General features: G+C 35.7%; 3 protein-coding genes across 3 annotated transcripts; 2 read left to right on the top strand and 1 right to left on the bottom strand.

The window, feature by feature from the left end:
- Positions 1-34,099: 34,099 nt before the first annotated feature.
- On the top strand, positions 34,100-35,191 carry LOC108330353 (uncharacterized mitochondrial protein AtMg00810-like). Its single transcript, XM_017564840.2, has one exon. It carries the CDS (start codon positions 34,100-34,102, stop codon positions 35,189-35,191), a length of 1,092 nt encoding a protein of 363 aa, XP_017420329.2.
- Positions 35,192-46,970: 11,779 nt separating this feature from the next.
- On the bottom strand, positions 46,971-48,571 carry LOC108330354 (uncharacterized). The gene is made up of 3 exons (XM_052876481.1): positions 47,721-48,571; positions 47,426-47,579; positions 46,971-47,288 (listed from the first exon to the last, which is right to left on the bottom strand). The coding sequence occupies exons 1-3, from the start codon at positions 48,569-48,571 to the stop codon at positions 46,971-46,973; spliced, it is 1,323 nt and encodes a 440-aa protein (XP_052732441.1).
- Positions 48,572-59,049: 10,478 nt separating this feature from the next.
- LOC108330355 (uncharacterized) lies at positions 59,050-61,827 on the top strand. Its single transcript, XM_017564842.1, has 2 exons — positions 59,050-59,238; positions 61,489-61,827. The coding sequence occupies exons 1-2, from the start codon at positions 59,050-59,052 to the stop codon at positions 61,825-61,827; spliced, it is 528 nt and encodes a 175-aa protein (XP_017420331.1).
- The last annotated feature ends 10,262 nt before the right edge of the window (positions 61,828-72,089 follow it).

Here is a 72,089-nt window from a genome sequence, read left to right as displayed (position 1 = left end):
ATCTTATCACAAGGGATGTGTACTCCTAAAGAACAGAGTTGATACTATATTGTTACCGTTATTTTGTTACATCATGAAGATCTGCTTCCATATCTGTCAGCTGAGTGTGTGTCCAAATGCAAATATATGAATCCATATATAAGGTTATATTTTACTCGATCCTCGTTCACTAAACAATTATGCCATGTTATGTTATGAATTGAATAGAAAACGAACTTAAAAATATTCATCATCTGTTTGTAGTACAATGCAGCTAAATCACATATGAAAAATAATTAAGGTTTAGATTGATACCTTCAAGAAGCCAAGTTTGGAAAAAAGAATGCAAATTGGATGGATAGCCGAAGATCTAAATTTTGTTTCCATTTCAGTCACCGAGGGAAGAATTGAACCTAACCTCACTGAAAAAATGTATTGCAACAGATATCACACCCAAAGTTAGACTTGAATACATGAGAGGTATCATTTCAAAGTTGAATAAAACAAAGTTTCGTAACATACATGCAGATCATATATTTAAGTACATTCAACATCATAATGAAACATAAACATTTGTGAGGAATACTGATAAGGTGGAAGAAGAAAAGTAACATTAAGATGATAGAAAAGGGGGAAAAACTGTGCATCTTGTATATGATGAAATTAAACTTGATACCTTGTGAATTCTTATGATATGTCTAGTATGCTATGTTTATGAATGTGATTTATAACCATCGGCTTGAGCAGTCTAGATCTAGAGAATGTTATGCAGTGGTGAAGAGTCATTACTCAGAAAGATCTGGAAGACTATATGCTACATTGTGTGCACAATGTTATTATATCTATGAACAGAAATGGAGGAAACAGAAAGAAATGAAGGGGCTCCTTCAGTCCAAGCAAAAGAGACAGGATGCAAAATATCTCCTGCTTCATTCATTCACACAAGTACAGTAGCAAACGCCTTTTATGAGTAACCCTTACTCTGTGTGTAGGAATGACTCAGCAGATACTTCAGCAACCCTCCATACCTTTGCCAGTACTGAAGGAACTCCTTCACTCTTTCTCTCCTTCTGCAGAAATACATTATTATCTTAATCCTTTCTGCTACATATATTTCCATTGTGTATATTTCTTTTTACTTATGTCAATGGGTTTAGGTACTTTCATAATTATAATATTCATATATTTGTTTTCAATTATGTCAATTACCAAAACTACAATTCACAAATAAGGTATATACACCAACCATACAAAACCTCTAACAGAAAATAAGCCTCGTTAGGTATAGAACTTCAATTGCAGGGAACCCTAATTTTGAGAATTGCCAGTACAGTGAAAAAAGATTAATCCAACACAACACAATATTGAGAGTAAATTTAATTGTTAGAATTCAACAATTGTGGTTGTGAACTGAAACATAAAATAAAAAAACAGAAATTAAAGTTGCAAGTTAGAACAAAGATTCTCAAACGCTGCTTCTGCTGCAGAAAACCCTAAACAAGGTGTGCTAGCCAGAGGAAGAAAATTAAATTTATAGAAACCAAATCAAAACTGTAATGACTAAAAAGGACTCGCAAGTTGACCATGTCTAATGATGAAAACAAATTGTTTAATCATTTATTATTTTTTGTTTTTTTTTTCAGAATTCATACATTAGAGACACAATTTGTTGTCCCCATGCATAGGTACACTTCAATTTCATTTTCAATTCAGAGCCCACATTCTTCACATTTGATTTTTTTGTTATCATACATCAAAACAGTAAAAAGTATACAAACAGTATAAATTAAAATATTTTTACCTATTTGTTCAACAAGTACCAAATTATTGCATGTGGTAAAATAAAATACAGTACAATTAATATTAAGAAGTCTTTTTTGTAATTGTTTTTGAATATTCACAATTTATTATCAATTTTAGCCCTACCATCATAACATATTTTATTGATTTTATTATTTATAAAACATTATATAAAATATAATAGTCATTCTTAAATGTTTTATGATTATAACACTATTGTACAAATTAAAAATATATATTTAATTTTATTTTTAATACTTTTCTTTAATAATTATTATAGTATCTAATCTTTTATATTATTATTTCTGATTTCTAATAAAACTAATGTTTCCACTGTTAATTATAATATATTTAGAAATTAAATTTTTTCACTCGTGCACCATCCATCCATCCATCTTTGTTTGAGACCTGGAATTAATTTTCTTCATCATCATATGAGTCATTTCTCTTTGTACCTTTTCATTTAGTATCAAAATGTGTTTCTTCGTGGTGGTGTCTTCTAGCTTTGTCCTCTACACAATCAACCACCACACTGATGCATCTTGCTACCACTTGCCATTGTGGTGGGGAGACATGTCCCCCAAATTTTTAACCAATATATATGATAAAATATATTTGAAATCTTTTTTAACTCCAAAATTTTACTCATTAATATGTAATTAAACTTAGTAGTCTTAGTTGTATTTAGTATGAATTAAACAGCCAATAACCTAATGTTATTGAAAATATATTATATTTATTTTATTTTTATTTTTTATCTTTAGTTAGTTTTCGTTTTATTTCTTATTTTTATTTTAGGTTTTGTCCATATTTCTTTTATTACGAATAGGAGATTTTATGTGTATATTCTACATAAAGGGGATTAATATCATACATAGTTTTCACTATATTTAACAGGGTATATAGATTTTTTAAACAAAACATGTCGCCTTTGCTAGTTGTGATAGCAGTACCATCTACTGCCATTGTCGACACCACCACTACCACCATCAAAATTCCAAATTTGACCAATGACATCACAATTTTGATTGCCTCGGTCGATCGTCGTAAGAATTTTGTCTTTCAACACCTGTGTTTGAGTATCTCAATCCTGCTCTCTTAATTTAAATTCTTTATAGTGTTTTTTTTTTCATTGTTGTTCATTGTTTGTTGCCTTTATAGTGTTTGATGAATAAAGAAAACCATTTTTATAAAGAGCTAGATCTTCCACCTTCACTATCTATCATTTATCTATCATTTGCGCATCAACATTTTTGACATTCGCCGTGATGGGGAGTCTGTTTCTATATGGTCCAATCTAGTCCATGCAAGTTTATCATTGTCCATCACTGTAGGCCCTATCCATTACTGATGGCAATCGAGTCCCTGTAGTCTATTGTTGTCCACCACTATAGGCCACCATTCGTTTTTTATGACAACCTAGTCAGCCGTAGTTTGTCGCTTTCCGCCACTACTGGTCGTCGTCCACTATTGATGGTAATCTTCTTTGTCAAAGTCAACTTAATTGAAGTTTCGTGGTTGTCCACCGCTATCCAATATTATTCCCCATAGGTTTTAGGATTTATCTCTCTTGTTCGTTCATGGCTTCTTTTGTTGTTGTCTGTTCTTACCTCTCATTTTTCATTGATGTGTTCAACCAGTCCATACATGTTTTTCCTCAAGTAGAAAAGATGGTTTTTGTTAGTTTATTTATAGTCATGGTGGCTCTTCAACAATGGTCTCTTTATCGACTAGATGTCAACAATATATTCCTTAACAACGATTTGCGAGAAGAGATTTATATGGAGTAATCTCCAAGATTTGTTAGTCAGGGAAAGTCTTCTAGTTGGTATTGATTTTATTCGTAAAAAGCTTGATACATACGATTTCTATGCACTTAAGGGGGTTAGATATATTATCTTTAATTTATCTTTATATTTTATCTTTAGTTAATTTGATATTATTCCTTATTTGTATTTTGGGCTTAGCCTATATTTCTTCTATTATAAATATAGTACTATGTGTGTATATTCAATACAAGATAAATTAATCAGATACAAAATTTTCACTATATTCAACAGTTACAAATTAAAATTTTATATTTCAAAACAACATTTAACTCATTATATATAATTTTATTTTATAAACATCTACGAATATTACATTTTATAATAAACATAATAATGAGAACACTTTTAATTTTTGAATTAGTTTTACATTCATTATCATTACCTATTTGTTTTAATAATATTGATCATTAACTAATATTTTATTTGTGCATATATATTGATACTATTTATTACAAGTTATCAACAATTTATAAAGTTAATTTAAATTCTATAATATTTGGTAAAACTATATTTTTCTAATCTCATTTTTTATGATGATTGTATAACTAATAATCTTGTATACTCTTACCCATGACACACAAAGTATCGTTAATTCACAATCAAGGGTTTGTATGAATGATGCAACGAGAGTATTATTTAAAATAGGAGAGAAATATCATAGTTGTTAATATTCTGAGGTTGTGAATGGAAAGTGGATAGGATAAAGAAAATTTTTGAGATATAAAATTTGAAAGTAGTAGTTGGAAGTAATATATTTTGCAGTTGGGTTTGATTTATGTTAAATGTTATCTTACATCAAATGATAGAGTATATGAGTATTTCTAGACTCAGATTATTCTAGAAAATGCTAGTCACAATTTAGCATCTTAGAGATTGGTAACGCCTTCTAAAAATTATCTGCAATTTAATCTTTTATTGGATAATACTAGAGACAGATTTATCTAGTTGTCTTTTCATTTCGAATGAAGTGATATTTAAAGATTATGTGTTTTGTTCGTTGATGGACTGGAGTTTTTGTTATTGCTATTGTGGACTTGTTGTCACAATATATAATAGTCAGTCTATCTTGTGGTTCACTAATTTCTTCAAGTATTCTTCATAGCCATGTTGCTTGACTCTTTGTTTCAACCACTGCTACATACTTTACATCTATTGTTGCTTGTGCCACGGTTGCTTGCTTCTTTGATGCCTAAGATAAAATACCTGATCCTAGTGATAAATTGTATCCTGACATACTCTTCATGTCGTCCATTGATGCTACCCAACCACTATTTATGTAGCCAATCATCCTTGACTTAGTCATGGTTTTGTACTATATACCAAAGTCTTTTGTGCATTGTAAATATCTTAAAATTCTTTTTCCTACTCCATAATGAATTTGACTTGGATTTTTCATGAATCCTGATAGAAAACTTGTCGCTTACATAATTTATGGTCGAGTGGTTATGAGATACAGGTCACTTCCAATCAAACTCCTATGACATGATGCATATGTTTCTTGTGTTCCATCACCCTTTTGTAGCTTCTCGTTTACCACCAATAGGTAGCGACAAGTTTATAATCATACATCTTGAACTTCTTTAATAATCTTCAATATATTTCTTTTAAGAGATAAATATACCTTTTTTTTTGTTGTTTCACCTTTATACCGAGAAAATAGTTCATCAAGCCAAGGTCGGTCATTTCAAATGTCATTATCATATCTTGTCTAAATTTTTTCATCATCTCCATATTGTTTCTTATATAGATAAGATCATTGACATATAAGGAGACAATGAAAGTATACATTTATACACTACAGAAAACGCACTGATTAGAGGTGGCCTATAAACGACAGCCTCAATGCCTTCGGTAATGCTTGGGTGACATAAATTACCGATGGCCTCAAGGCCTTGTGATGGAAACCTAACTAAGGAAGCCATTCAAAGAACTAGCAACTCAAGCTAAGGCTAAGAAAGGGAAGTTGAAGAAGGACTTTTAAAGGCTTTTTTGATTTTCTTTCTCTAAGTCTTAGAAAGATTATCTTTTAATATGTTCATATGTTATTTTGTAGGATACAATAAAGGCAAGAACCATGGCCAACCAATCATATTTGGGAAAAGCATTCTTCAAGGAATCAGCACCAGGCCGCTCAAGCGCCATCAGACAGGGGGCGCCCAACGTAGATGCACCAAATGCAGCATTTGGACTTTCCAACTCACGTGAGCCCAGGCGCCTTCAGGAGAGGGGCGCTCCAACGCCAGCGAAGCTGCCTGAAGCACGTTTTGGCAGCATTGTCCATGTGACCTAGCATGCTTCCCATGACCCAGCTAGCTTGGCCTCCAAGCTCGTTTCTTATTTTGATTTTTGGAGGGAAATTAGGTCAGAAACATGGCTCGTCTTCACCTATAAATAAGAGAGTCATGCCTATGTAAAACTTCACTTTTGAGCTTAATGATATGCTACTAAAATTGTTTTCCAGCCCTATTGCTCTTGAGTCACTCTTGAATTTTGACTTCTTCACTCTTCCTCTAGCTTCCTTCCTCTGTAGGAAGGCCCTCTGAGATGTGAGGCCTCACCCACACACTTCTCTTCACCTTAAACACTTCAAACACTTCATTAACGTTACTATTCTGCTGCACCTTTCTCCTTTACTGTGCTACTCTGGTTTGGAGCTCCTACTTGCATGAATCCAGCTTGGAGTAGTTTCCATCAAGTGGTATCATGAGCTTAGGTTGTCCACGCACCAAGAGCTAAGCTATTCTTCCATCTTTGCACTTCGATTGGTGTTTTTTGTTGTCCATTCTGATTCTGTTTCCAGTTTATGTTTTGAGTATCTTTTGCTTCTGTTTTTCTATTTCCAGTCATTGATTTTGTGTTTCTATTGTGTGTTCATGTTTACTTTTCATTTTAAATGGTGAAACTTCCTTTTTTGCTTGAGTTCAAGTGCTAGACAAGCTATATATCTACCAATAAAGGAAATGAAAACTTGTTCTAGCCTTGGTGATACAAGTTGAAGCACTAGAAATCAATTCTGATTTCAATACTGTGTGAACTCTGCTGTAGAAAAATTTATTTATGTTTCAATTCATGGATCTGTTTTCAGTTCGATTTCTTTGATTCTAAAGCTTTGTACAACCTTGTTTGATGCTATTGAAGGATGCTAAAGGTGTAGCAAACCATAATAAGCAATGAAATGCAATTTGCATAGCTTGGTTATGCACAAACACTAGCATTCCACTATTACAGTTTGCTTTCCAGCTTTTCACCGTGCTCAACATATTTGAACTATGTAATCTGATTTTGGTCATGCTAAGCTTTCCGATTCTAGCTTAGATCAGTGCATTTACACTTCCTTGAGTCAATTTGATCACTGTTCCAGCTTTTGATTCTGTTAAAACTGATTTTGGCGGTGAGTTGGTGTATTTTACTGCATATTTGGCTATTGCAAGGTCTGATTTCAGTTGGTGTTGTTTCTTTGCTATTTAAAAGCTTGAACAAGTTTAAATTGATGTTTGAAAGTTGCTAGCACTGTTCATTTGGTCAAATTTTAGCCAATATGCAGATTTTCCTATTAATCCATCACATTTTGAGTTAAAATGGAAGTGAGATGATGATTTTGAATTGCCAATAGTTTATAAGTTGTTTCAGAGTTTGAACACACTCAAAATCATCAATTAAAGTTGCTTAAACTATTAGTTGTGAGTTTAAAACACTTCCATACGAATTTGGAGATTAAACCACTAAATCAATCCACTTTTTCTGGTGCAGTTCTGCATTCCTATGTGTTGTTTGAAAAAAAAAATCCTTTGATTAATTCCAAATCTGGATTGGTAAAAGATGGTTCTATGTTTATACTGAAAATAAATGATTAAAAGAAGTAACATCAAGTGTTAAAAAGCTTATAGAACTATGCAATCCAGTTTACAAAATCTGAAGTTCTTTGGGGCATTTCATCAAACACTTTGGAAATTATCAAACAGTTTGCATCTGGAATGAATTTTGAACTGTGATTTCATTTTTTATTACTTTCTTAATCTGTTTTATTGCCATTATTAGGTTCCTTTTGAGTGCTTTTTGTTATTCTATCCCTGTTTCCATTTGATTTCCTCATTCTTGGCTTCCAAGTTGTCAAAAATTCAAAAATCTTGTCAGAAATTTTGGTGCAATTTGCTAATTCTGTTTGGTGTGTTTTGAGTTGAATCTTGGAGTGCTATGTTAGCTATTATGAGGCATCCAGAAGGAGAAACCTTCACCTACTGAGGTAGCATCTTAGGAAGTAGACATGTGGCTGAAGTGGAAACAGAAAGAGTGCTTTTGAAGTGGCAAACAGTAGCAACTAAAATAAACTAGACAAGCTTGAATTGCAACCTGTTTTGGAGTGGCAAACAGTAGCAGCCAGATTTTATACATTATTTTGAGCTTGTTTGAACCTTCATATCCCGAAACCTTTGTGGTTTAAATTTCATTTTGGTTTTTGGCTAAGTGACTTGGCAAAATGCCCTTGAAGCAATTCCAAGATGACATTTGAACATTGTAATAGTGTAATTTTGTTTCCTTAGTGTGGACGTGTGTCAAGGGGCTCCAAGTGTCACTTACACTTTCACTTAGGGTCGTCTAGCATTTACATTTTGCATCTTTATTGCTTTCTTTAAATTGCTTGTTGATCTTTTTGTTTTAAGTCTTTGTGGTATATAGGATTGCATAGCATATAGATAAACCTTCTTTTGGTTGTTAGGAGCATTTCATTAACATTTGAAAATATTTTGAAAGATTGCTACCTAGAAACTAAGGTAAAAGATAAATCTAAGGAAACTCTGGCTAGGAAGAACTTAGTTTCTAAGCTTGTCCAATTGTGACTCACCTCTTCTTCCTCGTAGCTACTTGGAAACAATTTTTTTGCCTCTAGAATCTCTTTAGAAATCCTTCACCAAAAACAAAGAAATATTGTGAAAACCTTTCTCACTCATTACTTGTGCAAGGTTTTGAAAACCTTGTGAAAATCATTTTTACATACTTGACAAGAATGAGTCAATCTAGTGTCCAAGGGAGTGAGAGACCTAAAAGTGAGAGCTTAGAACTAAGAGAGGAATTTGAGCAAAAGTTCCAACAAAGGGAAAAAAAATTAGTGAGGTGAAGGATATGATTGGTCAACTTTTTATCAATCAAGACAAGGGTAAAAAGAAAGAAGGGTCTTCACATAGAAGAAGAGACTACCTTGGAGATACATCCTTTCCACCTAGTGACATGAGCAATGTAGTAGTCATCACAATGATGGCCACTATCAAATACCTCCTAGGAGAAATCATAGAGAGAGAGAACATTACCCAAGGGAAACTAGAATAGATCTTCCTCCCCTCCATGGTAAAGATGATATTGAAGAGTATTTGGAATGGGAGATGAAAGTTCAGCAGTTGTTTGAGTGTCACAGAATAGATGATGAGAGGAGAGTAACATTGGCCTCTTTGAGCTTTCAAGGTTATGCCTTATATTGGTGGACTGCCTTGGTAAAAGATCTGAGATTGAGACACCTACCTTCCATTAGGTATTGGAATGAGTTGAGGTCTGCCTTGAGAAGAAGGCATGTACCAGCATATTATGATAGGGAGTTAATGGACAAACTCCAACAGAAAAACATGAGTGTTGAGGAATATAGGCAAAAAATGGAATTACTCATGTTGAGAGCTGGTATAAGAAAAGAGCCAAGGATAACAATTGCTAGGTTCCAAAGTGGACTCAACTATGACATAAGAGATAAGGTAGAACTTTTACCTTATAATGATCTCAATGAGTTAGTCCAACTCTGTGTTAGAGTAGAGCAATAATTGAAGAGGAAAACTTCCTCTAAAAGAGACTACTCTGATTCTTCTTACCTTAGCACTAGTGCAGTAAAGGGATGTGACATCGGTTAGTTTTGCTTATAGGCATCGGTTCTGTAACCGAGGCATATACGGACGAGGTAAAAAAAGGTGGTTTTGTGCCTCGGTTCTGAACCGGGTCAAAACGATATTCGATTATGCCTCGGTTCTTCCATAACTGAGGCAATAGCATCTTCTTTTCTTTATTTTTTCGGTATCCACAGTTCACTTCTTCCTCTTTGTTGCATAGAGTTATTGATTATGTTGCTGAGTTCTAGTTCTATTTATTCAATGAAGCCACTACATGAACAACCCAAATTTCGGTATCACGAACCAGAAGAAAGAAGGAAAGAACAACAAAAGGAAGAAAACACACATAAACACAATTTTGAGACAAAAAAAACAATTTCGGTATCACGAACCAATGGCACCCAAACTCCATCAACGCGTTCAAATCCTCTGATTATCATGAACAAGTGCCACCCAAACTCCAACCTGCATTAACAACCCAAATTTTCAACCCCAATCAGAAGCCCCTGACGGAGGTGCAATCGGAGCTCTCCGAGCGGCTGAGGTTGAAGTCCGGCGGAGATTAGAGGATTGTTTACCGTGGACGCTTCAACCACTCCATCAAGATGCTTCATTTCTTTCTCTTTCTTCTTTCCCAGCGAGCAATAGAAGCCGCAGAGCAACCTAAGAAGCAGAACCCCCAAATCCATTTCGCCATCCACCTGCAGAGACACTATCTTGACCGATTAATCGGTGGACCCAAGGTTTTAAACGGTGGAAAAGAGGAATGAACAGAGGAAAATAGACTTAGAGTGTGGAGGAGAGGTGGATCTGTGATGGAGGTTGGGAGATGCACTCCCGAGAGCTTCCGCCATCGCACATCGCAGAGCTTCCGCCATCGCATATCGTAGAGCTTCCGCCAGAGCTTCTGCCATCGCACATCGCAGAGCTTCCGCCATCGTTGTCGTGTCCTCGCTGCCGCGTCCCCGCCGCTCCATGAAAAAAGAGCTTCCGCCATCGCTGCACCGTCGCTACTATCGCGCTGCACTATCGCCACTGTCGCGCCGCACCGTCGCTGCTATCTCGCCGCACCGTCGTTGCTGTCTCGTCGCACCGTCGTCGCTATCTCGCGGCTGCTCTCATCGCCATTGCACATCGTTTAGAAAAAGGAGAAGAGGAGAGTGCTGCTAGGTTTTTGGGGGAAAATCATTCACGGTCGTAGAGGCTAGGTTTGGCTTTTTAAGGTTCAGCCTAAGCCCATATGCCTCGGTCCATCTGTCAACCGAGGTTGTATCATTGTCACGTGAGGTTTGTGCCTCGGTTTTACCCTGTCAACCAAGGCAGTATTATTTTTAGACACTGGTTGCTTAACAACCGAGGTATATACTATTTTGAAAATTACAGGACTACCACCGCATTTTGATACGCTTCGGTTGCAGAAAAACCAAGGCCTAATGTGCAAGCTAAAACTGCAATTTTTTACTAGTGTAGGAAAGATTCCAAGAGGGAGGGTGAACCCTCCAAATCAAAAGACGAGGGAACTAGGGAAAAGGAAAAGGAAAAATATCCCTCTAAAGAAACTTCTAAAAATGATAGGGTAAAAGAGACAAAGTGTTTTAGATGTGGTTACAAAGGGCACTATGCTTCTGAGTGTCCTAATAAAAGGTCTACTTATATCCTAGAACATCAAGATGAAGAAGAAGATTCTTCTAGTGATTCAAATACTTCCATATCTGAGGAAGAAGCCTTACCTTGTGAAGGAGAGTTGTTATTGGTGAGAAGACTTCTTGGAAGTCAACATATAGAACTAGAACAATCACAAAGGGAGAATCTATTCCGCACAAGGTGCAAAGTTTTTGAAAACACTTATTCATTAATTATGGATAGTGGGTCCTCTTTTAATTGTTGTAGTTCTAGAATGGTGGAAAAGTTGGCCTTAACTACTATTCCCCATCCCAAACCTTACAAGCTTCAGTGGATAAAAGAGGATGAAGAAATAGTAATCAAAACACAAGTAAACATACCTATCTCCATTGGAAACTATGAAGAAACAATTTTATGTGATGTTGTGCCAATGGATGTTGGGCATGTTCTACTAGGTAGGCCATGGCAATATGATCATAACTCCACTCATGATGGCTACACCAATAAGATAACTTTTCTCCACAATGGAAGTAAAATAACTTTGATTCCTCTTACACCTCAACAAGTGAAAGAGGATGAAATAAAAATAAAAATGAAAATTGAAAAAGAAGAAAAAGAAGAAGAAAGGTTGGATAAGAAACCTTCTAAAGGAGAAAAGAGAAAGGAGAAGAAGGTATGCATGCTTTTAAATTCTTCATCCAAAGGTAAACACCTTGAATCTTCTTCTAAAAAAAAATCACTTTGTTTCATCATATAATGAAGGGGAATGTTCAAAACAAAGTGAAAGAAAAACTAAAATAAAGGCCAAAGATACTTCTAAGAAAATCTTTTACAAACATAAAAGGCCTTCATTCTGTATACTTTTATTTGGATACATCCTTTTAATAATGTTCATCTTTGTTTGTTGTAGATATAATTTTGATCCACGAGGGAAGAAATAAACCAAGTTGTGCTTCTTTATACCTTTCGATTTAAGGACAAATCGTTTTTCAAGAGGGAGGGTATGATGAAAACCTAATTAGGGAAGTCATTCAAAGAAGTAGCAACTCAAGCCAAGGTTAAGAAAGGGAAGTTGAAGAAGGAATTTTAAAGGCTTTTTTGATTTTCTTTCTCTAAGTCTTAGAAAGATTATCTTTTAATATGTTCATATGTTATTTTGTAGGATACAATAAAGGCAAGAACCATGGCCAACCAATCAGATTTGGGAAAAGAATTCTTCAAGGAATCAGCATCAGGCCGCTCAAGCGCCATCAGACAAGGGGTGCCCAACGTAGATGCACCAAATGCCGCATTTGGACTTTCCAGCTCACGTGCGCCCAAGCGCCTTCAGGAGAGGGGCGCTCCAGCGCCAGCAGAGCTGCCTGAATCACATTTTGGCAGCATTGTCCATGTGACCCAGCATTCTTCCCATGACCTAGCTAGCTTGGCCTCCAAGCTCGTTTCTTATTTTGATTTTTGGAGGGAAATTAGGTCAGAAACATGGCTCATATTCACCTATAAATAATAGAGTCATGCCTATGTAAAACTTCACTTTTGAGCTTAGTGATATGCTGCTGAAATTGTTTTCCAGCCCTATTGCTCTTCAGTTACTCTTGAATTTTGACTTCTTCACTCATCCTCTAGCTTCTGTTCTCCATAGGAAGGCCCTCTGAGCTGTGAGGCCTCACCCACACACTTCTCTTCACCTTAAACACTTCAAACACTTCTCTGCACCTTTCTCCTTTACTATGCTACTCTAGTTTGGAGCTCCTGCTTGCGTGAATCTAGCTGGGAGTAGTTTCCATCACCTTCGGTAATATCCATGATGGTTTAAGTCACGGGAATCGGGTATTCGTTCATACCTTTCCCCAAATTTTCCAATATCCCTCCCCTTTATTCTCGTCTGAAAACTTCCCCCTTCCCTTCCCTATTACGTTGGTGCCCTTCATTGTGCCCTCCAATATTGATTTGAAGAGCGATTCTGGGACAAGTGAGGGTTGGTTGGTTGATGCCGGTTTGGGGATTCTTTGGCTGGGATTGAAGACGGTGGTTTGGGGTTTCTATGCCTAGGTTCGTTGAGGCCGGTTTGGTGGTTCTACGGTTGGGTTGGTTGACGCCGATTTGGGGCTTTGTGGCTAGGTTCGTTGATGTAGGTTTCGGGGTTTTATCGCTACGGTTCGGGGGAGATGTTCGGAACGCGACAACAACGAGAGTCTCACTATTTGGGGAAGGCTGGTAGATCTTGAGCGAATAGCGTTGTGATGGTGATGGAGGTAGCAAGACGCACTACGGTTGCTTTCGTGGTGGCTCTAGCCGTCGTCGAAGGGAATAAGATTGTGATTGGGTGACTCTCGCGGGGGTTGTGCTTTTTGTGTGTTTCGTGTTTCTGCTTTTGCGAAGTTGGTGGCGTGGGGAAGATGGCGGCTGTGGATCGATGATAGTGAGGGAGATTCAGGGTGAAGGGGAGGCAAGATGGTGATCCCAGATACATTGGCAACGTCGAAGCGTGATAGTGATGACAACGGGTTCACCGGATGGAGGTTGATGAAAGGTGCAGTTGTTGATCTTCGATTCGGATGGTAGGATGAAAAAGGATTTGGAAATTGGGGATGTCTTCTTAGGTTGAATGCACTGAATTTGATGGATTCTTGGGTTCGCTATGGAGCCTTGATGCTTTATTTAAATTGTTTTGTGCAGGTGGATGATCTTGATATCAGATGGGGCTTGTTTGATGGAGCTGTGAAACCTTGGAAGACTAGGTTCGGATCACTCTTGGTGGTGAACAGATTTTAGTAGAAGCTGGGTTGGCTGGGTAGGAGGGGACTTAGTGGATGCTACAAAAATGGCCATGGATCACTTTCGGTCACCTTTCATCAAGAATCAAAATTAGAGATTGATACAGTGGCTAGGATGGGCCCGCAATAGCTCTTGTGAAAGTGAAAACAATATACACAATCTATGCTTTTGATGCAAGTGAAAGAAGATCTTGAGATAAAAGGAAGAGGTCCGTTTTACATCTCATTTTGGGTCTCTATTGGTGCTGAAAAGGGTTGAAAATGAAATTTGGTTCATTGTGTATGACAGGTAAGATGGAGTGCATCTGTGTTCTGGAATTGTGTATAGAATCCCCTCATCATGTAGTATTTCTAGCTTTGCATGAGGATAAATTTGGGTTCATGGTGTGATGCATTGAATATTTTTGTGCAAACAGATATATGTATTTTGTGATTATCTTGTGAGAACGGATTATGGCTAGATTGAATGGAATAGAAAATGAGTGAAATGGAATTGTGAAGTGAATGAGGGGATAACAGGAGTGAAAATCAATGATAATATATTATTACCATCCATAATAACATCAACATCTTTAATAGGTTAAACCCCAAGGATTAAACACAAACAATGTTATCATGCATTAAACCAATATTTATTTGGTTGTCTGAGATCTTAATTAATGAGTAGTAGTTACCATTGCCCTATTTTTTCTTTTTCCATTGTTCTTTCTTCTTAGGAATTGACTGTACGTTGTATGAAACTAAATACAGTTTTGGGATGTGTACTAAATGTTTGACCTACAGGTTTTGGGAGTAAAATTTTGCTGTTGATATTCTAGAAGTGTTTGAATTGGTTGTGTAAGTGTTGATGTATGTGTGGGTTGTCTGACAGTATTAGGCTATTGGCTTTTACAGTTTTATACTTGTTATTTTGGAAGTCATTGAACTTGATTCTTCTGGCTCTTGAAGACTGGGAGATATGTTCTGTTTTGATTTAGGCTTTGTAGAGCTGATTGGGAAGGGGAAATATTCTATCATCTTGTCCAATTCAAATTTTTGATATTTTCCACCTAGTACTTTTTAATTTTTAAGCTTATTGAGATGATCTATATGGCAAAAATTTTTATTATTGTGACTGATATTAAGTTAACTAATAAGCTGCGTTTAATTTTATTTAACAATTGTAATTAAATTTTGTTCTAGGTCGTGGCTGCGGCAAGGGTGGATATCGTGGAAGGGGACATGGCTTTAAATCAAATGGACCAATCTAAGCAGCTTCCTGACGCAACTTTGTTGGTTGGCATTAGTGTAGTGCAGTTGACTTGATTAGGGAAGCAAAGCCAAAGCCATGTCCAATTTTATGTTTTCTTTTTTTTGTTCAATTTTCTTCATTTCTCCCCTTCTTTTTCTTTGGGGCCCGAAGAACTGTAGGGCATTTTATTCTTACATTTTTATGTAGACGTTTAGTTTTGAGACTGCTGTCACATAAGACACCCATTGTTTTAGACCTTGGTCAGTTGTACTTCTGTTTTGGCCCTGAATCTCATTCTTTAATTTTTATTTTCTAGAGAAGTGTTTAAATTCATGCATTTTCCTTCTCTGATATATTTTTCCTTGTCTTTTAAAAAATATAATGTTTCAGGGGTTTGCGTTTTGATTTACCTAGACGATTTTCTTAGTTTGCCTCTATCCTTCGGTAATTACCGAAGGCCTTTGCCATTCAGTAATTACCAAAGGCCTCTGCCCTTCGGTAAATACCGAAGGCTTGTATCCTTCGATAATTACCAAAGGACAAAGGTCGTCGGGAATGGTTAGTGACAAACGATTTACCGACGGAAAACTGGTCGTCGCTAATCCATCCATAATAGTCATTACCGACAGTTTTTTTGCTGTTTTCGATGGACTCGGGCCGTCAGTAATGCCCTCCTTTTTTGTAGTAATGTTTTATGAATATAGTGTTATGTTTAACAAACAACGTTAAACATGTGAAAACTTCTAGCAAACACTTAACTAATACATTGAAGCTAAAGATTTTATCTCCAAAAAGTGTTGAACAAAAAAGCGTTTAAAGAAATGAATCATTAAGGATATCAGTTAAACGCGTCAAGTGCTATTAAATGAGATTAGAACATTCGATATCACAATAGCATTTAACAAATACATAAAAAGCGACAAACGCTATAGAACTCCTAATAGTGTGTCTAATCGCCATATCGTTTGCTAAAAAGGATAAATTGTCTAAACACAAGTTTCACTAAACATAACTAGACAATGTTTTTAATAGACGAGCCGACATGTGCCAATCTGTTTTAACCACTCCATGTTCTTAACGATCACTAATGTTTAAAATATTTATTGAATGTACGAAAAAGTGTTTCTTTCCTTGTATGCTCTCCTTTCTTTATCTATACAGATTATGAAAGTACAAGACCTTTATTTAAATCGCTGCACAAGATTAATAAAGACGTTACAAGATAAGAAAACATTCTTGGAATGTTTTCTCAAACCTTTAAGCTTTGAAGAACCGCACAATCTACTTTTGAAGAAAGCCTGTTAAACCACTGTCAATCTACAACGTAGACCCGAGTCTGACTACCTACCTAAAAAGACTGTGAAGTTTACGTGGAAGTAGTTATCACCCAAAAGACTATATAAAGAGGACACGCTGAAGAGAAAACAAAAACTAAGAAAAATTCTTTGAATTCTTACGCTAATGCTTTTCCTCTAAATTCATATCGCCTAAAACCTTTCATTCAAAGAGAAAGCATTTTTACAAGGTTTTAGAAGTTCATTGTATTGAATATATCCTCTCTTGGAGAGTCATTTTGATTTTGTACTTGTATTAAAAAAATACTTTGATTGTGCTTGTAAATTCATAAGAGAATTCAAACACTTGTATTCATAAAAAAAATTTGCTTTTGCTTTCCCTCTATAAAATGTTTTCTTAAACACTATATACGTCTAACAACTATTGTAAACCATATGGTCTTTTCAATAATCTACTAATGTTGATTTGTGAAAAAGTTTTGAAAACTCTACCAAACATTTTACTCGTCATGGAGTAGATTCGGGTGAATAATCTTTTTGTTGTTGTTGTGAAGGTGCAGAAAGTGCACCTGAATATTCTTCCTCTTCTTCAGTTTCTTCTTGAGATTGTTGCACAAGAACAAAAATGTTGCTTTTAACAACTTTTTCTTTCTTCCAATTCCAAGAAGCATTTTCATCAACCTCAATATCTTGACTAATGATGAGTTTTTTTGTTTGTAGGTTGTAGACTCTATAGTCTTTTTATTATATGTTATATCCCAAAAATACTCCTCGTATAGTCTTGTCTTCATGCTTGTGCCTTCTTTGATCAGGAACATGTACGTAATAGATAGATCCAAAAACTCATAGGTGTTTAGTTGATGGCTTTCTTCCACTCCAAGCTTCAATAGAAGTCTTGTCTTGAACTTCCTTAGTTGGACATATGTTTAGAATGTAAATTGTAGTGTAGACTGCTTCAATCCAAAAAGTGTTAGGCATACTTTTCTCTTTTAGCATTGATCTTGTCATCTCCATTATTGTGTGATACTTTCTCTCTAACACAACATTATGTTGTGTGTACACCTTCATCTTCAGATCTGTTTTGATGTGAAGGCATCCTCATTGGTCCAAAAACATCAGTATGGATTAACTCAAATAAGTCTTTTACTCTCTATCTTCCACATTATTTATTAACCTCCTTCAAGTATAGAAGATCTCTCATCATGTTTTTATGATAAAGAAGCTTTAAGGTATGTGTGTTGAAGTGACCAACTCTCCTATGCCATAGCCATGACTCACCAACTTTTACCTTCATTGCAATATTAGTTCTAGGGTCAAGGCTGATAAGAAATATTCTATTTTTCTTCTCCGTTTTTACAATGTCAATTTTATCATTTTATTGTCATAAATTTTTCATGTATCTTTTCCAAAATGAAGAGAATATCCAATACATAAAAGATTTTCTTTAAAATTTGTAATTAGTAAAACATCATTGATGAACTTCCTACGTCATTGATATTTTCTAGATAATAAAAATGTGCTTGAGTATAGTGTAAGCTGATGAGTGTGTCCAAATGCAAATATATAAATATATAATGTTATGTTTTGCTCGGTCCTCATTCACTAATTAATAATAATAATGTGGTGAAGAGTTAATACTCGCAAAGACATAGAAGACGATATGGTACAACACCTATATTTTTTATTATATATATGAACACAAATGGATGCAGCAGAAAGGATTGAAGGGGCTCCATACCCTTCAATCCAAGCAAAAGAGACATCTCGTGCTTCATTCATTCATTCACACAAGTACAGTAGCAAAACGCGCTACTATGTGTGTACGAATGAGTCAGCAGATACTTCAGCAACCCTCTGTAACAATCCATTTCTTGAAGTCTGAGAGATAATAAATAATTCAATCAATACATTAATATCTATACATATCTGAAGGGGTTTTTTGTAACTGGTTCTTGAATCCTATGTATTTGTGTATTCATAATATTAATATATTTTATCTTTCAACAAGCATATATGCTGTATGAAAGATCTAAAATGAAGCAATCTAAATAAGAAAAATACAGATGAGAAGAACCATACCAACAACAGTAGGAAGAAGGAAAACAATAAAAACTGAGAAAAGGGAGATATGATAATGAACCTTAGGATAAGTTGGTGCGTGGATGAAATACATTTATATGACTTTCACATATTATTCAGTAGTTTTGTTGAGAAATGGTGAGAAGAAGCTTACATTCTGTTTGTTTAAATCCTTTGTCTTCTGTAAACTATGTAGGTGAGAGGAAGGTGAGAGGAGAAGCGAGGATGCTCAACACTGCTTCCGCTGCAATAAACCCTAAACTAGGTTTTTTCTATCTGTCAAATCCATATATAAAATGTTATGTATAATGTTGCCTAACATTAGGTCCAATAATTCATGGTTAAGACATGTATATTTGAAGTGTAAATATCTCTACCCTAAACCAGGTGTCCTTTCTAGCTGTGGTAGACAGACCAAGAAAACGAAATTTCAAAAAGGACTCGCAGATTGACCAATCTTTAATAATTAAAATAAAGTGTATAATCATTTATTATTTTTTGTTTGTTTGTTTTCTGAATTCATATAGTAGAGACATGATTCCAGTGCTGTGCATACGTACAAATCATTTCATATATGTTGACAACACGGGATTCTTCAAATTTTATTATTTTCACATGTCACAATTTTTTAGTTACATTTTAAAATAGAAAAAATTATGCATAATAAATAAAAATATTTTTACATAAGTTCAACACCTAACAAATTATTGTGTATATGCCTAAATCGTGTGAATATATGTATAAACATCACTTCAAATGATGTTTTTTTTAAGGAAAAAGAACTTCGTTGTAGTTTTATATGTTATTGATAAAGAAAAATATAATAATTATTTGGTATAATTAATAGGATGTTACACACCACGTAGTAGGGGAAACCCTGAGGAACATACATGATCACTTGTTGTGAACTTTATGTGGTGTTCTTTAATCTGCATAAGGTTTTTTCTTGTTTTGAGAAGTCCGATCATCTATATGTTATATTTTCTCAATATTTTTTGCAATAACTTTTAAAACTATATATTCAATATCTTGATATCACTAATTAGAAGTTTCACAACAATTAAAAGATAAAATCAATTTACATAAATAGGTGTAAAATATCATTTTACAAGTCGATATCGTGTTAGGTTTAATGTTTACTTTAAGAAATTAATTTTAAGCATAATTAATTTTCACTTCCTCAATATTACTCAACCAATTGAATGGTTATCCCTATTGTCCATTTCTAATAGTATATTTTTATGAGTAATGATTCTTTGACACATCTAAACATTTTACATTCATTTGAAACTACCATTTCTTACTTTTTACTCTATTTTTTCTTGGAAAAATACAAAAATTTACACTTTTATAATCATTTTATCCTTGTATTCTGTGTAAAATGAATGTAAAAGTGTGTCATGGTACCATTATTCTATTTTTATTATCTTGATACAACCAATTGGAAGTTTCTCGTTGACTAGCTAGAGATAAAACCAATTTACAATATAAATTAGTGTAAAACTTCACTTTACAAACAAATTTTGTAAGGGATATTAAGCTTAAAATTCACTTTGTTAAGAAGTGAATTTCAAGGTTAACTCAATCTTATAAAATTGGTTTATAAGATGAGATTTGTACCTACTTATATATATCATGTAATCTCGTTATATCTTTAGTCGATGTGAGATCTCCAACACACACCCCTACATTGAGGCATACACATTTTAAACGAGTGACTAGACATTTAATGGGTGGTTTGATAGCATCCTCATAATAGTATCAAAGTTTAGAGCACGCTAGGAAGGTCCAATCAACTACAAGCTCCCTCATTAGAGAGAAATTGTCATATAGGAAGGTCCAATCACTAGTACAGTCAGGTGAAACGACAGCGGTTATTTTTTGTTATAGGCACCGGTTCTTGAACCGAGGCATATGCAGGCGAGGCAAAAAGTGTACTACTTTTGGCCTCGGGCCTCAACCGAGGCATAAAGGGAGAGGATTTGACATCGGTTCTACCATAACCGAAGCAGTAAGGTTTTTGGTTTTTTTCTTCTTTTTTTTTTCGAAGGACTATAGGCCTCGGGTTAGGGGAACCGATGCCGTATGTTCCACCCTACTGCCTCGGTTATAGCTTGAACCGAGGCAGTAGAGGTATATTTTTTTTACGCGGTACTTTCTGCCTCCGGTGTGGTCATAACCGAGGCAGAAGTTGCTTTTCTACCTCGGTTTTGACACTAACCGAGGCATATCTCCTTGTTTTTTTTAAAAAAATCAGGTCTGTTTCTGCAACATTCCCAACAACAGAAACAGACTTGCATATATATTTACAGCTAGAACAATCGAGAATAATCCAGAAACGTATATTTTTAATGAAAATTATAATAAAACATAAATACATTCAATTGAATCATAAATCAACGTCTTATAAGCATAAATCAATCCAATTATAATCATAAATCACTACAAAAAAAAAACTTATTTAGAGGGGGTTATTTTGGGGAGGTTATAAAAAACCCCCTCAAATTAACATACTTTAAGATGTTTAATTTAAATTATCTAACTGACAATATTTGTGGGGGTTTTAATTCCTTTCAAAAGAGGTTTATAACCTCTTCAAATAAAAATATATTTTTATTCATCATTTTCTAATTCTTTTACATTTTTCCCTCTAAAAATTTTAGACTAAGTTTCATTTTAGCAATTCTAAAATTTTATTCCCTCCAGATCTAAAACCCATCTCTGCCTAAACCCATTATTTTTCTAAAAGTTAATTTTCCTCTAAAAATCTTCTGACAATTTCTCCCTTCATTTCACCACCTGAACCCTAGTTTCTCCCTTCATTCCATCCGCTCTCTCCCTCTTCTTTCATTTCTCCTTTAGATTGCCCAATGTTTTCCTTTTTCTTTCAGATTCGTAGTCGACGGACAGAGCTGCAACGATGGTTCTACAGGCCGGCAGACAGCGGAGCTCATAACGTCACGGTCGATAGGTACATCGTTCTACAACCCTTTGTGCTTTTATTTGGTGCAACGTTTTAGTGGGATATCTTCTTCTCAGTCTCAATCATGTTTTTCATGAACGAGTAAATTGAGTTCTTGGTTAAGAGTAATCAGATTTTATTGGAAGGAAAGATAGGCATACCACTCTCATTATTAATTTCAGTGTTTCAATACTTGTGTAAGTTAATTAATTATTTAATTAGTGCTAGTGTATATATGCTAGCACGAAATAGAAACAATTGTAATTTGAAAAGTTTTTTCACTTGTAGCCTGGATGTATGGATTGAAAGCAATTCAAGAATTTACATTGTTATGTTTCTTGAATTGGTTTTTCTTATGTGCTTTAATCGCATTTAATTAGCATTGAATAAATTGAATCCTGCCGTTATGTGATTTGAAAGATAAAGCGGATTGCAGCTTCGAAAGATAAAGCGGATTGCAGCTTCGAAAGATAAAGCGGATTGCACCTGTTAGGATGATAATGTGGATTGAATGCAATAACAGTTTGTGTTGGAAAAACAATTTTCTATTATGCAAAGTTGTTAATCTCCAAATTGTAAGTGTTCTTTATTCCTTAACTTGCAATTGAAAATTTCATAATATTGGATAACAGGGCAATTTCTTCTATGAAGTTGTGTTAGAGTTTGCAGCTGAGAACCAGTGGAAACATGCTCTTTTAAGCATTGTGTCGCATCTCACTTGAAGGTTCTTAAAAACACTCAAGATTGTTAATGGCAGCTGGTAGTTAAGGGAATAGTTAGAAACTCTAACATAGTTGGCAGTAACATTACTCGTATATATATGTATTTATAGTCCAAGTAATTTTTAATTTTCAATTCACTTGTAATTGTTTTGTTGCCTCTCTGTGACATGTGAATCCTTAGAAGGACTATGTGAACAAGATCTTTATCATAAATAAAAATATTTTTTATTTGTGCAATAATGGAAACTTTTTAAGGGAAGACATATAATATGACAAAGATCACTTTCGCATCTAAGATTTCATTTCCAACCCAAGTAAGCAACCAATTTCACCAGTTCAGTTGCATGATAAGATGTTTATGCACTGTAATATACTTCTCAAAGCTGATTATAGGTTAGAAAGTCAATGCAGCTGTAGACACCAGTGGTGGATAACTATAGCAGTTAAAAAAATTGTAAATTGTCCGCAGTACTAAAAAATAACTATTAATTAGAAAGTCAATTATTGGGATTTTTAATAAGTTTAAATTTTTATAATGTTAGTGTAAAGTTAATAGTTAGTGGTCAATTATGGTAAATGGTCAATCATTATTAGTTTTAAATCTCTTGTACAACAGTACATGTTGTGTATAAATATAAGTTGTACAGAACATTCAAGTATGATATTCATTTAATAAAATTTAGTTCAATTCAATATATGTTTCTCACATTTTCTCTTGTTCTAGTGCTTCAACATGATATTTATAGTGTCTTCTACATTGTTCCACTCTCTTGAACTTTGCTTGCGCTTCACTTAGTTCAAGTTACAATATTATGAATAAATGAAATATATAAAATAAATGAATATATTTATGCTAGTGTATATAGTCCTTATACTTTTCACAATTCAGAACTACGTTTTGTGTATATGATTTTACCTTACATGGAGAAAGCATTTTCTATATTATTATAAAGAGGACCGGTTCTAACAACTTTTACTTTTTGTATCTTTTGTTATATGATTGTGTATTTTTTGTTATATTTCGGAATGAAATTGTCATAACAAAACACTACGTAATTGATGTTGCAGGTTTCTCTTTTAAGTATTGCAATCTCACAGTTATCAAGGTTAGTAGAAAGTGTTTAATTTTTTTTAATTCATTATTTGTTTTTATTTTCCATGAATATTGTATTCTTTCTTATGTGTTAGTATTTGGCTGGATGGCATATATTATCATTCATATGTGCTATTGTTATTTCAGAATTGATTTTCTTGAATCTGATTGCATGAGATGAACTTGTAAATTCTACAAAGTTAATTATTAGTTATTAGATCATTGACAAATATGTGTTAGTGTAGTTTAGGTACTTACAAAGTTACATTGACAGATCATTGACAGATCATTGCTGTTTTGTTTCACATTTTTTCCATAGTTTACTACCAGAAAGCCATTTAACATTTAAATAATGAAGAATCATTTCTAAGCATGAGTCTACGAGACCTGTGAGAGTGTGCAGAGTGATATTAAGCCAAATACAAACTAATAAGTGGGCTTGAAACAAGATACACTACTGCAGTCTTGAGCAAATTTCCTCCCCAACCCCCAATACCCTAATAAATACTGTATACATCTCAATTTGTTAAAATCAAGCTATGGAAACTCACAACAGAATCTAATAACATATCCATATTATTTAAATGATACGAATAATAGTTACATCAAAGAAAAATGGGTGAGAAGGAGGGGACAACAGAGTACAAATATAACAAGTCTCTACTTCAAAATCAAACAATCAGTAGGGATAATTTTAAGACCACCTTAGGATCAGATCTGTCTCTTGCATATTTGACCACAGAAAAAATGTCACACATAGATATAATAGTAAGAATATAGATAATTCAGAGCAATACAATATAAAATAAAGGAAAAGAAAGCAGCAAGGTCTTCACCTAGATTTGAAACCCTTACGGTCTTCAATTGCACATCATTAGGATCCTTTACATACACTCTACGGGGATCGATACTAACAACCACTGCCTGCAAATTGAAAATCAACAATTGAGTACAATACTTCTAGTTTTTATGATGTGATTATGCCCAAGATAGTTGATTACCTATAGCTACATCAAATACATTATTACTGCTCATTTTACATGAAGACATGTAGCATAAAATATTTAAAATTTACTATTTCATATCTTACAAGTTAGAACATGATTTTCAAAACTTTAGTAATTTATCATATTCTAAAGACAGGTTCAAAATAAAATTATTCCGAACATCTATACAACAGAATAGAACTCACTAGGCATAGGCATTGTGATCATGTATATTATACTCAATGTATTACATTACCATTATAATTAGGAGAAACTAGATGTAAAAGCCAGATTAGTTAAATATCTCCTCTGTGAATAATATAGGTGTATATAGGCATGCACAAATATATATATATATATATATATATATATATATATATATATATATATATATATATATATATATATTCATTACACAGCATTTGTACTGTATTTTAATGTCGATACATAAGATGATTTTGACTCAAGTATGTATATCTATATTTATAGTCTGTAGCTGCTGTCCTCAAGTTATAAATTCGTTATACATATGATTGATTTTTTAGAACATGTTTATTCTATTTGATAGAAGATGTTTATTCTATTTGATTGATAGAACATGTTTATTCTATTTGATTGATTTTTTATATATTATTTTCAAAATGTGAGCACATGTAATTGAGTTTATTTTTTATATTATTTCAGCAAGCTCGTGATGCAAATGAGCCAGACTCTCCTTTAGGAACGAGACAATCATCTGATGGAAGTAACATTTAGGAAGTTTATGATATTGTTTTAGGATAAAATTATACTTCGTTTATTATGAATTGGGTAACATTTCTTTCTTTGTAACTATTTCTGCAATAGGATTACATTGACTTCTAGCCTATCCTTCTGTAACATACAGTTGTTTCTCAATTTATTTTTCTAAATTCCTTCCTACTCAGGGGTTTAAGTTCTATTGTATCAATTTTTTATTCAGAGGAATCATATTTGTTTGGTATTTAATAATTTAAAAAAAAATTAAATTTACTTAATTTTGAAATTAAAAAAAAAGAAGAAAAGAAAGAAATTGGTGAAAATAGGTAGTTATTATATATTTTAATAATCATTAAACAAAAAACGATATTATATATTCTAATAATCATCAAATAAAAAAACTGACAAAAAATATAGAAAACTTTTGTGATCAAATAGTTGAAAATAAAGGAGGTTAAAAACCCCCACAAATTAATAGTCAGTAATAGAGGAGGTTTTTACCCTCCGCAGAAAAACTTCCGCAAATTGAACGCGATACCAGGGGTCGCAAAAAACCCCCGCAGATAGTTTGTGGCGACTCAAACTGCGGCGGTTTGAAAAACCCACGAAATTTATTTTACGGAGGGTGAAAACCCCCACAAATCGAAAAAAAACCTCCTCTAAATAACCTTTTTTTTGTAGTGAATCAAGTTTGAAGCATAAATCAATGTAATGTACAAAGTTAAACTAATAGTAATGTAGATAAGCATCAAACAACTTAGAAACATAAACTTAGAACTTACTATATCCTATTATCTACTATATACTATTATATAAATGAATTACATATTTAGCCAGTGCTTTCCTCACAAGTTGAAGTGACTTCTCTAGAATTGGAGCAGTCCTATTGAATCTCTGCATAAAATACAATGATTTAACTTAGTGTATTTGAAATCTAAATTATAAGGAAAATAAAATTGAAACCTAAATAATACCGTTTGCCATCCGCTGGTGTAATGTGCACGAATAATGGTCATCATCCAAAACATGACGTAGTAACCACATTCATATGACCCCGTTTGTATATTGCACTACAATATATCATCATAATTATAAAATGTTAAGTAACATCAATTGAATGGAACCAAATGTAACAAAGTATGGACTAAAATACCAAACCTTAAGGGCAACCCATGCAAGCTTTTTAGCTGTAGCAGTAGATCTCCCAGATAACATCATATGTGTTGCAAGGGAACTATTAAAAACAATTCCTTTAGCATACATTTATATAAAAAAAAAGTCGAAACATTGAGATTCTTACTAATCTACTACATGTCTAAGAGGGTTGGGAGGAGACTTCTGCAATGAACAAAACCAGACAGCAGTGTTCTCCGGTATGGAGATCACAAGTAGCTGTCAATGACACCTGAAATTGGTAATAACTTATAAATCATATACCAAAATTAATAAATGAATGTGTTGAAGTTAACAAACTTCACTTACCCATGTATATAAGGGAGAAAATATATCTCCTTCCCCATTCCAAAGCAGGTGGTGATGTATGTTTGGATATCATCAAATTTATTTCTTTCATGAGTCATAGAGGGGTCAATGAACCCATATACATCGTTGAACCCCTTCTTGTTACTAACATCAAACATATACCTAAAATGAAGAAATAATCTGATATGAAGTAAGCTGATGAAATAGAATTATATAAAAAAGTTTTCATAAACTTACATCATCCATAGCTGAATGAGTGTAATATTAATTTCTTCTCTACCCGACGCAAGCTCCCTAACATCTTGATGATGCAAGTACAATGGGATCTGAGCTTCTCTTCCAAATGTAGTAGAATCCTAGTGTACATTCATTGGTGCATCTGAAATGATTTTAGCAAGCTCGTGTAACACACCAAGAGGGTCATCCTCAGATAAATGAGTCTTCTTCGGTGTAGGACTTCCCTCTTGACCTATCTGCTGTTAAATGCAAAAATGGTTATGTTATAACGTCAATTAGAAGTAAATATTAAAATTGAGAAGTATATAGTACGAGTGTTTACCGTAGGATTAGATACATCACCAACCAAATGTCTAGGCCAGGCGACAAAGGACTTAAATGCTTCTTCCACAGTGAAGAACTCATCTGTAGGCACATGAAGAACGACATCTGCTATGACAACTTCATCCACCGTGACCTTGACCTCATCTTCTGAAAGTTGTACACCATGCACTACAGTGGCTGTCTCATAAACTATACCACGAGCCACTAGCACGGTCCCAGTATCAGAAAGAATATATAACTGACATGGACGAGTTTCATCCATGTCGTCCCCTGGAGCACCGGCAGCTGAACAACTTCCTTTACCACTTCTACCTGTCAAATTAAATGTTAGGTTATGCAAAAAGTAAATTAGTAACCAAAAATAAATAAGTTCACATGTAGGGGGCACAACATGTTCCGCTACAGGAGATGGCGGAGGACGATTGCCATAACCCTCATAATGTTGTTGGAACTGGCGCGCAACCATTTCAGCAACTTCATCATACAACTCTGCCCGAACCTTCTTTGTGATCTCCTGCGTCATCTCTTTTCTTATGTCCTCCTTCATATTTTCGTATGAATATGGATGCGAGGAAGACCCAAAAAATTGTCGTATGCCTATACCAATCCCAGCACCACGCACCCGTCCTGGGTGCTCAGGTCGTCCAATAGTTGTGGCAAGAATATCCTGACGACCTTCTTATGTGAATTGACCTTGGGAGCTCTGCTCAACCAAGGAGTCCTGTCGCATAAGAAAATTTCAAAATCATTAGAAAGATCTATGTAATATATATAACAAAATTAATGTAAAAATATAAGAAATGACATCTTACAATTCTTTCAGATATTTCTCTGGCAGACTCGGAAGTGTAGGAGCCCGATGGTCTTATATGGGCTAACTTCCACTTCTCGTGCCGAGATGGTGGTGAAGGAGGAGGAGGAGGGTCACCACCCTCAGAAAGTAGAAGTTTGCTATCTGACTTCTGCTTCATTATTTTCTCTTCAAGCTTCCTATATCCACCACGAGACAGTAAGTGTGGATTTTTATTCTGAGCGCTTATTCCCTGTGCTTTTGACCTTTTTTCCTGTGACAAAATGAAACAATTGTCATAGTAGAGAATTATGAATGATGAATTGAATGATTTTACTGCACTTACCTGCCACGCCTCGGATGAACGAAGCTCTACAAACTGACGCCATGTTTCTTCGTCAATTGTTGAATATTTGGAACATGGATTTTCGTTACTTTTTGGTCCAAATATATATGTAGACATCAATTTTGTCTTAAACCCTCGAAATCTTTCTGCAATTGCAGATAAACACTTATTCCTTAAGCTCTCGACGTTTGGCATATCAAATGTTATCTGCAACAAAGAAAGTAATAACCTTATATCAATACAGATTTATCAATATAATGAATATAGAATTTGGAGCAATATTGCTTAACTTACCAATAGATCTTGCCAGATAAGATTCCGATCAGCCTCAGAAACATGGTCAAAGGATGGAGTAAGTATAGAGATACGATCACGTACCAATACTCCAAGGTAAGACCTAAATACATTTGCATTTGGGCCAGATGCAACTCCAGTGACCACGTTAATAATGACAGGTGTCCTCTCACCTGCATTTCTTCTAAGTATTAGCTGTCGTAACCTCGTTGCTCCTCTCGTCCGTTTAGAAGTGGTGGGGACTTCATCGCCTGACGAATGAGGTGACTCAGCCATATATCTGTCACAATAAATAAGATGAAAGATAAATAAAACACTTATAAAATAACATATATTATTTAACAAAAGCCATAAATATTTACACAAACATGAAATTCATACATAATGGATTGGTCATATATATATTCCCTCATTGTGATCTTCTCGTATTGCTTGTATATCATCAATTAGAGGGTCGTCATCCAAATTTATTGTCGTTTTAAATGGATGATTGTCAGCGATATGAAGATTACTTAGATTCTCTTCTTTATCTTCAATTTGAAATCCATGAAATGTTATTTATGTACATATTTTAGCCTATTTTAAAAGACATATAATTTAAAACTTCAATATGTATCATGCATTTTATTTTGCTTAGGAGTTTATTTTGCTCATAAGTATCTATGTTGTTTAGCAACTTATGTTTTTTTTAAGAAGAATGTTATCTATTATTTGAATTAATACCATATGTATTTGTAGCAAAATTTTACTTCTATGCCTTTTTGTATATTGCAAAAGAAAATCTGATTAATTTAATAACATCAGAATAAGAAACATAAAATCAAGTTCATCACACATACTATAACTCAAACTATACCTTACTAATAACAACACATATACTTTTATAATACTTTATAGAATTTTAATATATATAAAACCAAAATTGATATTAATCAAACCCAAAAAAAACATATCATTTATATTAAGAACTTAAACAACTTTTAAAATTATTTTTCAGATTATAAATCTTTCTCCATTATCTATTGTAATAACATCTATTTCATCTTTATTATCTTCATTGCACCACTTATAATTACAACCTTTATTATCAGAATGAAAACAAATTTCACTACATTTAAATTCGTGTATATTAATCGGTAACAACAGTATAAAAACAAAAAACAAAGAGAATTGAATAGAAAATAAAATTTAGCTCCAAACCAAAGCATATTTATTCACCTTTTTTAAAACTAAAAGAAAGTATGCCCAAAAATTATTATTTATTTTCAATCTGAACTAAAGATGATATTGTATAAAAGTAACAAGTGAGAAGGGTATGTCAGAACCATCATAATTACGTGACTATCATAAACTTTAGAACTCCTTATATATGTTATAATAATATAATAGCTACTTTTAAAATCATCATTACTTTTACACCTGGTGCAGACGTTTTGGGCAGTCTCAGTGAAGAGTCAATTTACAAACATCTTCAACTATACATCAGCTGCATATGTTCAGAAATGAAATCCAGAAAAAGGGATATAGGTTAACTAATACAATCAGCCATATATAGATTAGTCTCGGTTATATATTAAAAAAGGTGCTCGATAAAAAGATATATACACTAATTTAATACTAAGGATTCATTTATGATAGGATGGCAGGTAACACTTATTTTTATCTTTATTAGATATTCTAATTTTTTTCATCACACCTATTAGATATAAAATGTATGTTACATCTGCATATATATACTCGTATCAGTTTCTTTCGCTTTAGGACTTTTCTAAATATTAATTAAATGATTTTTTATTAAAAAAATACAATAAAGAAAATAAAAATTAAATAACATTACACAATTAAAATTTCACAACACCTATAACATTTATTATTTCTTAGTGAAAAAAAGTCATTCATAGCAATGATTTAACATCTAACCTCAAAAGATTTTATATGAAAAATGTATGGTGATTTTTTTAATTAAAAACTTTTTTTTTCGTTAAACATCTTAGATCCAATGTAAAATTTAAAATTTATGTCGAATTATATTTTAATTTTCACATAAATTTTGAAATTTACAAAGTTTCAATATAAATTTCTTTATAATTTTTGGACGCAACTTCTTCCTCATTTTTTTCTTCGCAATTAACGTGTTTTTCTTTATTTCTCGAGGCGTGTTTTTTATTGTGATTTTTTCTTTTAAAATTATATTGTGATTATTTTTAAAGGTTAATGATTTAAACATGTTAGAATAAACAAAAACAAAACAGATTCAGTGTATCAGAACAGCTATAAAAGCAAACTTAAAACAGCAATACAGTTAGAAGTTACTCAGTACCTTGTGTGTGCATGCTTTTCCATTTTTCTCTACTCTCTGATCATCTTCATCTTTGGTGTGTGCGTGCCCTAGCTGAGCTCCTCCATTTCATTCTCTGATCTCTCTCTTTCTAGAAAACTCTCTTACACGTTTTCTCTCTCTTGCTACGAACACGGGTGTTTTAATTAAACACTGAAAGGGTGCGTTTTCTCTGTTTTACCCCTTCACTCTCTGAATTCTCTGTTTTGCCCTTTTCACTAATATGGTATCAAGAGCATAGGTGCTTGGTGTTCCTGGTGTGTACAGTGGGTGTGTGATTTGTAACTGGAAGTGTGTATATCCAACAGTGGAGAAAGGAGGTTCCTTTGTGTGTGGGTAAAATCAAGAAGCTAGCAAGAAAGTGATGGCAGGTATTGGAGGAATACAGGGGCAACTGCCTGTATTTGATGGGAAACTATTTGATGACTGGCGCATCAAGATGCAAGCCATTTTTGGTTTTCAAGATGTGTCAGAAGTAATAGAAGATGGGTTACCAGATTTGAGTGAAAGAGCTACTGAAGAGGACAAAAGAAGTTATAAACTGCAGGTGAAATTGGACAGCAAGGCCAGATTTTTGCTGTATCAATGTGTCAGCCCAAAGATCTTTAACAAGATTTCTAAGGCTTCTACTGCTAAGGAAGTGTGGGACATTCTGGTGAAGATGTATGGTGATGGAGACAAAAACAAGAAAGTGAAATTACAGGCCCTAAGGAGGCAGTTTGAGATTCTGATCATGGATGAGGGTGAAACTATGGCAGAATACTTTGACAAAGTTCAAGAATTGGTGAATAAAATGAGAGCATGCAAGGATGCAATTTCAGATGAGTACATTGTTGACAAAATCCTAAGAACTCTAACCCCCAGATTTGATCATGTGGTAGTGGCTATTGAAGAAGCCCGTAATCTGGAGTCTATGGAGATTGAGGAGCTGCTGCACTCATTAGAAGCTCATGAGTATCGCATCAATGAGCGCAAGCAGTGCCAAGAACAGGCCCTACAGGCCAGATCTCAATTTAAAGGGAAAAAGGGGTTCAAGAAGTGGAGTAAGAGCAGCAAGAAAGGTAAAGATTCACAAGAACAGCAAGGGGAAGATCCTAGTGAATCTGCACCAGTGAAAAACCAGAAAACTAGAGGAGATTGGAAGTTTGACAAGAAGAAAGTGAAATGCTATAATTGCCAAAAACTTGGGCATTATGCAAAAGAGTGCTGGAAAGGGGAAGGTGCAAAAAACAAACCCAAGAAGAGGGCTAATCTGGCCCAGGAGGAGGAGTCAGATTCAGAGGCTGTGATGTTGATGGCCAACACAGGAGAGGAGCAGCCAGAGAGCACAACATGGTACTTGGATTCTGGCTGCTCTACCCATATGACAGGGAGGAAGGACTGGTTTGTGAAAATGCAAGGAGCTGCACAGGGGAAGATCCGGTTTGCAGATGACAGAAGTTTGACTGCAGAAGGATCTGGGAGAGTTGTTCTGAGAGATGCAGAGGGGAAAGAGGTGATAATTGAAGAGGTACTGTATGTACCAGGGCTAAAAACGAATCTGCTAAGCTTGGGACAGCTGTTACAGAAGGGATATGTGATGAAAATGGAGAATAACTGTCTCAGCATTTTCAATCAGCATAAGAAGATGATTGTGCAGGCCCAACTGTCACAAAACAGGACTTTTCGGGTGGTAATGAGTGCAGTAAAACATCACTGTTTTACTGCAACAGAAAATAAAGAAGAATGGCTATGGCATCTCAGATTTGGACACCTAAATTTCAAAGATTTATCACTGTTAAGCCAGAAAAATATGGTGAGTGGCTTGCCTAAAGTGGAAATTCCTGAAACAGTTTGCAAGGAGTGTGTCCAATGCAAGCAGACCAGGGGCAGTTTTCAGAAAATCCTACCCCAGAAGTCAACAGAAAAATTAGGAGTGGTGTATTCAGATGTGTGTGGCCCTATCCAAGTAGAAACACCTGGAGGCAGCAGGTATTTTCTACTTTTTATTGATGACTGGACCAGGAAATGTTGGGTCTATTTGATTAGGAGAAAGGGGGAGGTGCTGCAGACATTTGAGAAATTTAAATGTCTAGTTGAGAGGCAGTGTGAGAAGAAGATTAAGGTCTTGAGGACAGATGGAGGAGGAGAGTATACCTCCACTGAGTTTAAAGAGTTGTGTGAAAAGGAAGGGATAGTGCATGAAGTTACCCCTCCTTATACACCACAACACAATGGTGCAGCAGAGAGGAAAAACAGAACCATATTAAATATGGTTAGATGCATGCTGAAGAGTAAAAAGCTGCCTAACTTTCTGTGGGGAGAGGCTATGTTGACAGCCACATATGTTCTTAATCTGTCTCCAACCAAGAGACTAAATGGTTTGACACCTGAGGAAGCATGGACAGGGGTGAAACCAGATGTCAAACATCTGAAAATTTTTGGCTCCATATGCTACAAACATATACCTGACCAGTTGAGAAAGAAGCTAGATGACAAGGGAGTGCCACTGATTTTGGTTGGGTACAATGCCACTGGAGGTTACAAACTGTATAATCCTATAGGAGGAGCAGTTTGCATCAGTAGAGATGTTGTAGTGGATGAAGCTGGAGGATGGCAGTGGGAGACAAGTGAGCAGGAAGCATCAACCATTAATCTGGAAGATGCTACTGCTGGAGAGGAAACAGTGGAGACAGAGGAGAGAAGAGATGACAGCAGGAGAAGGTCATCAAGAGTCACACAACTGCCTGCACATCTAAGAGATTATGACTTATCCTATGAGGCAACACTCACATCAGAAGGTAACTTTGTTCACTTTGCTTTAATAGCAGAAGCTGAACCAGTTCAATTTAATGAAGCAATGAAAGATGAAAGGTGGTGTAAGGCAATGCAGGAAGAGATTGACTCTATAGAGAGAAATCAGACCTGGGAGTTGGTTGATCTGCCCTCTAATAAGAGGCCCATAGCATTAAAGTGGGTTTATAAGTCAAAAATAAACCCACAAGGTGTTGTTATAAGGCACAAGGCAAGGCTGGTTGCTAAGGGTTTTCTACAAAAGGCTGGAGTTGATTATGGTGAAGTATTTGCTCCTGTGGCCAGGGTAGAGACAATCAGGTTGGTGGTGTCTCTAGCTACTAAATTTCACTGGTCCTTACACCAGTTGGATGTGAAGTCAGCCTTTCTAAATGGAAGGCTGGAAGAGGAAGTGTATGTTGTACAGCCACTGGGATTTGAGGTTAAAGGGCAGCATGACAAGGTATACAAACTGAGGAAGGCTCTCTATGGGCTTAAACAGGCTCCAAGAGCTTGGAACTAGAGAATTGATGGGTTCATGAGCAGTATTGGCTTTGAGAAGTGTGTATCAGAACACGGGTTGTATGTGAAGAGCTGCCAACACAGTGGCAGACAGGAGAAGTTAATTGTATGCCTATATGTTGATGACCTATTAGTCACTGGGAGCTGTGAGGAGCTGATTTCAGATTTCAAACTTCAAATGCTGAGTGAATTCGAGATGAGTGACTTGGGAAAGCTCAGCTACTTTCTTGGAATAGAATTTACTGAGACTGAGAATGGGATTGTGATGCACCAGTCCAGATATGTTCTAGACTTACCAAAGAGGTTTGAAATGGTTGACTGTAATGCTGCTAATACCCCAGCTGAAGTGGGGTTGAAACTAGAGAAGGAACCAGATGAAGAAGCTGTAGATCCAACAGCTTACAGAAGTATAGTTGGGAGTTTGAGATACCTCTGTAACACAAGGCCTGACTTGAGTTACAGTGTTGGAGTGGTGAGTAGATATATGGAATGCCCCAGATTGTCACACTTGAATGCTGTCAAACGCATTCTAAGATACTTGCAGGGCACTCACTCTTATGGAATACTGTTGGGAAGAGGAGAGACTGGGGAAGAAGTGCAAATCACTTCTTACTCAGATGCAGACTGGTGTGGTGATAAGGAAGATAGGAAGAGTACTGCTGGTTACATCTTCTTCATGGGAGGAACACCAATTTCATGGAGTTCAAGAAAGGAACCAGTGGTTGCCTTGTCATCATGTGAGGCAGAATACATAGCTGCCTGTGAAGCTACTTGTCAAGCAACTTGGCTGGGATTCCTATTGGAAGGGTTGAAAATCGAGCTAACTGGAAGAGTAAGGCTGCTTGTTGACAACAAGTCAGCCATAGACCTTGCTAAACACCCTGCATCTCACGGCAGGAGCAAGCACATCGAGACCCGATTTCACTACATCAGAGAACAGGTCAGTAGTGGTAGACTGGATGTTGTACACTGCAGATCCGAAGACCAACTAGCAGATATACTCACCAAAGCACTCAAAAGTGAGCGTTTTCAGTCACTCAGAAAGCAGATTGGGATGGTGCGAGCTGAGATCAGTGAAGATCACACCAGAAGGACGGCGAAAACCTAGGGTTTCCGCCGGAGAGGAGGAGATCAACCTAGGAAGAGCTTTCTCCGAGTTTAATCGGTTGAAAGTGCTCGTATGCTACAGAGAAAGCGTTTGTACCGATTTTAATCGGTCCAAAAAGCTCAGAATCACAGGAGAAGAATTTTCACCGATTGAATCGGTGAAACGAGTGTTTTTCTTCAATAAATCGTGTTTTTGTTCGATTAAACGTTTTTGTTTAGGAGGAGTGTTAGAATAAACAAAAACAAAACAGATTCAGTGTATCAGAACAGCTATAAAAGCAAACTTAAAACAGCAATACAGTTAGAAGTTACTCAGTACCTTGTGTGTGCATGCTTTTCCATTTTTCTCTACTCTCTGATCATCTTCATCTTTGGTGTGTGCGTGCCCTAGCTGAGCTCCTCCATTTCATTCTCTGATCTCTCTCTTTCTAGAAAACTCTCTTACACGTTTTCTCTCTCTTGCTACGAACACGGGTGTTTTAATCAAACACTGAAAGGGTGCGTTTTCTCTGTTTTACCCCTCCACTCTCTGAATTCTCTGTTTTGCCCTTTTCACTAATAAAACATTCATTAAGGTTAGTGGTATTATGAGTCCTTCATACATAGAACTGAAATGCAAACTCGAATTTCATTGACAACACCAAATCAATGTTGCACTAAATAATTTTAGTAGCTCATCAAAATGTCTAAATATACAAGAAATGAAAATAGTGATTCATGAATGTTGTAGAGTGTGTGTTTTCTAAGACTTGTAACACAAATGCCTTTAGAAACTAGTATTGTAATTTCTCATAGAGTCGTAGCACCATTTTTATTTTTGATTTTCAAGTAAATATTCACTAAAGTCCTATATGAAATAATATGAAGAAGAAAGCAGTAGAAAAACATTGTAAAAATAAAGAGTTATTTTTTGAATTATCACTGTAACTCAATAGGTTTATATGAAAGACTTAGGTAGTTATTTGTCATTGAAAGTTTGTAATTTTTGTTAGAAAAATTGCACTATGAAGAGTTTGTAGTTTTGGTCTAAAAAAATCACAACGTTTATAGTTTTGAAAAATTACATGTTATGTGATAAAGTGTTTTTTTTTTTTTTGTTGATTATTCGTGGATGTAGGTCTTGAAAGGTTGAAATATATTGTTTACTCTTATTTATGAGTGTGTTTCCACTTACAGAGATTATTTTTTTATTACATGATTCTCAACATCTAAAGAGTAAAACATTGCTTGGCAGAATGAGTAAAGTTATGTTGATATTGTCTAAGTGTATCATAAATTTACACCGATGTTATCTAATTCTGACATAAATTTACATTAAGATTGCCTAGATTCAATATAATTTATTTCAGGATCACCTAAATTCTAAATTTACATCAGAGTTTAAGTCTGAAGTAAATTTATTTTCTCACTACATATTGGAGTATTACCTAATAAAAAATGTCGAATGTAAAATATCTCTCTATATATAATACTAATTATTTTTTAAAATTATTGAGAGGAAAAATAATTTAAGTAAATTTCATAACATTGATTGAATTTCAATGAAAAAATGGAAAATTATGTAGAGGAAGAAAAAAATTTCAAATGAAACCAAATTAAGAAAAAATAACTTATATGTAGGTTATTTAATAAACTAAATGTTAAATGTTAATATGTTTATATAATCAAAATTGATAGTAAGAAAGTATTACATGGCAAAAAATAAACCAAAAGTAAAAGTATTAAAAAAACATAAATGACTAAATGTTGTCCTATAAACATTTTAATTTAATAAAATTATAAGGATTAGGTTCTCTCAAATCATACAATTGAGGTTAAGATAAAAAAGAAAATATCTTAAAATTGTAACTTGATATGACTTATTGTTCCCAATGAGAGTCAATGACAACAAAATTTTCAAATCTTAAGAAAATAATTGTCGACAGTTGCTTCTTTCACCACCACCGAATACTTCCTGCACCATCCCATATCAATTTTGCCCTTCTCTAAAATGGATGTCAACATCCGTTCCACCTTCAACGGATGTTGACATCCGTCCGTTCACATATTTTATATATTAATTTATTATTTTTATTAAAAAAAAAATCTTCAACGGATGTGGCAACATCCGTTAACGGATTGCCACATCCGTTTTAATAAAACTTTTAAAACTATTTTGATTATTATTTAAATAATAATATATAAATTAAATTAATAATAATTGTTTTATTAAATAAAATAAAATTAATTCATAAATAATTAAGTAATAATTTTAAATTAATTAAATAATATTTATATATTAATTTAAAATATAATAAAATAAAAAACTAAAAACTTTAAAAAAAAAACTTTATGGATATCATCACATCCGTATCTGTTTTAATAAATTTTTAAAAAGTATTTTAATTATTATTTAAAATAATAATACATAAATTAAATTAATTATAATTATTTTATTAAATAAAGTAAAATTAATTTATAAATAATTAAGTAATAATTTTAAAAAAAATTAAATAATATTTATATATTAATTTAAAAACTTAAAAAAACTAAAAACTTAAAAAAAAAAAACTAAACGGATGTGGCACATCCGTTGAAGAATTTTTTCTTCAACGGATGTCGACATCCGTTCAAGAAAAAAGGAGGAGGTGTAGGATATTGTAAAATATAAAGGATAGTTTTGGAATTTAAAAAAGTTGTGGTGGTACAGGAAGCAATGTGTGGTGGTGTAGGGAGTAACCCTCATAATTGTCGCACGAGCACAACACCAAATTTACTTCACCAGATTAGGTTGATGAAGATGGTCTAAATATAAAAGGCAATTGCTCCCTCCACCACCACCGAATACTCTCTGCACCACCTCATACTATTTTACCCTTCTCTAAAACGGATGTCAACATCCGTTTCACCTCCAACGGATGTTGACATCCGTCCGTTCCTGCAGCAAAGTCTTTTGTCGTTCCATGCCAGTGCTAATTCCACCAAGTTCCTGCAAACATCACAAGGAAGAAAAAAAAACATTGTTTCATGAATAGATTACATTAAGCAATAAGCACGATGTTGTGAGAGAAGGGAGCAGTTAACCATCTCAGCATTAGTGATAGTTCTTAGTCATAGAAGAAAGTTGACTAACCATACATGAAAAGCACAAAGTAGGAATAAAAAATGGATTTAAAATTGACTTTAGCACACGTCATAAGAAGAATGCATACTTTAACATTTCTCAAAATAGGTTAGCATGTTCGTACAAAAATTGCAACTGCAACATGAGTTGAATTACCTACAATTTAAAACAACTCATTTATAAAGGTTAAAATACCTAAAACGTTCACTACCAACATTTGACAAACAGAATACATGAAAAACTCCCAGACTAAACGGATGTGGCACATCTGTTGAAGAATTTTTTCTTCAACGGATGTCGACATCCGTTGAAGAGAAAAAGAGGAGGTGTAGGATATTTTAAAATATAAAGGATAGTTTTGGAATTTAAAAAAAGTGTGGTGGTACAGGAAGCAATGTGTGGTGGTGTAGGGAGTAACTCTCAATATAAAAAAGTGTATTTCAATTAGTTCGGAAGGCCGGTTTCTTTTTGCACCACTATTATTTCTACTTCGTGCAGTCCCATTTTTGAAATGTATTTAAAAAATATATTTTGTATTTTCCATTTTTTTTATTAGATAAAAAATAATATGTTTTAGATGAATTCTAAATGTACTTAAAAAAATTTATATTTTATAATATATTTTTAAATTTAAAAATATTTTTAGATTATATTTCGAAATATATTAAAAACATATATTTTAGATTGTTTACATTATTTGACACATTCTACTCAGACTCATATATATTTTTAAATTATATATTCCAAGTTGGCGTTTGAAATATAATTTTTTAAAAATATATTCCAAGTAACATTTTGAGTTGACGTTTGAATTGTTTATATTATTTGACACATTCTACTCAGATATCAATTTCGAACGTCGTTTAACACGTAAAATAAAGTTAACACATTTAGATTAAGAGAATTATATTTATTTATTTTTGAAGTTTTGAGATCAAAATGTACCAAAGTTTTTAACATGGAAGAATTCTAATTGCATTGAAACCTAGTAACAAAAATATATTTAACCCTTATATAATTTATGGATTTAACTAATATTAACATGCATGTATATTACTAATTCATTTGTTAATAGTTGTTTTCTCGTTTCAAATAATATTAAAGTCATAATATTGAATAAAAATGTTAAAAAGTTAAAAAATAAAAATAAAAGTCAGCATTTTTAAAGTGTGATTTATTTTGAAAAGATTAGTCTATTTCAAGAAGCGAAAATGTAAAGATTCTCAAGATCGTATAATTTACTCACCAATTATTTAAGGTGACACATTTTTAAATGTAATGTATTGAAGCAGCGAAAAGTTGACTCTTAATTAGATCATTCACTAGCTAAATATATTTTTAATTTCTAAGCATGATATTCAATTTAGCTATGTTGAGTACGAGGGCTTTGGAAGGTAAATAAAGTTTTGGATTCAAAACAAGTAGTACAAACACTTTAAGTATTGTGTTGATAATGTGTATTTAAGTGAAAATGCAAAGCTAAAAAGGAGTGTTGTCAAATATATGTGGGAGAATACATTTGATTTTTGATGTATGAATCGTTGTACCAAGGCTTTATGATTGCAAATGCTCATTATATTGACTAAAATTGGAAATTAAATAATTTTTTATTTTATTAATTAGATAATTCACTCACATGTTAGAACTAATAGGTAAGGTACCCGAAGTTCTTATTCTTAAGGATTAGGAATAAAAGTCAAAATATTTTGTTCCACATTGAGTGGCATCTCTTCTAATGATAGGATGGTGAAAATTTCAAAAGAAAGACTTAATTTGCATAATTTTTTATGATATAAAAGACATATATTTCAATGTGAGATGTTGTGCACATATATTAGACCTTATGTTTCAAAAAGAGTTGAAGTCAATAATTAATAATGTTTTGTATAAATTTATAGAAAATACATCAAAAGGGAGTTTAAAGAGAATTCCAAAAATACGTTGAAGAAATATACTTAGTGAAGTAAGTGGTTGAAGAAATACGTCGGAGTGTCTTTTGTAGGCACCCTTTCCCATGGCTAAAACAAGGAGAAGAACCTGGATGATGGGGCGGACAACTTTGAATGCTTTGAGTAAGGGATCTCATCCCTACCTGAAACATTTTGACGTCCACCAAGGAGTTGAATGACATTCCATGTAACCATAAGGAACCAGATGAACGTTCGGTCTCAACATCACTACTCCAGCCACAACCAAAAAAATAATTATTATCGACGGCCAAAATCCTTCGGAAACGGCTAAAAGCCTTCGGTAATGCGATTTTTCCGACGGACAAATGACTGTCGGTAATATTGTTGTCGGTAACATTTACCGACGGCTTTTGGCCGTCGGTATTTACCGAAGGCTTTACCGAAGGCCAAAAGCCTTCGGTAAATACGTCGATCTGGTTCATCTTCTTCCTCTTTCCCCTTCTCCTGTATCCTTCGTTTTTCAGTTTTTTTTACCCAAATTTCTTCATTCCTAAACCAAAACAACAATTTTATTCATTCCAAAACCAAAATCAGAGGCTACACTTCGGTTCTTTAATTGTTTTAGAAACCCTAAAATTGAAAAAATCCCAAATGGCAGTGAAGCTTGCACGGTGGTGTTCTCCCATGGCAACGGTGGTGCTCTCCAGCGACGGCAGCGGCGCTTCACCCACGGCAGCGGCGCTTCTCCCACGGCAGCGGCGCTTCTCCCACGGCAGCGGCGCTTCTCCCACGACAGCAGTGGCGTCCTCCCACGGCAGCGGCGCTTCTCCCACGGTAGCAGCGCTTCTCCCACGGCAGCGGCACTTCTCCCACGGTAGCGGCGCTTCTGCCACAACAGCGGTGGCGTCCTCCCACGCAGCGGTCGCGTCCTCCCAAAGGCAGCGATGGCGTTCTCCCAGCGGCACCGGTGACAGTGTGGGAAGATGGTTGCACAGCTGAGAAAAATGGGGGCAGAGAAGGTGAGAAAAGGTGAGAAATATAGCAGAGAAAGCGATTTGTGAGTGATAAAAATGTATAAACTTTGCGCAGAGAGAGTGAAAAAATGGGCAGGAATTTTGCCACTCTTTTTACCGAAGGCTTTACCGAAAGCTTTTGGCCGTCGGTAATTACCGAAGGCTTTACCGAAGGATTTTGGCCGTCGGTAATTACCGAAGGCCCATATCCGTCGGTAAAATACATTTTTTTTCATCCGTCGGTAAAAGCCGTCGGTAATGCATCATTTACCGACGGAACTAAGTCCGTCGATAAAAAGCCGTCGGTAATTCCATGTTTTATTGTAGTGAGCCAAACTCTAGTCGATTGGCCCTGACCAGTAACAATAAAAAGTCTCATCACCGACACAAACAAACTTCGAAACACAAACATACATATATTTTTTGATAACTATTTTTTATATAACCATCTTAAATTTATTTTATTATTTTTTGTTGAATAATTTAATTTATATTTTAATTAAATATTCAACTATTGAATTGGTCACCACCGTAGGGGGTCAAAACCGCTACACGTCGGACCCAATTCTAATGCCACTATCACCATGATCGAAAGATATGCAGGTATTGCTTGTGGATACACAATGGTACTTCCATACTTCCTTCTTTCTAAAATACCAAAACCCGCCACCTTCTTAGTTGCGTGGTAGGTCACGTGATCAACCATCCTTTTCTAAGACGGGGAAGCTGTTGAAAACGGAGGCATCATCAACAAATAAAGGAGAAAGGGATTCGTGTGACGTACACGCCTGAAGTGGTGACAGACGAGGTCGCGGACCTCGCTATTGGCTTGATGCTGGCACTCCTCAGGAGAGAATTGCATCTGGCGGAAGTAACTGGTCCTTGAGCGACATCTTTAATTGCCACAATGTCATACGACCCAGTTGGATTCAGGCTTGAATCATTCATGTGTGCGAGATCACTGCTTGGATATTGAACCTTTATTTCTGCACTAGGTCCAAGCTAGTGACCGCGAAGGCCATTTGGTCCTAAAAATGAGTGTTTGGACAAAGTCTCCTTATCTGGAGCAGGTAGACTAAGAGATAGTTTCTGAAACTACTTATCAATAGGCCTGGAATCTGATAATGACATACTATTATAATTCCATGAAGAGTGTGAGCTGAAGCCAGAAGGCCGTTTTAAATCCACACTCAAGTTATAACTTTTAGTGACAATCGGCCACTCCAAAGATGAATTTACAGAACTTTGCAAAGCCTTATTGAAGCCATTTTCCTTGGGCAATGAATCTTTTACATGCAAGTCTTTTAATTTTTCCACCCGGCGTTTAAACTCGGGCTTCAAAGATTCAACATCATCCAATATAGGTCGTCGTGATCTCTTCTTATAAGTTGCTCTTTTATTGGGCAACGAAGCATGATAATCTTGATGATATGATACTTGCCTGCTTGAAGAGGTTATCGACAATCCAATATTATTAGCATAGGTGAACCTCCATACAAGTCATGGTTAACGTCCTCCTCAGTTCTTCTGTAGGTCACAAGGCATTAGGCACTAATGTCCAAGCCATGACACATCTTAATATGAATATCTCATTTTTTATCTTTAAACGTTCAACTAAAAACCGAACGGTCTCGCTTGCCCAGTCGTCTAGCCTTATAAAATAAAATACATTAATATTAATTGTTTAACGTCATAAATGTGTTAAAGTCTGTTTGTCTAACATTTTTTCTGATCATTTACGTAACTCCTAGCATCTGTCGCTCGGTGAGGAACACTTTCGTAGCTCTCACCATGCTTCCATAGCTCCTAGTGTCTGCCACACGGTGAGGAATACTTCCATAGCTCTTACCTGAGCCTCTTCGACCTAGGGAACGCTTGCGTAGCTCCTAGAGTTTGTCGTTCGGTGAGGAACACTTCTGTAGCTCTCACTTGAGCCTCTTCGACCTAGGAAACGTTTTTGTAACTCCTAGCATCCGCCGCTCGGTGTAGAGAGGAATGAAGATCTAAAGTGCATCGAAAATAAACTCTTTAATACAACGTGAGCAGCCTCTCTTAAGATCATAATAATCCCTAGGCACATCTTCCAATAAAGAGCTTATTTGAGCTTGGGGGACTTTTGTATTGTATGACCACCCAGTCAGCCAAGGACCGAGCGGTCCACCATCCAGCAAGGAAATGATCGGTCCAGAACTGATAGCTTCGTCTAGATGTGGAATTACCAGAGACCATCGTGAAAATTGAATCAGTGGAAGAAAACGGCAACTAGCAGCGAAGTAGGTGTGATGTGGTGGCTGTTTGGAATGGAGGTAGTGCTTTGGTGAGATGACTACAGCTCAGACGACCTTCCATTCAAGGAAGGAAGCTATAGGGGTGAATGAATAAGCAAAGGAATGACTCTCGGTGGCAGAGAACATCACTGGAAATTGCATCAGCAAAAATTCTCATATATTCCAAAAGTGGAATTACAAGTAAGGCTAAGGTGAATTTATAGGAGATTCACCTAGCCTTGTACGGTACTGATGAAAGCCATAATTTGTGGATCATAGCCCACGTGGCAAAGCATGAAATGTGTTGAAAATATAGAAGCTTGCACAAAATACACGTGCATAAAAGCAACAACAAACACGTTGACACTCAGCCTCTTTGCTTGGACTTCTTCTATCCTTCCCCGTGTGCTGGTTTGGGCCATTCGGGATCATCTGATTAGGCTCCTGGATTCCACTCAAAGCATGCAAAGAACTCTTGACCTTCCGGAAAGGAATCTTCAAGGTTCTCTTGGAGCTTTTTGACCATCCTTCGAGTGATTGGACCTTGGTGTGTCATCGTGCTTCGTCCCCACGTATCATGTCCTCCCCCTTGGGAAGGATTTATCCTCAAATCCAGAGGATCTTCATCATCAGTGGCATATCCTGCAAAAGGTTTAAGGTCAGATACATTAAAGGTAGAGTGGACGCCATATTCGAGCGGAAGATCTATCTAATAACCATTGTTATTAATCCTCCGCAAAACTTTAAAAGGACCATCTCCTCTAGGATTGAGTTTGGACTTTCTTAGATGTGGAATTCTTTCTTATCTAAGATGAATCCAAACTAGATCACCTTCATTGAAGATCATCTCTTTTTTTCCTTTATTGTAGATCTTGGCATATCTCTCATTTTGTTGTTGAATTTGGTTTCTAACCCTTTGATATAATTCTTTAATAAACTTAGATTTAGATACCCTTTCTTGATGAACAAAGTCAAATGATTTAGGAAGCGGTATTAAATCCAAAGGTGTTAAAGGGTTGAATTCGTAAACAACCTCAAAACAAGAGATTTTAGTAGTTCCATGAACTACTCTATTGTAGGCAAACCCTACATGAGGAAGATTTTCATCCCAAGATTTGTGGTTTCCTTTTAGAACTACTTTCAATAAGGTTGATAGAGATCTATTTACTACTTTAGTTTGGCCATCTGTTTGGGGATGACAAGTAGTAGAAAAAGAAAGCTTAGTCCCTAATCTAGACCATAAGGTCCTCCAAAAGTGACTAAGAAATTTTGTATCTCTATCAGAAATGATAACTCGAGGGAGTCCATGAAGTTTGACCACATCTCTAAAGAATATCTTAGCAATGTTGCTTGCATCATCTACTTTGTGGCAAGGTATGAAATGAGCCATTTTACTAAAACGATCCACTACCACAAAGATAGAATCAAAACCCCTTGAAGTTCTTGGGAGTCCTAGGACAAAATCCATGCTAATTTCTTCCCAAGGGGTTGAAGCAACATTTAAAGGAGTATAGAGTCCATAAGGCATTGCTTTAGATTTTGATTCTAAACAAGTGATCACTTGTAGCAATGTCTTTGGACGTCTTTCCTCATGTGAGGCCAAAAGAATTTTTCTTTTAACATGCCAAGAGTTTTCTCTACCCCAAAGTGCCCCATTAATCTTCCCTCATGCATTTCCTTGACAAGGAGCTTTTTATGTGATCCTTGGGGTATACAGATTTTTCCTTCTTTGAAAAGATACCCCTCTTTCACATAAAAACCTCCTTGAGCCTTGTTTAGGCAATCTTCATAAATTTGGGAGAACTCAGGATCTTGAGTGTACAATTCAATTATGTTATCAAAGCCAAGAATTTGAGCTCCTAATGTGGCCAAAAGATTATTTCGTCTGGATAAAGCGTCTGCCACAATATTAGACTTCCCTTTCTTGTATTTGATAACATAGGAGAATTGTTCAATAAATTCTAACCACTTAGCATGTCTCTTTTGCAACTTGTGTTGGCTCTTCAAATACTTGAGTGATTCATGATCATTATGAATGATAAACTCTTTAGAAACAAGGTAATGTTCCCAAGTTTGAAGAGCCCTCACAAGAGCATAGAGCTCTTTATCATAGGTGGGGTAATTACAAGTGGCCCCATGAAATTTTTCATTAAAGTAAGCAATGGGGCGACCTTCTTGTAATAACACAGCACCTATGCCAAGACCAGAAGCATCACATTCTAGCTCAAAAGTTTTAGAAAAATTGGGTAGAGCTAGAATGGGTGCTTAAGTAAGCTTCTCTTTGAGTAGCTCAAAGGCTTTTTGTTGTTTTTCTCCCCAATGGAATGTAACATCCTTTTTCACCAACTCATTGAGAGGTGATGCAACAATAGAGAAGTTAGGAACAAATCTTCTATAAAAGCTTGCCAAACCATGGAAGCTCCTTACTTCTCCTACATTCTTTGGGGGTGGCCAATCTTGGATGGCCTTTATTTTCTCAGGGTCAACATGGACCCCATTATTATTGACTACAAAACCCAGAAAGATGACACTATCAACATAGAAGGTGCATTTGTCAATATTTGCAAACAATTGATTGGTTCTAAGAATTATCAAGACAACTCTCAAATGTTTTTCATGGTTTTGTAAATTTTGACTATACACTAGAATGCCATCAAAATAAACAACTACAAACTTCCCAATGCAATCCCTTAAGACATGGCTCATAAGTCGCATGAATGTGCTTGGAGCATTAGTAAGGCCAAAAGGCATCACTAGCCACTCATATAGTCCAAACTTAGTCTTAAAAGCAGTTTTCCACTCATCACCTTCTTTGATTTTGATTTGGTGATATCCGCTTTTGAGATCTATTTTGGAAAATATTTGGGCTCCATTCAATTCATCTAACATATCATCAAGCCTAGGGATGGGATGTCTATATTTTATTGTGATGTTGTTGATAGCCCTACAATCACAACACATGTGCCATTTTCCATCTTTCTTGGGCACCAACAACACATGCACATCACATAGGCTTAAGCTCTTTTGAACCCAGCCCTTATCCAACAAGTCTTGGACTTGTGACTCAATCTCTTTTGTCTCTTGGGGGTTAGTCCTATAGGCAGGCCTATTAGGAAGAGTTGCCCCAGGTACAAAGTCAATTTGATGCTCTATTCCCCTTAAGAGTGGAAGCCCAATTGGAATTTCTTTGGGAAATATATCATTAAATTCTTGTAAAAGTTATTGGATTGAAAGAGAAAGAGTAGAAGTTCGAGACTTACTAGATGTACAAGTAAGTGTTCCTTGACACAAGAGCACGTATGAAGGTTTCTCAACATGAAGAGTATTTTCTAAAGTCTTTTTATTCAAAAGGACTTCATGTTGAGTGACCTTGTGGGAGGGAACACTATGCTCCCACTCCTCTTTTTCATCCCTAAGGATCACTCTTCTCTCTTTTTTTTGACTTTTTTTTTTTTGCTTCTTTTTCTTGCTCTCTATTGAGCTTCATTTATGCTTGATCTTTGGCCACCTGGGTAGGTGACAAAGGATGAAGCACAAATTTCTTGTCATCCTTGTGCATAGTTATGATATTGGTGAGACCATGGTGGGTAGTGTTATGAACAAATTGCCATGGTCTCCCCAATAGCACATGGCAAGCTTCCATGGGAACTATATCACAAATAACTTCATCTTTGAAGTTCCCAATAGAAATTTCCAATTTAACTTGATTCTTAACTGTTATATCCCCATCTTCATTTAGCCAATGAAGTTTGTAAGGTTTTGGATGGGGTATCACAACAAGATTTAGTTTTTCAACCAGCCTGTGCTACAACAATTGCAGCAAGATCGACTATCAATAATGAGAGAACAAGTTTTTTCTTGAATTAGACATCTTGTATGAAAGATGTTCTCTCTTTGTGATAAGTGTTCTGGGCTTGGTTGACTACTAAGCACCCTTCTCACCATGAGAAGTTGACCCTCTTCAACAAATGCTTCCTCTTTTTCTGTTTGCTCATTCTCACTCTCACTGGTGGGGGATTCACTTTCACTGCTATAGATGTCACTACCTCTTAAGATGATTGTTCTTTTGGTAGGACATTGAGCAGGGATATGACCCCTACCCAAACATTTAAAAAACTTTATCTCACTAGTGCGAGTGTGTGAAGAGGATTCTTGTTTGGGTTTTTCAACTATCTTGGCTAGAGGTTTGAGGGGCTATTTGTCTTTAACAATTTTTTGTTCAAAGGGGGATTGAAACCTTTTAGTAGAAGTTTTTTGCAAAATTTGTTGTTCTACCTTGATACACATTTGAACAAGACTATCCAAATTTATATAAGGTAGTAGTTCAACCCGATCTCTAATTTCAAAATTGAGCCTACTAAAAAATCTGGCCATTGTGAGTTCATCTGTTTCTTCAATTTTTGCCCTTAACATGTATAGCTCCATCTTTTGTTTATATTGTTCCACAGACATATATTTTTGTTGTAATCTTTGGAGCTTATCCATGAGTTCTCTATGGTAATAGGAGAGAATATGTCTCCTCCTAAGGGCATTTATCAAATCATTCCAATATTGTATTGGAGGGTTATTGTGGCGCCGTCTCTCCTCAACTATGGCAGTCCACCAATACATGGCATACCCTTGAAAGCTGAGGGTAGCCAAAGGAACTTTTCTTTCTCCACTAATTTGGTGGCAAGAAAAAAGTTGCTCCACCTTCATTTCCCAATCTAGAAAGGCTTCTACATCATCTTTTCCATAAAAATGAAGCAAATTAATGTTGACTTCCCTAGGAGGAGGGGGTTCGTGAGGTTCTCGCCTATGCCTTCTTGAAGAAGAATGTTCTTCATAGTAGTCTCCTACTCGGAAACCTTCTCTCTCATGGTTGGACTCCCAACTCCTACTTCCTTTAGCTCGACTTTGCTCATCTCTCATGATTGTCAACTCATCTTGAAGGATGGTAATTTGTCTTTCTCTATCTTGTTGCGCATGTTCAATTTTTCTATCAGTATCAATTCTCCACTGAGTTAGCTCTCTGAGTTGTTTTGCAATGTCATTGAGAGTAGTTTGTTCCTCAGAGTCACTAATTCTCTGAGAATGACGTCTAGACATCTTGTTATTATAAAAGTTTTCTTGTGTTAAAAAAAATTAGCTTTCACCAAAAAACAAATTCTAGGTAAGAGAGGTGAACCACTAGGGTTGCTTAAATACCAAGTCTTGCCTTGCCAAAAGTGTTCTAGGTTACTTACTTAGTTAATGTAACTCAAAATTACTTTTAAGATCACAAGAATGTGAGTTACTTAAGCAAAGAAAAAAAAACTTAGACTCTAAGTTCGGAGTCTAAGATTTTGCCTATGCGCTTGCAAGAATTGAAAGAAATGAGAGCTCCTAAGTGAGGTTTGGAACTTTGGATCCAAGACACACTCACTGTCTACCCATGTTAAGGAGAAAATAAAAAAAAAACTCAAAGTTTGCAAGTGATGGAAGAACACTTGAGAATTCTTCAAGGTCACTTGCTTAATGGCCAATTACAAAGAATTGAAATGAGGGAACAAGTACAAGGTACACAAAAATGGAAAAGAAAATGTAGTAATGCAGCTTTGGCTTCTCAAAACAAAAGAACTAGGCTAGTTTAAACGAATCTCACAGCTGCCACTGGTGTATTCTGCTGCTGCACAAAGCTCTCAAATTTTGCAAATCTAGCCGTGAACAAAAACTGCACTAGAGCTAAATCACATGCTTGATTCTTCATCCACTCCACTTCCTATGATGCTACATTGGATGTATAGGAGTTTGAGCTATATTGCACCTACACAAAGGACCTTACACATATCACAACAACACAATTTAAAGCCAGTACAACGCTGTAATGCTGCCAGAGTTTGCAATCAAAGTGATAGCAACACAAGTTCTTTTATCAAACAGGTTGTGTGTAGGATGGCCAAGAAATCCAAAATCAAGCAATTAATCGGGTAGCAAACAAGGAGGCACCTCAAGATGATCCTATGATTAGTTCTAGAGTGGATTAAGAAAGCAAGAAAAGAACACAAGTTGAAGTGGAGCTCAAATCAGGGGTGCAATGCAGATGATACAAACTGTTTGTGAAAATGCCACAGACATTTGAGTTTGGTGCAAAAATCTGACTTTGGTATTTCAGTTTTCGAAATTGGTTGCACTGGTCCAGTTAGCTTCTTAATTTCATTCCAAACTCTTTTGAATGTTTTGAATTCTTTTATATGGACCTAAGCTTTTGCTACAACCCTCAAACAATAACTAATTCACCAATTCAGTGTTGATAAAATTTGCTGCAACAACTAGTTTTGGCCAAAAATGTGCTTAAAATTGGATGAGTGAGATAGTGAAAATGTACAGAACTGTTTATGTTCGAATTAGTTTTGCACAAACATGTTTAATTAATGAATATAAACTTGTTTGAATGGTTTTTCTTGGCAGATTCAACTTACAACACAATTTGGCATATCCAGTTAATGTGCATTGCAAAATAAGCAACTCTAGTATCCAAATTTTAAGGCAGAGTTTCAAACAACTTTTGGACAATGAAAATGACTCCAAGACAACAATTGAAAGTTGCTCAAAGTAGCAGAAAAACGTATTGGATGGTTGGCAAAGATCTAAATGCTCAAACCAGATTTAAAACACAAAAATGACCCAACAAGATCTGATTGTACATTTGCCATCAAGCTCATTCAAACGAATTTCATAGCTCTTTGATGATGGACAGAGTTTACTTCCAATCAGAATTCAATTGACTCACAGCAAATTAAATTGCAGCTCATTACATCAGATTTAATTGACAAATGAAACAAAGCATAACAATGCACATTACTTGACATTACAGAACAGAAATGATAAACAAAATGACTCAAACACTGAAATGGGCCGATTGAAAATGATAATACGAATAAAGCAATAAAAGCTGGAAAAACACAGACTCAACAGAACTTAAAAACAGCAACCAGAAATGGGTGATTTAATGGACAGGACACGTTCAAATCAAAACAGATAAAGGAACAAAATGACAGTGAAGGAAAACCAAACAACTGGACTTAGTTGGATGGAAGAATGCCATGGCTCTGAATACCACTTGATAGCTTCATCCATATGTGGAAACAGTAGAGACCATAGTGAAAACTGAATCAGTGGAAGAAAACGACAACTGGCAGCGGAGTAGGTGTGATGTGGTGGCTGTTTGGAATGGAGGTAGTGCTTTGGTGAGATGGCTACAGCTTAGACGACCTTCCATTCAAGGAAGGAAGCTATAGGGGTGAATGAATAAGCAAAGGAATGACTCTCGGTTGCAGAGTGTCTGGAAATTGCATCAGCAGAAATTCTCATATATTCCAAAAGTGGAATTACAAGTAAGGCTAAGGTGAATTTATAGGAGATTCACCTAGCCTTGTACGGTGCTGATGAAAGCCATAATTTGTGGATCATAGCCCACGTGACAAAGCATGAAATGTGCTGAAAATATAGAAGCTTGAACAAAATACATGTGTATAAAAGCAACAACAAACACGTTGGCACTCAGCCTCTTTGCTTGGACTTCTTCTATCCTTCCCCGTGTGCTTGTTTGGGCTATTCTGGATCATCTGATTGGGCTCCTGGATTCCACTCAAAGCATGCAAAGAACTCTTGACCTTCTGGAAAGGAATCTTCAAGGTCCTCTTGGAGCTTTTTAACCATCCTTCGAGTGATTGGACCTTGGTGTGTCATCATGCTTGGTCCCTACGTATCAAGAAAAGTCATTAAGTGATAATTAATTTGGGTAATAATAACAATTAATGGGTAGTTAAGTAGAATAATAGTTATTTATTGGTGATTAATGAGTCAAACCTAATGGTAAGCTCATTATAATATTTATAAATATATGTCTGAGGTAATTAATCTAATTACTAATCTTTATTACAAGATTATTACGCAAAGTCACTGACTTGAGCGTCAGATTGTCTTTTGCAGGCACCCTTCCTCACGACTAGGACAAGAAGAAGAGAGAACAACATAACTTGGATGATGGAGTGGACAACTTTGAATAATTTGAGTAAAGGATCTCAACCCTATCTGAAACATTAATCTATTTGAAGTTTTTGTGTTATGAATTAAACATGCATAAGAAGTAGATACAATGGTTGATAGTACATGTTAGTTAAAGAAAAAATGTATATAAAAAACGAAAAAGAATAAATATGGTGATGTGTTGATATCTATAAACTTAGGATGAATATATAAATAATTTTTCACCTTTTTTAGGAGTGAAAACTTCTATTTACGTTAAGTTTATGAAAGTCATTTATGTTTTGAAGTATGTTTAAACGAGAACATTTAAAGACTTTGGTTACTGAATAGTTTGATCAATTAGTGGTTTTTTATATCAGTAATTTCTTCAAGTTTTAGAAGAAAATGATGTATGTGCTTGCATTTATATGAAAATATACGCAGTTTAAAGTTTTTCATATTTTATTTTATAAAAAAAATTATTATAATTGATAAGTTAACTAATCTGGCTTTTACTTATGAAGAATCGTATAAATGGTTTAATATTTTATTTTAATTTTATATTTTTTTTTCATGATATATAATTTACTTGTGTTTCATAATATAATTTTTTAGTTTAGTGTGATCTTTGTATTTATTTTTTTTTCTTTTATATTTTAATATTTTTTATATAATGCCAATTAATTGATGAATTTTCAAGTGTCAATATAATTAAAATATCAAAGTTTAGAATAATGTGTAACATAAATTTATTTGAAATAATAAATATTTTGTACTTTTACTATGTTTGTTTATGTATTATTATATACATTTTAACTAATTGGGTTCTATCTTTTCCTATGTTAAATTATAGTTTTCTTTCCCGTAAACATGTTATGAATTAGTTGGATAAGACTGATATATATTATTTTTTTGGACAAATTATGATTCTTTTTATAGACATGTTAAATAGTCTTATTCAAGACAAAATCTTATTTATTTATTTGGATAACTGATAGAATTTATTGAATGTATAAATGGTTTGTGATCACTTTTATTTTCCACTAGACCAATAAATAGTTAATTGACATAACAAAAAGTTAAACTAGATTAGAATACATGATATATATATATATTAAACATTTATATATGATAGAGAAATTAAAAAGTGAATTCATTGGCTTCAAGAGAATCCTAGAGAGAAGGAGCACCCAACAGAAGCGTCACGTGAGCAGAACTTTCCTTTGATGGAGTTTCGACCGTTCAACGGACCGCCGCCATTCATCAAAGCATTTTTTGTTGTCGTTCCGCTATTTGGAAGAACAACGGCCACCGAAAGTGCCACCTTTCCGTCGTTCCGCTACCGTTCCGCCATTCCTTTCACCAATCCTTTGTTGTTGTTCGATGGGTTTGAGTTGTTTTATAAATTTTTTTAGCATTTAGGGGTTTTTTTTGTTTTATGAGTCTTATTGGGATATTTTTAACATTATTTGGTGTAGTGTAATTGAGGGACTTGGTCAATAGAGTGAAGTTCTTCATAGATTTAGGGTTTTTATGTATTTAAATAGAAATCATATTTTTGTATGCAGTTAGTCCTTAAACACTTTTGCAAGACAAAATGGATAGGTGCTTTGAACCAAAGGATCAGTTTTGGCTAGGAATTCAGTCTTATCTACCCTCATTTTTCTAATTCAATTATAGTTTTAGTCCAAGGTAGAGTTTGCTTGCATATATTGGCACCTAAAGCCCTAGGGGCCTTGTCATGAATGCATATATTAGAGAAATGGAAATAAAAATTATTATCATGCTTTCACCTAACTTCGTGTGCTTTTAGAATCAGTTAGTTCTTTTGATATATATTTTTGTTGAAAAACTAATCTTATTCCATATATGCTTGATGCGGACACACAAATGAGCATCCAAAGAAAGCATGGAATGGAAACATAAAGTCTTGTTGAATTTTGTTTTAATCTTTTCAAATTTGTATTCCTTGTTTCAATTTTAATGTGTGTACAAAGACATACACCTCATTAGCAAATTTTCCAGTTTGATTTTTATTTTTTAACTTGTTCTGTTCCTGCTTTATATTTATGAAACAGAGATCAAGGAAAGGTTTTGGCCAAAGCTTCGAGATAATGTTGTGTGATGATAAGCAACATGACATGCAAAAGACTGTTGCATTTATAAAACGATTATTGAGAAAAGAGCTGGACAGGACTGCATTATCACTACAACTATATGAACAATATAAGAAACAAAAGAAACAATCAAAACCAAGGAGATGATCAACCATTGCATTGTGATGTGTGGCCCCATAGGTTTTAACAATTGTTGCATCTTATCTTCATTGCTTCCATAGCGTCTAATTTTTAAGTTATGCAGTTAAAGTTCTAGAAAAGAATCGTAACTTGGAGATAAAGTTCGATATAAATGTCATAATCATTTACTAGACATCACTTGTATGTAAAATAAGTCTTAAAAAAAAATTTGCACTTCAAAATCAATGTCATTTTCAAAGTTGAGATGCATGTGCAAAACATTTGTCTAAACTCCCTACTTATTTATCTTTTACTACCAATGTAGTTTCTGCACTAAGAGTTCTAGAAAAAATGGTAACTTGGGGATAGAGTTCGATATAAATGTCATAATCATTGGCTAGACATCACTTGTATGTGAAATAAGTGTTAAAAAATTTTGCACTTCAAAATCAGTGGCAATTTCAAAGTTGACCTGTCTATGCAAAACTTTTTCCTAAACTCTCCACTTACTTGGTCTTTGCTACTAATGCAGTTTTTACACCAAGAGTTCTAGAAAAAATGGCTCCTTGGGGATGTAGGAAAATGTGGTCATCATTGGTTGAACATGACTTGTAAATCCAATAATTATTAAAAAAATTCACTCATAAAATGTCATGACTTGTGTTGACCTCGCTGTGCAAAACTTTTGCCTTAGGTCTCCAGTTATTTGGCCTGTGGTAAATAAATAAATCAAATAATCATTTAAAATGAAAGAAACATTTAAATATAAAGCAAATTTTTATATTTTTTTAAGAAAGAAAAAAAGAAAAAAAGAAGAAATGATAGTATCTGTAAAAAAATTGTGTTAAAGTATTATTTTTCTTTGTAACTTAGTTCAAAGTCCTATTGTTAAAATAGAATGGCTTAGTTTCTCACACCAAGAAAGGGGAGGGGGGCTGAATTGGTGAAGTGTAAAAATATAAGCTTTCAAAATCTATTTCACAAAATAAGATGCTTTTACACTTTTCTTGAATCGCAAGTTAAAAGATATGCATTGCAGGAGTGTAGGGATCAGAGAATTCAAACGCTGATTTTTATATTGGTTCGACCAACCTGCCTACATCCAGTGTCCTTCCCACCATGGGAAGCAAATGCACTATAAAGATCAAGGTTTTTACAACAAATTTTTTACAGAGACCTCACATCAAAAGTGTAAAACACCTCTCTAACCCTCTAATCTAAATATAGGCTACAAACAAACAAGACCAGCAGTAAGAACACCCTCATCTGCTGTCTATCCCTTTGAGGCACCCTCAAAGTCAAGAACATCATTCTTCTTCCTGCAAACACCGCAGGGAATCCAAGCTAATCTTCAAAGATTGCAAATCCTGATCGCGCATAATACACCCAGTTGTGCAGATTGATCAGACGTTCAAATCAGCAAGCCTTGCTTCTCAAGAAACCTCAAGTCTTTGATCACCACGGTCAATCTTGGTTCTTGGAGCTTTTCCTTTCTTTTTTAGATCACACATCATTCTATAAAAGATATGAAAGTGTCAAATGCACAAAAGTTCTTACAGAATTCAAATCAACGTCAATTTATAGTAATACACGCATCAAACGCATTTTAATCGATTTAGCTACTAATGTAGTCGAATACATCTTGCAGTTATAATAGATTAACATCAGTCAAGCTCATTAATTGAATGCACATTTAATACAATCGACTCACAATAAATGCTTGGTCAATATATTTAAAAATATGACCATTAAAACAATTATGTCAAGCATTCAACCAGTTTTCAAAATAACAACCAACTTAGTCAAATAAAAATTGCATGCAGTAGATTAAGACAAAACTTTTCTCTTCAAAATAACTCACAACACACTTGATAAAATTTTATGCAAACACACGAGTTTTAATCGATGCATCCCATAATGTCACTAGTGCAGAATTGGCCTTTAACGTCACCTTGTAGACGTCGGACCACAAAATAACCAACGTAAATTATTGACTAGTGGCCTTTTCGTAAATAAGTTGGACACATAGACGTCTGTTAAAGGGGCACCGACGTCTATAACATTATAGACGTCGGTGCCCCTCCTAACAGACGTGTATATATGTGACAGGTAGATGAAAAGTTCTTTTTTCCGCCATATAGACGTTTGATTCCGCCATCCCGACGTCTATATACGATTATAAACGTCGGCCCCCTTGTCACTGAAGTCTATATGCCTGACAAGTAGGTGAAAAGTTGTTTTTTCCGCCATATAGACGTTTGATCCTGCCATTCGACGTCTAAATGGCCTAACAAGGTAGGTGAAAAGTTGTTTTGAACGTCATATTAGGCGAGAATAGACGTCGGGGCCCTCTGTGTCCGACATCTTGGTTCTTGTTAAATCAAAAATCGAACTCGCGGTTACGCGCACTTTATCGTCTTCCTTCTCGCCTTTTCTCTCCGCGACATTGCATTTTCGGGTGCGTTTTTTCTCTTTTGAACCGTTTAAACTTACTTTTACTCCAATTAAATTAGTCTTTGATGGATTATCTTTCATTTGAACCAATTAAAATGAGTTTTCGTTGTGTTTTGGTGCAGTTTTTCTCGTGTCTTTGGGTAGCATAGTAACACATTCTCCCTTTGCTAGTTTCCTCGTAAGGAAAGCTTGCGTCTTTTGGATGTCTTATAGCATTTCAACCCAAAACCGAACCTGGGTCATTGCCTAGTTCTCATGTCACCGTATTCGTTTTCATTGTCGATTGGAATGGAACTAGGCAAGGACCCAGATTCAATTTTCGGTTGAAATGCCATAAGAGGTCCAAAAGACACAACCATTTCTTATGAGGAAACTAGCAAAGGAAGAAGGTGCTACTACGCTACCCAAAGACACAAGCTGCAGTAGACGTCGGTTAATGCCATGTCTGACGTCTATAGAGCCCTTAGACGTATGTTAATGCCATGTTCGACGTCTATAAAGACGTCAGACCTGTAGAGTCTGACGTCCCATTAACGTCACCCACAAAGACGTCGGATCGGGATCAGACGTTAAAAGCCCAAAATAACAGACATCTAAAGCCCTTTCTGCACTAGTGTGTAATCGACTTAAAACTGTTGTTTTGCTACACATTCAAGTTCAACCAAAGTGCTTGTGGTTTTCCATTTCCAAAAACATATGTCATGCATACACATATAAAATCACATATTAAACATAGTGATATGCAATGAAAAACACAATCATGTTCACAAATATGCTTATACAGATTTGTGACAGTATGCAAAAAAATTATAACAATTAAGCACATAACATGTAACACAAAATACTTATGTGTTATTAATTATGTGTTGTCATTATCAAAAACACAGATATCACTGAGATTGTGGGTTCAGCTAAACCAGTGCTCCCCTTATCAACAATCTCAACACCTGTTGTTAAATATTGATGAAATTTATTCTAAAATTTAAAAAAATAAAAAACTACAATGATTTAATTTTTGTCGATTATCAACTAATATGATTTATAGTTAGAAAGATAAACTAAATCTACGTATTTTTTTTAAAAAAAGGTTTATATATGTTGATTAACCGATAAGGCATAAAATCAGCACAAACAACCTAAATCGATTTATAGTTTTATATTTAGGAAACTTTGTCTATCAGATTACATATGCTAAAATCCATTATTGATGAAAAATTATCACATTTAACGATTATGTCAGAAGCTTGCTTCAAATGCTCATTCAACCCATTGATATATCAGCATTTGTACTCCTTGCAAAGACATTCATTCAAATTTTAGATACATTAACTAAACTGAAACATGCATATACCAGCATTTTTTCTAGCTGTTTTTTAGAAAACTGGTATACTCAATTCTAAGCATTGAGCACCATTTTATTTTCTAGTTCTAATATTATTTACAATAAATAGTGATGTTCAAAATAGCCAACTTCTAGAAAAGCAAAAACCTACTCATGTAGTGATTGAATATAAAATAGTGTAACTTATTTATGTCATGATCAATCACTCCATAGATAATTCACATTCAGTAAGGTCAAAGACACGAATGTAATGTGTTCATTAATCAGCCACACAAAATCCTTTTGCTGGCTTGATACGTTTCACAATATAAGTGATAACTTCTTTCAATGTAGTCTTTCTTTTTTCCTTGAAGTTTCATAGCTCTGCAATAGTATACCCATCACTTGGATTGTATTCATTTATTTCTGTCAAGGCTATTACAACAACTGAATATATCTCATCTCCTCATTTTTTTCTTGAGGCTTCGTAACTTGTCATCATTTTCATTTATAATTATATGCACAAATGGAAACTCATTATGTTTTCAATATTATACTACTCTGCTATAGAAGTTTTAACGATACAAGATAAATCAGGAGCTAAAAGAGTATTTCCAAAACAGATTACACACGACTTTCTAACATATGCCAAGCCAAGTCCAAAATTCATATAGTTTATATAATTGTTTTGGTAGTGAGGTTGAGTCACCAAACACCTTCACAATTTGCTATCTTTATCTTTTCGGTCTCGCTCTAAGGTCCCTTGTCTCGCTCTTCCGTCCGGAGGTGTACCTGTTAAAGGTTCTTCGATGCCAAAGTCAGTATGTATACCGTTCAGTAATTCAATATGACAGTAATAAATGCACAGTAGATGCGAACCACCTACCTCTTACCTTTGACCTGTATTTATAGTTTTCGCCATGAGCTTGGGATTAGCAAGACGTTAATCATTGCCCAATTTCGGCTCAATGGCTTTAATCGCTGCTTACCTTAATCTTCGCATAGATAACTACAGAATTTTCCCAGTCGTTCGCTCTTGACCGTCCAGTCAGAGCGAGGATAATTCTAGGGCTATCCGGCCAGATTGACAACCCCCTTGGCATTATGATCGTCCGACCTATCTGGTACATAGGACCCCCAAGCCCTAAGCAATGTAGTTGGTGTTGGATTTTAAGTCGCCTCAAATTTGGAAACGTCGGTGTTGGAGTCCTTTTCACCGTCCACCTATTTTGAAATAGGGCTCGAGCAGGAAAGCATGTGTCGTGTGTGTGAGCTTCGGGCAATTGAAGCATCGCCTCACCTGGACCATTAATCACGGTGATGTCACTGCCCGCCTATTTTTGAAAGAGGGTTTGGGCGGGAAAACACGTGTCGCGTGTATGAGCCTCTAGCAGTTGGAGTGTCACCGCATCCAGACCGTTAATCATGGTGATTTTTAACAGTGGAGATGTGTCAACGATTTTCAAAAAAAATTCTATAAATAGAAGGGTGGGACGCTATGAATTTCATCTTTTCTCACCTCTTTCACTTCCGGTTTCAGAGTATTCTTTTTCCCCAGGTAATAAATGGTGATCGTTCATGTTGAGTCTTCGTTGGAGTTGTCGAGCAGAGGTGGCGGTGGCACGCCGGGTGGTGATGATCAGTTGTCCTCTCCTAATTCAGTGTTGTCATCGTATCTTGAAGAGTCCAACCAGGAGACGGATCCGAGGTCCCCTGTACATAGTGAGGAAGAGGTTTCGGGACCGCATTCCCTAGTACGCGGGGGAGAAAGGGTTATTTGATAACGATTTAAAATACCGTTATCTATGATGTAATTTTGATACTAAATGCACCCTTTTTGACTTAGAAACTTGCTTTGACTCATGTTTTTGCTTTAGTTTTGTGAATAAGAGAGTTGAGGTTATACTTGATGATTTTATCACCAAATTCCCTTGATTTTGTAGGCTATTAGAATGATTTGAAGGAAGAGTTAAAGTACCAAATAGTTGGAATGCAGAAAAGTCAACCAGAGTGCAAAAAAGTCAACCAGAGTGTAGAAAATTAACCAAAAAAGTCAACCACGAAGCTTGGGCGCCCAGTGGAGGCTTGGGCGGCTAGAAATCGACGCCCACCGCCGGGGCGCCCCTTTTTGGGCCCAGTTTTTGCTCTGTTTTGACTGTTTTGGACCACATCTTGTTTCTACTCTTTTTCGACTCTATTTAAAGGATCCCGACACTCTAGGTTTGGTATCTCTGGCTGGAGCAACACAACAACACACTCTTTTACTCTCTGAAGGTGAATTTGGAGGCGGAAGCTTCCTCTTCTACTCTTAGGGTTTTACTATCTCATGCTTTTCCATGGTACATCTAGTTTATCTATGTCCATGGGGAACTAAACTCTCTATGTTGTTGGGGAATGATGTAACCTTGTGAACTCTCATGTATTTGAATTGATTCTTAATCATATATGTTTTATTCATTAATTGTTAGGGAATTCATCTGTTTTAATGCTTGCTCTATTTAACTCATTTAGTTGCATGATTTATGAATTGCATGAGTGCCGGGAGGTTCCTTACAATTCAGGTTCTTGTTGAATTCTCCCAAGGGTAATATTTCTCAAGGATGAGGGTATGAGTACTTGGTCGTCTTAAGCTCTTGATCTTCAGACTTAATTTTCTAGGAACGCTAGGAATTGCACGAACTAGGAATTAAGGTAGGCTTATTGCGTCAAGGGATTGGGTTCTAAGTACTTTAGTGAGTGACGTTAACATTAATGCATAAAGAAGAATTCTTATATACATGAGAGGGAACCTGGTGAAATCTAACCCCCACAACATATTCATCTCATATTAAACAACATTTGTTCATCTCTGTGTTATTGTACTATTGATCAATTTGCATTCATATTTTATTTTATGTTTTTGCATTACAAACCAATGATCTCGTTTATTTTAAGTCTTAATTAATTAATTTATCACACGACTGTTTAGTGCCGAGAGTCCTCTGGGATACGATACTTGGTCTTACCCTTTTATATTACTTGTGTGATTTGGTACACTTGTCAATCCATCAACAAGATTTTGGTGCCGTTGCCGGGGACTCACGGTCTAAACTATTTTATTTGTCTGATTCTTAATTAATTTTGGCTTTATTTTATTTTACTTTATTTTATTTGATTTTATTTGATTTTATTTTATTCTATTTTATTTTCATATCTTTTGTTTTTATTTTTATTTTTGTACTAACAGTATTTTCTAGGATTTTGTGTCTAATGTTTGCAGGATGCAATTCGGACAAGAAATTAATTATATGGGCACTCAATTCCACCAAGGCAATTTCAACCACTGGTAGGAACCTCACTCAAGCATGGATCAAAGTCAATTTGGGTATGCTGCCGAACAATTTTATAGAGAACCACAACAACAATGGCAGCAACAACCCTCTGTATTAGAAAGATGGGCTAAGATGGATGACACACTTCAACCGATAATGTAGATGTCTGATTCTCATCATAAAAGAAATCAAGCAACATTCACAAGGATAGGGAGCCAGCTTGATCACATAATTCAGAAGCTGGACGATCTTGGGGGCAATATGGAAGTTAAACCTAAAGAGGAGTGCAACACCGTTATCACTAAGAGTGGAAAGTTTTTAGATGAGAGAAAAGAAGAAGAAAGTGTGAGTGAAAAAGAGAAAGATGTAGAGGAAAAGAAGGAAAAAGAAGAGAGTGAGGTAAACGAAAAGAGAAAAAGAGTGGAAGAAGATGAGAGAAAAATAGAGAGAAAAGAAAAAGAAAGTTTGAGTGAAAAAGAGACAGATATAGAGAAAGAAAAAGAAGAGAGTAAGAGAGAAGAAAAGAAAAAAGGAAAGGAAGAGGATAAGGAAGAAAAGAAAGAATTATATGAAAAACCTCTTCCCTACCCAAAGAGTTATTATAGGGAGGAGAAGGAAAGACAGTTTAAGCAATCCATCGAAATCTTCTAGGAAGTGGAGATTACAATTCCTATGACTAGGACATTGCAACAGGTCCCCAGTTATGTTAACTTCCTGAAGAAATTCAATAAAAAGAGAAAAAGTTCAGAGGAGGAAATAATTGAGGTACAGAGCAATTGCAGTATGATCTTGCAGAAGGCATTTCCTCTAAAAGCTAAAGATCCGGGAAGTTTCAATATCCCCTGCACTATTGGGAGTCATGAAAGAGGGAAAGCCTTAATTGATTTAGGGTCCAGTATCAACTTGATGCCCATATCTGTACTTAAAAAAATTGGTGGTCTTGAAGTCAAGCCTACAAAGAGGAAGCTGCTGAAGATAAGTTGGTGTGGACACAGAAAGGAGAACACCAAGATTAAAGTTGGAATTGGGTGATCCAGATTGATCTTAATGGTGTCAAGCTAGTGACATTAAAGAAGCGCTTGCTGGGAGGCAACCCAGTCTCTGAATTTTTTTTATCTTTTATTTTGTTTTATTTAATTTTTTTATTTAATTTTTTATTTTTTTTATTTAGTTGTGTGGTCTGAATTTGATTTTGTTTTTGTGTGTGAGTTTTTTTTAGGTTATATGCTGCTTCTGATGGTAGTAATGACAACATCTACTGATGGATGCTTCTACAACATCTACTGATGGATGTTGCTATGATGAGCATGATGAATAATAGCATCTACTGATGGATTTTGCTATAGAAGAGGACGGTGACTAGACATCTACTAATGGATGTTACTGATAGTATCTACTGATGGATGCTATGATGATGAAGATTGGGTCAAGCTAGTGACGTTAAAGAAGCGCTTGCTGGGAGGCAACCCAGTGTTTTCCAAACTTTTATTTTATTTTTCTGTTTTTGTTTTATTGTTTTGATTGATTGTATTTTGTTTCTGTTTTATTTTTTTCTTTTATTTATTGTACTTTGCTTGAATGAACTTCACTGCTTTGATTCAATTGTGATTGTTTTGTGATAGGTATTGCTTTGTGATATTCTAGTGTATTAATTGATGTTGAGATGATGCATGATGTGTTGATATACAGGTGATGGCTAAAAAAGTATGAAACAGGTGCTTGAGGTAAAATTTAATTGAGATACTGAGCAGGATGTTTTTCTGAATTCTGGGACTTGAGAGTTATGTGAGTTTTGGGCTTCAGAGTTGTTGTGAATAATTGTTATTACTTTGGAAGCATGAATGATTTTGCCCAAATTTTCTGTGATTGAACTACTTGTTTGCAGGTTTCATATGATCAAGGCCATCTTTTGTTATCCCTTATTTTTTTTACCCTACTCGTGAATTTTTCCAAATAAAAAGAGAACAGTTTGTTCCATCCTTTGAACCTTTAGCCTTAAGCATGCTTTGAAAACCCTGTTTTAAATTCTTTACCTTGAGTTGAGTTGAGAATATTTGTGAGGTATTGATAAAAGTTCAAGTTTGGGGTTGCTAAACAAATAAGCAGTGAGCACAAAGAAAAAGAAAAAAGAGAAATCAAGAGAAAAGAAAAAATAAAAAGAAAAACTCACTACAAGGGAAAAGGTTGGGAATAAGAAAAAGATCTTCTTGAAAAGAGAACCTGTATGTAATTGTTAAATTCATAAATATCTCTCTTAACTCAAGGATTTTGCATTCTTGAAAAACCATGTTTCTTCTTAGCCCAACCAAGTTACAAGCCAAGAAAAGCCCTTGTGATAAAAACATGCTTGTGAGTTTTGATTTTGGTTAAATGAAAGGCAAAATTAATTTGTGTGACATTGTGATAGCAGAGTGAAAGAAACACCAACACCTCACTATACAATTTTGAGTGCTTGAGTGATACATTTTTGAGTGCTTTAATGAAACACTTTCTTTGGTGAAGAGTAGTTCTTTGAATTTCTGATTACATCTCTGCTTGGTTGATTGATCATTCTTAAGAATAGCATCTGTTGAAACATATGAGCATCACATTAATTTTAATTGAATTAAGACATCTGCACATCTTGACTGACATCTTTATGCTGAGTTGATAAAAGTGATCTCTTGTCCTGGAAGAAAAAGTTTTTTAAAAAGGTTGAGTCATTGTAGTGATTGTTCTGAAAAGCTAAGTTACAATATTTTTTGCTTGAGGACAAGCAACGTTCTAAGTTTGGGGTTATGATAACAGTTTAAAATACTGTTATCCATCATGTAATTTTGATACTAAATGCACCCTTTTTGACTTAGAAACCTGCTTTGACTCATGTTTTTGCTTTAGTTTTGTGAATAAGACAGTTGAGGTTATACTTGATGATTTTATCACCAAATTCCCTTGATTTTGTAGGCTATTGGAATGATTTGAAGGAAGAGTTAAAGTACCAAATAGTTGGAATGTAGAAAAGTCAACCAGAGTGCAGAAAAGTCAACCGCGAAGCTTGGGCGTCCAGTGGAGGCTTGCGCGGCCAGAAATCGATGCCCACCGCCTGGGCGCCCAAAAAGGGGTGCCCGTGCGTCATGGATTAGGCCTAATTTTTGCTCTGTTTTGACTGTTTTGGATCGAGCCCTGTTTCTACTCTTTTGCGACTCAATTTAAAGGATCTCGGCGCTCTAGGTTTGGTATCTCTAGCTGGAGTAACACAACAACACACTCTTTTACTCTCTGAAGGCGGATGTGGAGGCAGAAGCTTCCTCTTCTACTCTTAGGGTTTTACTATCTCATGCTTTTCCATTGTACATCCAGTTTCTCCATGGCTATGGGGAACTAAACTTTATTTGTTGTTGGGGAATGATGTAACCTTGTGAACTCTCATGTATTTGAATTGATTCTTAATCATATATGGTTTATTCAATAATTGTTAGGGAATTCATCTATTTTAATGCTTGCTCTATTTAACTCATTTAGTTGCATGATTTATGAATTGCATGAGTGCCGGGAGGTTCCTTACAATTCAGGTTCCTAATGAATTCTCTCAAGGGTAATATTTCTCACGGATGAGGGTATGAGTACTTGGTCATCTTAAGCTCTTGATCTTCAGACTTAATTTTCTAGGAACGCTAGGAATTGCACGAACTAGGAATTAAGGGAGGCTGATTGCGCCAAGGGATTGGGTTCTAAGTACTTTAGTGAGTGACGTTAACATTAATGCATAAAGAGGAATTCTTATATACATGAGAGGGAACCTAGTGAAATCTAACCCCAACAACATATTCATCTCATATTAAACAACATTTGTTCATTTCTATGGTACTCTACTATTGATAAATTTGCATTCATATTTTATTTTATGTTTTTGCATTGCAAACCAATGATCTCGTTTATTTTAAGTCTTAATTAATTAGTTTATCACACGACTGTTTATGTCGAGAGTCCTCTGGGATACGATACTTGGTCTTACCATTTTATATTACTTGTGCGATTTGATACACTTGCCAATCCATCAACATTATTCACGAGGTGTGTATCCACTTACTTAATGGTGGCATTCCTATTGACGATGTACCTCTGATGCCGGTCCGTGGCTTGTTTGTCATTCAGGGATACGACTGGGCACCGCATGACGTCGGCTTGTAAGTCTGGGTGACCTTTACGGCATTTCAGGCGGTCGTTCTCCGCGAACTTAATGTTGCTCCCGTGCAACTGCATCTGAATGCATGGGTGTTGGTTCAGGCTTTTACGGCGATGTGTTCGGCTCTTGGGATAACCCCCACTATCCCCGTCTTTTTGCATTATTTCGACGTTCGCCCTCTCCCTAAGGGAGGTTGGGTTTCTTTGACATTCGTCAAGGATAGATGCCTACTTCGGCCATTCTCCGATTCATACAAGAATTTCAAAGACCAATATTTTAAGGTCATTATTAGGGAGGCCGGTCGTCACGAGTTCCACGATGAGGCTAGACTTCCCCTGTTTCCCTTTTGTTGGACAAGGAAACCCAAGAAGATAAAGGCTTATTTGGTCGACGTTTTGGACCCGACAGATTTGGAAGCCGTTAAAATCATCAACGTTCTCCCCCGTCGCCTCTTTGCCCACGGCCTTGTTGAATGCCTTCGCCATGAGGATTGTGACTAAATGGCGTTTGATATGGTATTTTTTGTTCGGTTTGTTTTATTTAGTAAGTTGATGTTAACTTAGCTGAGTTTCTGTGTGTTTGTTAGGTATAATGTTTGCCTCGCCTCCCCACAAATCCCATTTCATGGCTTTGAGGAAGGATGCTGGAGTCGGCCCTTCAGGTAGCCGAGAGCGAATTTCGCCATCTCTCAACCGTCCGCCTTCAATCCATCAAGTTACTTCGGCCAACCGTATTCCTGGTGTCGCGCCGAACCATGCTGATGTCCCCCCTGCTGCTGTTGTGACGGTCACCTCTACCGGTGCTGCAACGGATCCTTAGAATCCTCCGGTCATCTTCTTGGAGCCGTCATCATAAGCGGCCCCTACATCTGTCCAACCTCTTCATAGAAAAAGGAAAGGTCATAGGGAAGGGGAGAGGTATGCCTCTAAAAAGGGGCGAAATGAGGGAACTTCTTCCCGACCGCTCCCTAACGGGGTGTTCAACCCAAAGTTCAATGAGTGATAGGACTCATTTCCATATGAGTTCTACACATCGGGCGTTAATAGAGCCCCTATCTGAGTCAGAGTTAACCAATGCGATGGTGGAAATGTCCACCCGGGTGGCGTCGTTGGCTTGGTACCTTAGGGAATTCACGAACGGAACGGAGGCTGAGCACGTCCGGGATGAGTGGGCCGTGGAGAAGAAGATTTTCGCTGACCTTTAGGCGGCCGTGGAGGCGTTGCGTTTAGCCCAAGAGGAGTTAGAGAAGAAGTACAATGAGCTCCGGCTGGAGCTGGACGAGACGAAGGAGCAATTGGCCGGGACGGCCGATCGACTGCGTTATGCTCGAGCCAACTATGATCGCTTGGTTGAGGAGTGCGATCAACTGAAGGTCGTGGTGACCCAATAGAAGGGGATTGAAGACAGGCTCCTCAATAAGAACCAAGCGCTAACAGATGAGTTGGCGAAGGCGAACGAGAAGATAGCTGAACTGGACGCGGGTATCGTGTTCGAACATGAGGAAAGCTTTAACAAGGCCTTGAACCAGGCGTCCGTTCTAGTGGGAGTCACACAGTCGTATTCCTTGGGCTTCGATATTGAGAAGGATGTTTTTGACGGGATCTTGGTCCAGCTTGAAGCTCCGACCGCGAGGGAAGCCCAGCTAGAGGTGGTGGAACCTTCAACCGCCGATCCCGTTGGTGAAGAGGTTATCGTCGAGGAGGTAGCCGACGACCAGGGTGCTGAGTAAAATTACTTTAGTTTTGTAGGTTGCGGGGAACATTTTCTTTACTTATTTTTTGGGATCATGTAATTGAGGTATGGCCAGTCGGTTAACATTGTGATGTGTTCGGTGTTTGCCTTACTGGCCCATCACCATACCTTTTGTATACCCCAAACCTTCCATTAATATAATTTTCTTTTCTTATAATTGCCTTTTGTTTACCGCCCGACCAAGTTGACAGTGGTTCCTTTTGGACTCATCGTTCATCAACATGGATTTGTATACGTTATGGGCGGCAGTGGTTCATTGAAGGAACTCGTTGTTCACCGCCCGACCAAGTTGACAGTGGCTCCTTTCGGAACTCGTCGTTCATCAACTTAGGCTTCTATTGGAGGTTTGTCCGATCAAGTCGTGATTATGGAAAATTCTTGCAGTGCATGGGAGTCCTGCCATTGTATTGATTATTGCAAAATGAAGAATACAACAAAAATGACTTTTAACTAAAGTAAAACTTTAAATGTGAGGCATTCCATGTGTTAGGAAACGAGCGTGCATCCAAGTTGGTAAGGCGGTAAGCTCCGTTGCCGAGAGCTTCCATCACCTTAAAGGGCCCTTCCCACTTGGCCGCCAAGTTTCCGTGGGAGGTCGTGCGGCGTGCCTCACCCGTTTTCCTCCATACCAGGTCTCCATCTTGAAAGCTTCTAGGCCGGACCTTAGTGTTGTATCCTCTCTCTAACATCCGTTTGCATGCTTCCGCCCTTAGCACCGCCCGACCTGTCCGCTCCTCCAAGGTATCTAACTCCACCCTCAAATGAGCATCGTTTAGATGGAGATCCCCGATCTGCCTCCACCCTCAGGCGTTGGTCCCATACGTCAAGTTGAAATGAGTCTCCCCAATTTTTCTGTGTGGGGTGCACCTATAAGCCCATAGGACCTCAGGGAGTTCATCTACCCACGCTCCTTTTTTGTTGCCTAACCGTTTCTTCAGTTCACCTACTATTGTCTTGTTCATGGCCTCCACTTGACCGTTCGTCTGAGGATGCTCCACGAAACTGGTCACGTGTTTGATCCCCAATCCCTTGTGTTGGAACAATCGGTACCGATTTTGCGTAGCGGAAATATTTAAAACAAAGTATGATACAAATTGTTTAAAAGCGAAGAGCTTGTTCGGTCAATTTAAAAATGGTTCCTTTAATTACCTCTTAAATGTTTTATCGAACGATTGATGAGCAGAAAATATAAAGAGTGTAGGGAGTAGAAAAATCACACAATAGATTTGTATCCTGGTTCGAATCAAAAGATTATAGGTCTAGTCGTCAATCACTATGTATAGTGATTAATTTTTTCACTAAAACAATTTCACAGTTACAATGAAAGTGAATAGAAATTACAATAACAACAACACCTTCCTTCGACAAACAAACCAAAAAAGTGCAGCAAAAACCTTCCTTTGACAAACGAACCGGAAGAGCTTCCTTCGACAAACAAACCGAAAGCAACAACTTTGCCAACTTGAAGAGAATTACTCCTATTCATAAGACTTGACACACAAAGCGCGAGCTTCTCCTATTCACAAGACTTGATAAGAGAAGGAACTAGCACTTGAGAACTTCCTCAATTTCACTGTATTCTCAAATTCGCAAAGTTGTCGTCTAAAGTGTTTGGCAAAGAGATTTATAACCTACTGGTCTGGAAATGAAAAGACGCATTACAACTGCCAGTGATAATCAATTATTATAAGTGATAATCGATTATATGCGAGACTTGGAATAGTTAGGATTTTTTAACTCTTCAACCGATCGGCTCGAATTCTTCATCTTCTGCCACTTGGTTTGATTCGTCACAGCCTCATGTCGTTCGATTTAAACCCGTATCCACTTCTGTCGTTCGGCTTAATTTGACACATCCTCATGTCGTTTGGTTCAACCCCTTATCACCCTCTGTCGTTCGGCTTGGTTCCTCACAGCTTTCCAGCGTTCGGTTTGAGCCCTCATGGCCTTTTGTCGTTCGGTCTGTGTTTCAACTTGTGTTTGGGCTTTAAATGGGTCCAGCTAAAGTCATTATCACCTTTTGTCGTTCGTCTAGGTTCCTTACAGCTTTTCAGCATTCGGCTTGATTCTTCACTACCTTTCATTGCTCGGTCCGAACTGTTTGACCTCGACATGTCTTACGTGCTCTCGGTCATGCCTCCACTACTCGGTCTTGGTCATAACTTTACCACTCGATCCTATGTTCTTGGTCAATAACGCTCGTGTCGTGACTGCTTGGTCTTGGTCATGAAGTCTATCGTTCGATGCTTACTGCTCGGTCCTGTTAGTTGCATTCGGCCATGAACAGTGTTCTGCCTTTAGTTGTGTTTGGCCCTCATCTGATTGTAGCCGTTCAGTCTTCATCTACGTTCGGCTGTTGACTGATAGTGACCGTTCGGTCTTCATCTACTTATCTGCCGTTCAGTCTGAATCTTACTCTTGTTCTTTTTCTTCGTTGATCATTATGGAGATAGCTTTTAAACTTGATGCAGCAAGAGTCTTCATATTCTTTACTTTGTAGCATCATCAAAATTATTAAGTTCAAAACATCAATGCTCCTCATTGGTAACAATCTCCCCCTTTTTATGATGATCAAAAATTCCCTATTTAAAAGCATTGTTGAATATTTGCACAAAATTTAAACTTACAAACAGGTTAGCATTAACTGCACTATAAGTATTTCTCCCCCTTTTTTATCATAAGCAAAAAGTAAGTATACTCCCCCTCAAAAAGTTCTCCCCCTCAACAAAAGAAAGATGCAATTCAAATATTTTAAAATTTGAAATTTTATAAAATGAGAGACAAATACATGATGAAATACCAGAGTACAGATAAATAACAAGGTATCTAACAATAACCTTATATATCTCCCCCTCAAATGGGTACCAAGTAGCACAAGATCATGACATAAGATGTCAAACAGAAATTTTTCCCATGAATGTCATATTCCCTTGTTCAAACCATTCGTCATGCCTTTGTTACCTCTTGGTGTCTCTTGTTGATATCGTTCGGTTGCCTATGTTGCCGTTCGGTTACTATTCCAGACCTCATCTATCCTATCCTATATTTTAACAAAATTAGTTTTTTTATTACAAGCCAAGATAATTGATTATATCGTGATGATAATCGATTAAATACGCTTGAAGTACGAAAAACTTAAAAAGGTCATGAATCTTAAGATTAAGACATATCAATAACTCCTAATTCTCTTCTAAGATCATAGAACCTATCCTTAGGCAAAGCTTTTGTAAAAATTTCTGCTAATTGATGCAAAGTATCAATATATTCTATCTTGTAGTCCCCTTTTGGATATGATCTCTTAAGAAATGATGCTTAATCTCTATATGCTTAGTTCTAGAGTGCATTATAGGGTTCTTGGTTAGGTTTATTGCACTAGTGTTATCACATTTCAGACGAATGTGATCGAGGAAGATATTAAAGTCCTCCAATTGTTGTTTCATCCACAAGATTTGGGCACAATAGTTTCCAGTTGCTATATATTTAGCTTCAGTGGTAGACAAGGCTACACATGCTTGTTTCTTTGAGTTCCAAGACACTAAAGAGCATCCCAAAAAATGACAAGTACCATTAGTACTTTTTTTTTATCTATTTTACAACCCCCACAATCTGCATCAGAATAACCTATCAAACTAGGTTTAGCATCAAAGGGATACCAACGTCCAAAGGAGGTGGTTCCCTTAAGATATTTTAACACTCTCTTAACAGCAATCAAATGAGGCTCCTTTGGATTTGCTTGGTACCTAGCACATACACAAACACTCTACATAATATCAGGTCTACTAGCAGTAAGATACAACAAAGATCCTATCATCCCTCTATACATAGTTTGATTTACTTCTTCTCTAGAGTCATCCTTATCTAAGTAACAAGAGGTTGCCATAGGGGTGTTGGCTTCTTTACAGGTGTCCATTCCAAACTTCTTAAGTACTTCCCTACAATACTTGGTTTGGGAAACGAAAGTTCCACCTTCCATTTGTTTAATTTGTAATCCTAAGAAGAAATTTAGTTCACCCATCATAGACATCTCAAATTCACCTTGCATTATATTTGCAAAACCCTCACATAACGAATCATCAGTAGATCCAAAGATAATATCATCCACATACACTTGAACAATCAAAATATTTTTTCCTAATTTCTTAATGAATAAGGTTGAATCAACCTTTCCTCTAGAAAAATCATTTTCAATCAAGAATGTACTAAGTTTTTCATACCAAGACCTAGGTGCTTGTTTAAGGCCATACAATGCCTTTTTCAGTTTATACACATGATCAGGAAATTTGAAATCTTCAAATCCAGGAGGTTGACTAACATATACCTCCTCTTTTATAAAACCATTCAAAAATGCACTTTTTACATCCATTTGATATAGTTTAAATTTCATCAATGATGCATAAGCAAGTAAAAGTCTAATTGCTTCTAACTTGGCTACTGAGCATAAGTTTCATCATAATCTATACCTTCCTCTTGACAGTATCCCTTTGCAACTAGTCTTGCTTTATTCTTTTAGATGTTTCCATCTTCATCAAGCTTGTTTCTGAAAACCTATTTTGTTCATATGACTTGATAGTCTTCTTTTCTAGGAATGAGTTCCCAAACGTCATTCCTTTCAAATTGATTTAGCTCTTCTTACATAGCAACACATCACTTATCATCTTGAAGAGCTTCTTTTATATTCTTGGGTTCTATCTAAGACACAAAAGCTACATTTAGGCAAAAATTGTTTAGATTGTGTCTAGTAGTTACCCCTTTTGAAATGTCTCTAATGATGTTGTCCAGGGAGAGGCCACAAAGTTGTTGGTAGCTCTTAGGATCCACTTCTTGATTTTGAGTTTCTCTATGATTGTTTTCATTTAGATACATCTCTTCAAGAGCTTTCCTTAAATAATCCTCATCACCTTGAGACCTTTGTTGCATAACTTACTTATGCTTAGGAGATTATGTTTGAGACCTTCAACATATAACACATTTTTATGGTCAATGTATTTCCTCCTCCAATGTCTCCAGTTCCAATTATTCTTCCTTTGTTGTTATCCCCATATGTTACAAAATCTTGCTTCTTCTTCTCAAAAGAGATGAACCACTTTTTGTCACCAATCATGTGTCTTGAGCAGCCACTATCAAGATACCACAATGACTTCTTTGACTTTGTAGGTTCCTATAAAACAGGTTAAGCAAGAATTTAGGTCCCCAATCTCATTATGGGTCCTTGGGGTTAGTACATGCAAGCAAACATTATTTCACAATTTTAACCCAAGTATATTTTCCATTTGGAATTCCAAAATGTTTAATGTTACATTTGTTTGCTATATGACCATGCTGCATGCAATAAAAACAACAAACATCATGCACTTTGTTTTTCACAAAAGTCCCCTTT

Source organism: Vigna angularis, chromosome 4, assembly GCF_016808095.1.
Source record: "Vigna angularis cultivar LongXiaoDou No.4 chromosome 4, ASM1680809v1, whole genome shotgun sequence".
Lineage (NCBI taxonomy): Eukaryota > Viridiplantae > Streptophyta > Magnoliopsida > Fabales > Fabaceae > Vigna > Vigna angularis.
Note: the sequence above shows the minus strand (reverse complement) of the source record. Positions and strands in the feature narration are given on the sequence as shown.

Bases quoted from the DNA above. Each gene is read 5' to 3' on its own strand.
- LOC108330353 (XM_017564840.2), top strand. From the start codon at position 34,100: ATGAGCAGTATTGGCTTTGAGAAGTGTGTATCAGAACACGGGTTGTAT.
- LOC108330355 (XM_017564842.1), top strand. From the start codon at position 59,050: ATGGTGATCGTTCATGTTGAGTCTTCGTTGGAGTTGTCGAGCAGAGGT. The intron at 59,239-61,488 runs GTACGCGGGGGA...ACATTGCAACAG, and splicing joins TTTCGGGACCGCATTCCCTA to GTCCCCAGTTATGTTAACTT.
- LOC108330354 (XM_052876481.1), bottom strand. From the start codon at position 48,571: ATGTCTAGACGTCATTCTCAGAGAATTAGTGACTCTGAGGAACAAACT. The intron at 47,580-47,720 runs GTTTCAATCCCC...ATGTTTGGGTAG, and splicing joins CAAAAAACTTCTACTAAAAG to GGGTCATATCCCTGCTCAAT. The intron at 47,289-47,425 runs GTGAGAAGGGTG...CAATTGTTGTAG, and splicing joins AAGAGGGTCAACTTCTCATG to CACAGGCTGGTTGAAAAACT.